Source organism: Typha latifolia, chromosome 7 (genome assembly GCF_019914945.1).
Source record: "Typha latifolia isolate L0001 chromosome 7, TyphaL0001v2, whole genome shotgun sequence".
Taxonomy (NCBI): Eukaryota; Viridiplantae; Streptophyta; class Magnoliopsida; order Poales; family Typhaceae; genus Typha; species Typha latifolia.
Window position 1 is genome coordinate 10,623,305 of NC_133092.1, and position 72,089 is coordinate 10,695,393.

The following is a 72,089-nucleotide window of genomic DNA, read 5'->3' on the forward strand; positions in this document are numbered from 1 at the left end:
CTTGCTAGCGAGAAGTGTCACACAGTTGATAGGCGGATGTAAGGGATATGTGGTTTGTATCTTCTGATCAGTGTGAGTAGTCTTATCCTTTAGCATGATTATATAATTTTATCTAGAGATGATTACAGTCGAGCATATTTTGTCATGCATTCGATTATGCTGATTTGGGATATGAGTACATTGGTGATATATATAGAGATGATTAGAGATGATTCTACTGTTATGATTGTTTACCGAGTTGATCTGTAGCAAGAGTATGCATGTAATAGATAGCATGAGTATGCATGTGTTGACGATACAGTTGGAGAATACATTGCATCATTTTCTCTTGATTCCTATTCCACCTAAATTCCTGTTATGCATTGACTTGTTATCGTACTGGATATATGCATTTGATCTGTCATTTAGAAGGAAAGCATGAAATGTGATTGATAGGATAGTTAATAGAAAGCGTGAGGATACCCGAGTGGGCGCGAGGGTTAGGACGCGCTTGGTGGATGATTGATCGCTCGACATAGTCGCGATCCTGTTGGTCTTACGTCCGAGGTCGTTAGTCTGTGTGCGCAGCAGACATTCGGACACATGCCGTTCGTCAGGGCATATGTGGCGAGTTATCCTCACGAGATTTCTATCAGCTAGAAGGGTGCCCGGTCTGGATGGATGTTGATACCCTTAGCGGATGGCAGGGTATGATTATATTTGAGATACTCCTTGCGGATGACAGAGTATGCTCTGAGCCTTCGGGCATGATGTTGAGACCGGGTACCGGGTGTTGATTATACACAGTGGTTTAGTATGATGATATTATACTGAGATGTCGGTGATGATTATGATGTTGAGAAATGCATATGATTTCATTATCATTTGATTACCTGATTATCGAGTGGTCAATATTCATCATATATGATTGCATTTGATATCATAACGTAGTCATGGTCGGCATGCATCATGTGTCATATTTGAGAGAGAGTTATGATGATAGTATGATACGGAGATTTGTTTACTCATGGTCGAGGATTATATACTTGTATCAGTTATGACATGCTATCTACTTTTCATGTATATATTATTGAGGATACATTCATATACTCATTCATGACATAATACTCTTTCTGATTCATATTATCCAATACATGATATCTTGAGAAGATATTTTAGAGTGATGATGAGGTGAGCTATTGATGTGAGACGGTATAGAAGATAATTTAACCAAACATTGAGTTGTATCGTTGTTTGTTATATTTGTACCTTATTGTATTAGATGATGATTTGTATAGTATATGTTAGATTTTATAGCACTCGTGTATTAGTTGTTTAGTTGTATCTTGATGGTTTGTTGTAGCCTGTGTGGGCCCTGCCAGATTATGTAGTGGTCTAGTATATATTATTATGGACTTGGATATTCATATGTTAACAAGTTTATTTGGTTGATAGTATGATGTATTTGGTGATGGATTATGTGATCATGGATAGGTTAACAGGTTTTATTTGCTGATGTCATGATTATATGTGCACATGAGAGTATCTGTGCGTGACTGGCCCCGCCCGACCTGTCGCGTGCGCCGTGTGTGCCGTGTGGGCGCGTGGGCATGCACGTGCCATGCCGGGTGGGGGCGTTACAAATATAGTTTCGAAATTTGTTAATATGTCATTAATACAAGTTGTTATTATATTTGTCAACGTTGTTATACAAGAAAAGTTGTTTATATAACTAGGCGTTTTAAGGCAAGTTGTTACTATATTTGCAAACGTTGTTACATAACTATGAAATTTGTTTATATATTTGCGAAAGTTGTTATTATATTTACGACAATTGTTAATATAGTTTTAAAATTGTTAATATGTCATTAATAAACGTTGTTATTATATTTGCGAATGTTGTTATATAAGTATGAAATTTGTCTATATATTTGTGAAAGTTTATTATATTTGCGAAAAATATTATTATGACTAGCCATTTTAAGGCAGGTTGTTATTATATTGCGAACGTTGTTATATAACTACAAAATTTGTTTATATATTTGTGAAAGTTGTTATTATATTTACAAAAAATGTTATTATGACTAGTCGTTTTAAGACAAATTGTTATTATATTTGCGAACGTTGTTCTATAACTATAAAATTTGTTTATATATTTGAGAAAGTTGTTATTATATTTGCAACATTTGTTAATATAGTTTCAAAAATTATTAATATAGTTTCGAAAGCTGTTAATATGTTATTAATGAAAGTTGTTATTATATTTGCGACAACAAGATACTTTATATTTATATTTTTAATGAACAATATAAGTATATAATTTACAAAAAGAAGAGGAATCACATTAAACATGTGGTCCATTAACGGGACTTGGAATATTAAGCCAAGGTAGTACATTATGTCTGGTCTGTGATACATCTTGTTAGAGTCTTTTCTTATTGCATTAGTTATTTAATTTTAGAAAAAATAAACTTTCTGTAAGTCGTGTTCGAACGTGGAAGGAGGCGTTCGAACGCCTTTGCGAACGCCAGTATCAGTTTGCAAAAATAGAGAACGTGAAATGTGCGTTCTAACGCCCGCGTGTGAATGCCTGCATTATATCGCATCCACAGAGAACGTCTTTTGTGCGTTTGAACGCAGTTAACCCCATTCGAATACGATCGGTGAGAGTCCACTAGTATTAGGGTTAATAATTGTTATTTTGAATTATCGGCTACTCTATAAAGGTGTGGATGGCAGCCAAAATCATTATGATGAATGAATATTAGTTTCTACCCTCCTCTATTGTCTCTCTAGTCTCTCTAACCTAATCTCCCTCCTCCCTCTTCACCAGTCAGCCACCTCTACCGTTGTCAAGGTCACATCTATCTTCTAACCTCCCTCGTTTGTTGAGTCCTCCCTCCTCCTTGGCATCTCGACCACTTCTCCCCCTTCGTATTTATCCCTTAAACTACATCAACCATCCATCCTCATCTCCATTATCATCCATAACCATATCATCCACTCCACCCGTCACCACCACTATCACTTTCACTGTAACAACCCAACCCTAAAAAAAAAAAAAATATTTGGGGTGGCCGGCCTCGTGCCCATGCAAGCTGCATGAGCAGCTTGCGTGGGGGAAGGGGCGGGTGCCACACGCCCCAGCTGCCGTTGCAAGCTGTGGCCAGCTAGCCGGGGCGGGGCCCCCCGCCGCCGTAGCCTATCTCTGCCACCGCCTCTCTCTCTCTCTATCTATTTCTCTCTCCTTCTCAAATGCTCTCTCTCTCGTTCCTCTCTCTTAAGCTTCCCCATCTCGGTATGTCGACGCCGGCCACTTCAGACCATCGCTGTCGCTTCCACCGCCATGCTACCGACGCCGGTGAGCCTCCTCCTCCTTCCTACTCTTCCTTCTTCTCTCTCTCCCTCTCTCTTTCTCTATTTATCTCTCTCCCTCCCTCTCTCTTTCTATCTCTCTTTCTCTCTTTCTCTCTCTCTTGGGATCGTCGGAACAGAGTGGGCGGCGAGGGGGCCGGCCGTTGGCTGGCCAGCAGCGGCTGAGCCCCTCCTCGCCGCCAGGTCCTCTCCTCGCTTCTTCTCCTCTTCTTCTTCTTCTTCTTCTTCTTCTTCTTCTTCTTCTTCTTCTTCTTCTTCTTCTTCTTCTTCGTTTTCCTTTCTTCTTCTTCTCCCTCGGCTTCTTCTCCTCCTCTTTTTGCACAGTGTTGGGCTTGACCTAGCACTGTAGCAAGCAGTGCTGTGCCGAGCCTAGCACTAATGGCAATAATTTATTATTTTATTTGTTATTTATTTAGGTATTTTCTCTTAATTAATGCAAATAGATTATTTAGACATTAACTATTTTAATAATATTATATATTCTTCAATATAACTATTATTAATTATAATTTTTATAATTAATGATTAATTAGGTATAAATATAGGTAATACTTATATTTATTATTTATATCTCTATTAGATTAATATATAGATTTGTAAATTATAATTATCAAATTTATATACTAATATTCTTATGAGATACATTTTAAGTAATTGTAATAATTTATTATACATTATTATTTTGTAACAAATAAAATACTAGGCTTATCTATTTATTTATTATTTTATAAGGTAATTATTACATAGTCTCTAATTAATCAAGATATAATTATAATTAGATTTTTATCTATATTTTTATTTTTATTTTTATTTATAATTAAAAATTGAGCTAGTTATAAAGATAAGTAGAATTTCTAAAACCTACTAAATCATCTTATATTACATGAACGGATTTTAATTGGATGAACGACTAACTTCATGCTACTTAAATATTTTCAAATCTTGAACCCCTTATTTGAGACCCTGTGAACCTTGCTAGCGATGAGTGTCACTCGGTTGATTGGCGAATGTAAGGGATACGTAGACATGATCATCGGGCGGGCTAGGCCGAGTTCGGGCCGGGCTCTTCGGGCCAACCAGGCTTAAGTATTTGTTCACGGCCCGACCCACCAATCACTTGGGCCGGGCTAGAATAGTCTAGCCCGTTACCGCCCATCAGCCCGTGAGAGATTAGGCTAGCCGGTCGGGCCAGGCCGGCCCGACCAACTAATCACTCGGCCCAACCCATATTTTAGCTATTTTTAGAATTTTTTTAACTATTAGCTTATTTTTAAAAAAAATATTTATATTCCTCCATTTAAAAAATAATTAAAATAAATTAAAATTTTTTAAAATAATGCAAAACAGTACAATACTAAAATTTTTTTTACTATAGCAATGGTAAATTACTATAGCAGACGGGCGGGCTATTGTAGCAGATCGGCCAGGCCTAATTGCGGGCCAAATAGGTGGGCTTTCGGGCCGGGTCGGGTGGGCAAAGGGCTGGCCCGTGCCGCCCATGGATAGTTCGGGCTCGGGCTCGGGCCGGGCCGGGCCTAAACCGGGTCCAGGCCGGGCACGGGCGGGCTGGGCCCTTTGATCATGTCTAGGGATACGTGAATTGAGTCTTCTGATCAGTGTGAGTAGTCTTATCCCCTAAACGCCTTTCTCAAACTATGATATATTACATATTATGTACATGCATGTTTTGGCCTCCAGCATGATTATATGACTTTATCTAGAGATGATTTCAGTCAAGCATATTTTATTATGTATTTGATTAGGTTGATCTGAGATATGAATACATTGGTGATATAAAGAGATGATTAGAGATGATTATACTGTTATGATTTTATACTGAGATGATATCTAATATGAGTGGGCATGTGATAGACTAGCAGGAGTATGCATATGTCAGATACATGGTTGGAGTCTACATTACATCATTTTTCTCTTGACTTCTTTACCACCTAAATTCTTGAGTTGCATGATCTATTGTAGTACTGGATATAAGCATATGATCTATCATATATAGGAAATCCTAAAAGTACATGTGTATGTGATGTGATGTGATGGCTGGAATGGTATCTGGTCGAGACTGGTACTGGATATACTCTTAGCGTATGGCAGAGTATGATGATGGCTAATGGTTGTACTCTTAGCGTATGACATGGTACAACTATCATTGATATACCCTTAACGTATGGTAGGGTATGATTACTTTCTTTTGAGATACCATTAGCGTATGGCAAGGTATGATTTATCTACAGAGATACCCTTAGCATATGGCAGGGTATGATTTATCTACAGAGATACTCTTAGCATATGACAGGGTATGCTCTGAGCTTATGACATGATGTGTATCGAGTTTGGGATCGGGTACCGTAGTCCAGCATGGTGGATGATATTCAGAGTTGAGATGGATGATTGTAATAGTGAGAGATATTTGGATTATATCTGCCTCTAACATATAAGATTATCTAGTGGTTGGCATGCATCATGCGTCATGCATCATCATTGATGTGACTAGTATCATTGGATCATAATTATTATACATGATATGTTATTATATTCATTGAGGTTATATAGTAATTTTATCATGTGATATATTTTTAGTTGATGATATAATATGCTCATTCATGAGAATTGATTTCATTCATATATATATGTCATTGAGGATACATATATACATGCTCATACATGGCATCTTGCTATTTTCTGATTCATATTCTCTAGTACATGATTTACTCTCTGTTTGGCATCACTGATTCGAGGTATGGTCAATTCACTGAGCCTTTTGCTCATGACTCTCTTTATTTTTTTTTTTAACCCCCACAGATATTATGGTACGTGATACCGACTTGAGATATCCTAATGAGATATTTTAGAGCAAAGATAAGGTGAGCTATAGATGTGAGACGGTATAGATGATAGTTTATATAGAAATTGAGTTGTACTAGTATTTGATATTTGTACTATTTTGTATTATATAATGATTTGTATAATACATGTTGAATCATGGCATACTCTTGTATTAGTTATTTTAGTTGTATTGTGATGGTTTTTTGTGGCCTATGTGGGTCTTGCCAGATTATGTAGTGGTCTAGTGTATATTATTATGGACTTGGATATTCATATCTTAACAGGTTTATTTGGTTAATAGTATGATTTATTTGGTGATGGATTATGTGATCATGGATAGGTTAGCAGGTTTTATTTGATGATGTCATAATTATATGTGCATAAGAGAGTATTTGTGCGTGACGGGCCCCGCTCGTCCTGTGGCGTGCACCGTCGTGTCGTGTGGGCATGGGCGTGCCCTTGTCGGGCGGGGGCGTTACGCTCACTATAGCATATTTTCATCCCAGTTGCAGTTTAAATCTATGAAGGTCATAAATATAAAAAACGTAGATCAGGAAGTTACAGATTGATCGACCTTAGTTTCGTAATTTTCTGACTACGTGAGAATATTTGGTGAATATTTTACCTCGGTTGTGCGGACAATTCTCTACAACCAATCCAGATCTTGAAGGGATCGTTCTGTAATCTATCAGTCCGAATGGGAGTAATATTCGAATAATGGTCCTTGGATAGAGGGGCCACACCTTCCATAACTGAATTCGCCAAAATAAGAAACAATTCAATAGTTATCTCTTCTAAAATCGAGCCATGCCATACTGGAGATTCTCACTCTCTATGTAGCTGCTGCACCCTTTGATCTTGGGCAACTCAATCCCATGCAGAAGCTTCAGCGTGAACTCCTGCAATTATTGGATTAGAAAATATGGTTGGTGAAGGCGATGGGATTTAGCCCCATGCTACTTGAGGAGTAGAAATACTCTGCTCTGCTTCAATCTTCTCGAGCACAACCGATAAGGCATTATCCTTAGCAGAATTAGAATGTTTGTAATTTTCGTAAGTCTTCTTTCTACAAAGAGGCTAATTAGTAGCGACATCATCCGACTAGGGAAGTTCGAGCTTCACGGAGCCCTTAACTCATCCTTGAATGGTTACGTCAATAGAAAACATAAACCCACCAAAGGACACTAATACCTTCTTAGGAATATCTTAGACAGATGAACAAGATAAAATTGCACTGATGTATGATAAATTTCTACTTTATAATGCTATAGAGTTGAAGACTTCCACAACCAAATAGGCTAACTATTTCTCTAATTGATCTCTCATTGCAACAAAAAAAGAACATTTGTAAGAAGGATCCAAATGCAGTATTACTATTCAGATTTCACTGCATTACCACTCTCAAGATACCAAGGCATCAAGATGTAGGAGCCTCCAATCGCTGGATAAGTGTAGGAACCTTGAAGGAGCCTTGAAGGAAATTCAACGAGATATATATGGTCTTTGAGAAGAGTTGCATTCCAATTCCAACTAATGTTGGCAATATCTATCCAATGGTAGAGCGAGGATAGAAGGTTGTTCCTGGTAACAGCCGGAGAGGTGAGCACTATTGCTAATTGAAGAAGTCTGTAGTACTACTCTTTTGTTTCAAGATTATACGATAGGTAAATAGAAGAAGTGAATGGCCTGTTAAGAACCGATTCTCCCCATTTTGTTTCCATATTAGGTGTTGATTTCAGACAAGGAACAATATGCTACGGCAGGCTGAAAAGAATAAACAAGTGCTGAAGAAGATCAGTTAGAAACAAGAAGAAAACGCGAAGATCTTTTGGGAGTGGAGTAGACGCCTGAATGAGACCGATTAATAGTAGAATTATCGTAAAGATGTTACTTCACACATATATTTAGGGATACTCAATGATGATCTTCATGCATATCAAAGGTCTAAGTACAAAATAGATATGGTGATCCTATTAGGGATACTGTGAGGAGACGTGGGGATTTTTCGGGAGCGGAGGTGATGCCACTGAAGAGACGCCTCAATTCACGTACTACTTTCATTATTATTACATTTTGTTTCATAATTAAATCACGCACTACTTTCATTATTATGGTATTATAGTAAATATTTAAAAAGTCATCAATATAAATGCCTTAATTCATGAACTTCGTATATATGTTGGTTGGTTGATGATATTAATTTCACTATCAAATCAGACATTGGCTGGAATCTTTTATAAATAGCTAATTATATTCGCAAACAACTACAAGAAAAAGAGAAAAGAAAGAAGAAGAAGAAGAAGAAGAAGAAGAAGAAGAAGAGCTGGTGATATTGTATGTACTCTGTCCATAAGGCTAACTTGCACATCTACAAAATTAGTCATTTTTTACAACCGAACAAAATGAGGTGTTGCAAATCAGTCTGACGAAGAGAATACTCCTCATTTCAATGTAGAAAGAGTAGAAATATACTGTACTTTTCGTGTAACATATTTGTAAGTATTTTTTTTCATGTGCAAAATGTCCAATGAAAATCACTCGACTAAGTCCTGTTAGTCGACAAACAAGTGTGAAGTAGCATATGCCATGTTCTATGTGGTTCTTAGCTAGGTGATCTTCGTTAGACATTTTGCACATCTTCAAATCCCAGCCAAGAAACACATGTTGTATGTGGTTCTTCGCTCTTTCTCTAATGACTACTATTATCTTAACATTTTTCCTTATTGTCGTGCTTAATGATAAACTGTCTTTTTGCTTAACCTATATACAAAACTGGTGAAATTTATTGTTATGCCAAAGGAATTCGTATTTAAATTATGAACTTCCTTGATATGTTTGAAGCATCTCGAACACTAGTAAACAATTGATGCTTAAACACATCATATCTATGGCAAACATGTGTGAATCTAAACACATCATGTATAAAACAAATTTAAGAATCTAAACACATAATCCTTAAACACAAACTATTGTATCATTAGCATTAAATGTAAATAGAGAATTTAAGAACTGTCCTTATAATATATTGTAAATTATTAACTCCGGTATTTCTTTTTATTATAACAAGAATCATAATTCAAGAATGAAACCCGTCAAAAACAACTATAGATGGTATTCAATTTCAATAAGTTGGTTGCTGAATGAAACGAGAATCGTCATTTAAGAAGGAAACCTATTAATAAGGTGGTTGGTAGGTGAAAAGTAAATAAGTTGGTTGGCAGATGAAAAGTAAATAAGGTAGTTGGCAGGTGATATTAATTTACTAACAAATTCATTTAATAGATAGGGTTTAGGGTTTAGGGTGGTCTCATCAAAAGAAGAAGACGAACGGATGAATAGAAAGGAGGGAGATGAAGATGAAGAATGTGTCGACGAATTTCATCCAGAAGAGATAGAAGCTATACCATGAATTGGTTCACGTTAATAAGATTAGTTTGTCATATTTGTAAGTATTGTATTCATTTTAAATATTTTTTAGCTCTTCTCAAGGCTAATAATTTGTAAAATATTTTTTATGTCTCAGCTAAGAAACACATATAACACGCAACCTATTGTCATTTTGATAGGTAGTTCATAGTTTGCGAAGATCCTTGTGATTAGCTTGGCTCTTCCTCTGATGGCTATTATTATCTCAACATTATTTTTATTGTCGTGCTTAATGATAAGTATCTTTCTACTTAAACTATAGACAAAACTAGTAAAATTTCATACTTCTCCGAACAACATTCGTTCTTAACCTACATATAAAACTGGTAAAATTTATGGTTATGCCAAAAGAATTCGTACTTAAATTATGAACTTCATTTATATGTTTGAAGCATCTCAAATACTACTAAAATAATTGATCCTTGATATGTTTGAAGCAAAATTCGTACTTAATGATAAACTGTCTTTCTACTTAACCTATATAGAAAACTGGTGAAATTCGTTGTTATGCCAAAGGAATTCGTACTTAAATTATGAATTTCCTTGATATGTTTAAAGCATCTCGAACACTAGTAAAACAATTGATCCTTGATATGTTTGAAGCAAAATTTATACTTAATGATAAACTATCTTTCTGCTTAATATACATGCAAAATTGGTGAAATTTGTTGTTATGCCAAAGGAATTCGTAATTAAATTACAAACTTCCTTGATATGTTTGAAGCAACTCGAACACTAGTATAACAATTGATCATTGATATGTTTGAAGCAAAATTCGTACTTAATGATAAACTGTCTTTCTGCTTAACCTACATACAAAATTGGTGAAATTCGTTGTTATACTAATGGAATTCGCACTTAAATTACGAACTTCGTTGATAGGTTTGAAACAACTCAAACACTAGTAAATTGCTTGGGGATTTGTGCAAGACCTAGAGTTGTGTCCTAGTTCTTTATAGTTTAAGAACTTCTTCCTTTGTACTCCTTGGTTTCCACCCTGTGATGATTTTCTTTTCTTCCGCTTTTGACCATGTTGAAGTCTCACTAAAGGAGAGAGCATTTCAATCTCATTGGAGAAACCCAGCGACCAAAATTCCCTTGACGCATTAGGTGGAATTGAGTGTAAATATGTAGCCAGATATTTTTCTTTTGTGAAATATCTCTCACAGAACTCATAAGGATTAAGATGCCTAAAGCTTAGAGCAGCAATACCGTGTGTGCATGGAATTCCAAACGGCAACTACAAGTTCTTTTTTCAATGTTCACAACATAACTTTCATCAAAAGTGTTAATTTGGAATTCAGAAACAGAGGATGGAATGGCATTGACAAATCGAGCATTTTCACGAGAAATGTCTAGAGCATCTTTAATTTTTTAACCTTACGAGTTACTGTATTTTTCAGCAAATGCTATTCGATTAAAATAGAATTCAGCTATCTTTTGTCTTATTGTTTCCATCAAATATTGTACAGGCATAGCCTTCAATTGACAAATAACATTGTCTAAGCTTTTAGACATGTTGGTTGTTAATGTACAGTATCTTCTACCCGGAAAACAATAATTAACCACGTATTTGTAGAAATTTTATTTATGTAAGCATACTGTTGAGGAAACTCTTGTTTCATCTGCTCCATGAGATAATTGAACTCCGTCTCTCTATAAGCTTATGCTGCTGCCCAAAACATACTATATTGAAGAGAACCTTTTGGAGCATTTAGAAGGTTTCAAGAGAGGTGCACCATACAATATTCATGACAAGTTTCAGAAAATGCACCATACAATATTCATGACAAATTTCAGGAAATGCATCATCCACTACACAAATCAACCCCTTTTGCCTATCTAATAATATCATCATATGCCCGAACAGTTCAATTGATACCCGAAGATGATATAAAAATCAGGTCCATGATTTAGTGTTTTTAGCTTCGGCAACACAAAATGTTATTGGAAGGATTTGATTATTGGCATCCAAATTTGTCGCAACAAGTAAGCAACCTCTATACTTGCTAGTTAAGAAAGTAGTGTCGATGTCGAGCAATGGCTGCAAGTGTGACTTGAATGAACGCAAGCATACACCAAAAGCCCAAATTACAGGCTTAAAACGTCAAGAGTCAGCCCATTGAAGTTTAGTTACTATATCAAGATCCCTCTTTTTAAGCTCACGGAGGTAACCTTGCAACCACTTGTAAGATTCCTCATAGCTGCCATGAATTTCTTCTATTGTCTTTCGTTTAGCGCGATATGCCTTATAGTAACCTATTGAAACACTAAATTTTTTCTGCATTTCAACTTTAATCATCTTCAAAGTGTATGCTTCAGTACTCTTCAGGACCTGCTCCCTCACTTCATCGCGTATGAATAAATTTGTACGTTACTTATGATCCCTCCCAGATATACCTCTGCTGTATGCGTGTTGTCCAATAATACTTTATCCTGAATGTATTAACACCTGCTATATTTATAGCCATTATATTCCATGGGCATTCCTCTGAACTATATTGAGCAATAATCTTCTGAGGGTTAGTTTTAACAGGCTTTAATTCAAATCTATGCTTGGTAGCAAATGATTTCAGTGCTTTTGCAAACTCTAATGAGTTACAAAACATTTGTCCTATAAATATATCATCTGATGTGATATATTGTGCCACTTCAGCTTTAGGGGTTTCTAAATGTTGAACGGTACTTAAAATATGTTCATTATCACCATAAGGTTACACGCACAAGTTTGTTGGCGCATCACCTTCATCTATTAGAGATGGATCAATAGAATCAAAGATAGGGAATTCTTCTTGAATATTGTATCTATTTCCTCATTTAAAGACGAATCGATACAGATAGAAAATTCTTCACCAAGATTCTCATTGTCCTCTTGGGAATCAATAACATTTGCTATAACAATATTACGAGGATCACGTACAGGAAAATCAACCTTACTATCGGTACATTACTGTCCATTTAGTCCATTTAGTCGAAGAACTGATAAGTAGGATGATTAAGAAGAGACGATCCTCCTGCCCCTGAAGTATCCAAGTTAATATTACTAGAATTTGGAACATTTGAAACAATAGGTGGCTACTCATTCATGGAATTTTTCATCTAGATTGTCCTAAAATAACATTAATAAAATGATAACGTTAAATATTAAGAAAACTCGTAGCTAAATTATGATATTCGTAGTTCAATTACGAAATTTGTAACTAAATTAGTCATACAATTAGTAAATTTATAGTTCAATTTTGAAATTTATATTTAAATTCGTAGTTTAATTGCAAAATTCATATCTAAATTCATATAAACAAATTTCGGAGCTAAATTACAAATGTCATCATTAAATTACGGCATTTGTTAATCAATAACAACTTCTATTCAATGTCGTCATTAAAGTAAGCAAAAGTAATTTTCAATGTAATCACGAACATAAAAATATTAATTCACCCAGATAAATTCTTCTCTTTTCTCGTTCCAAAAATTTGTATAACTCAAGAGAATAACAGTGACAGATCATACATCTCTACAACATCACTATCTTTAAAGATATCAATAAATATATCGTGGCTGTCCGAAGAGAATAGGTACTTCAAAAAGACTTCAAACTCACCTAAAGAAATTTGCATTACTTCGACTTCAAATCTAATAAACTACATTATCTGCTTATACTTCTGTGAACAAAAATCTTTTCTTGTAGTCCAAAATAATAGCACCATTATAGTGAAACAAAACCCTCACATTACGATTATATAGATGTTTCATTCTTATGAATATAATAAATGAACAAGGGCGAAACTAAATAATGAATATAAGTTTCCAAATGCACAAATTGGAAGAAGCAACCCAATCTGTTCCTACAACGTCCAACGCCTAATCATCTTCACGTAAAAATTATTGTTTTCTTTGTTTGCGGCATTTAATAAGACTCGAGTACAAAAATAGCAAAGTTGAAAGAAAATTAAGAAAAAAACCAAGTACAAGGGAAACAAAAAATAACCCTGGCCCACCAAATCTAAAACAAAGTGAGTTTTCAATGCAAATAATCCAAAAGAAATTGATAGGAAGAGAATGGACAGTAGAACTCATCATAAACTTTCCATAAAATACGATATAGAAGAGAAACTTTCTCCCTGATCAATTTTAAATAGTTCCACCATGAGATAAATTTCCTAGTGGAGTTGAAGCATGCAGCAACCAGGAGCAGTGACTGATTAGATTGTAGGTGAATCTATAACAATGAAAATTATTGTGCTGTATTTTATCAGAGAGAACTAGATAACCAAGAACTTTGTATAACATGAGACAAAAGAAAAATATCTTATCCCTAGATATAATTCAGTGCTTGAAGATAAATAATTCACAAGGATAATAAATTCCAAAAAATGCTGGAACGAGAAATCTTTGCAGAGTGTTCAAAAAAAATAAAAACAAAACAAAAATCTTTCAGCTCATCCTGCCTGGGAACAGTCTTAACAGAATAACTAGAATCATTTCTTTTGAATGACTTCTCATTTGGATAAGAATGGATCACACCTGTACAGCAGTTGACAAATTGAAGGATCACAATGAAATAAAAAACCACACACAAGGGTAAGTATGAGTTTACAAATACAATGACTTCGTTTACATATCAAAATTTATGTAATTTACCTAATCAGTCTAACTGGGCTAAACACACTTTTTATCTGAAAAGAAAAACAAAATTACATTATGTAATTTACAGATGGACATCTTGACCTGGATGGCGTTACAAGCCTCCCTGTGTTCTGATACATTGAAGCTCCGGGAGCTGCTTACATCATACCCTCGAACAGCTACACCTCAATTGTAGAGTTTAAGCCGTTGACAAACTCCACTGAGAGCTGCAATAGACTTGGTTTTCTCAAACCATTATCATGCATCTCTACAGAGAATCTAATTGAAAAGAAATCTGAAGGTGGCTGCTCTTGGTTGTTAAAGCCAGTAATGCTAGGTGTCTGATGACATCTGGTCTGCCAAAAGAAAATCCCTGCTATACTAATACCTACTTTCGATGCTTCCTTTTTGCTTCAGTTCTCTGACGTTTGTCTTCTTCCCACTCTCTTTCATGGGCTCTGTAATTTTGACTGGTTAAGGGTACAAACTCTAAATATATAAGTGCAGAATCAAACACAGAAGAAAACTATCGTTGGTTTTAAAAACATCCATTCTCAAAATAATGGAGAAAAATTATTAGGTTAAATATATTTTATCATTTATACTTATACCCAAAATTATTTTACTCCATTTATACAATTCTTTATATCAAATTAATCCCTCTATTTATGACTAAAATGAAATTGCTAGAATCTCAGTTCAAATAAATGGAGTCTACCTAAATTATCTAAAATGCCCCCTCGATATCAAATATAACAAATTACCAAAATGTCCAGATTGCTCTTCTATCTAATCAGTTTGCCTAACAAATAACAACAGGAGCATTTTGTTAATCTGGTGGGGCTTCGTTAATGGGACGAAAACTTTAACAGTTTCATTTTAGTCATAAATGCAAGGACCAATTTGATACAAAAATTATATAGGAGGTAAAATAATTTTGGACATCAATACAAGGAGGTAAAATATATATTATTAAACACTATTAAATGGAAGGAACATAGGAATTCAAAACTTGATGCAACAAGATATGCAAAACAAATTCATATCAATGCTAAGCTCAAATTTTAGATCAGCTTCACTAAGTGTCCTGGGAAGCCTCTCAGAGTCATAGAACTAGCATTGCAAATTTAATATTAAGGTAGAAGAGAACTCTAGTAGAAACAAAAAGGAACTATTTATCTCAACCTCATATTAGCATATCTTACTCACCAATTTCTACTGATAAAAGTTCTTGAGGATTTTTCATTTTGTTTTTCTCACAGTAACAAACTTACCAAACTGAACAAAGATAGGATAGTAAGAACACAAAAGCCTCATGAACTAACACAGTGAGTAAAACAATATGTTATCGACCTAGAGATTAGTCATGGCCTTTATTAATATCACTATCATATTGCTATATGTCAGCACAATGTACTCCACTATAATTGTCGGAATCTCTGCATACCATGGAGTACAGGAAATTAAGGTATTGCATATAACATAAATCAATAATGTGATATCAGAAAAATAGATGAATATGGAAGATTTAAAGAAAATAATATAACAGAATAAAATATCAGAGTGGTAATTCAAGCAATTGAGGATACTGGTCTGTCTCTCGACGATTGATCTTGCTCACCGCTTCCTTACTGTGCACCCTAGGTGCTTCATCCATGTAAGCAGCTCGATGCTGCACCATGACCCCCTTCCTCTCTCCTCTTTCTCTTGAATCAAATGATTGGGAAATACCCGCTCCATGAGATGGTAGAATAACGGGTGAATATTCTCCACCCGCTTCAGAAGATGAAGGCTGGTCTCTTTTGAGCTTTCGCCGCTTGGAAGCTGCATTAGGATCAGTGTCTTCCTTTGATAAGTTTCCTTTATCTCTGTCCCTATCATCCACCTAGAGTAGAATTAAGAAAGATTAACAAGATATTCATGAACAGAGACGTCTTCCTTTTTTATATATAGATGTCAACAAATAAATCAAGTTACATAGCCAACTTACGAAGATTCAAAGAAGACCAAAAACTACGTACTTGAAGCTTTAGCTACAAATAATATTAACTTTGCCATCTTACAAGCAAGGAAAAGGAAACATCATTTATTAGTAAATGAAAAGGCTATATATTTTATTAATATAAATTTGCTACAGAAGTAGCATATTATTATGACAAAGCAACTGTAGCACGCCTTTAGAAGTACAAATGAAATAAATTCTTTCAGCAACATAACTTATCACTATGTTGATCCATTAAAATATTGAACCAGAAAAACAAACTTAGTGTTTGAGTTTAAAAGGATCTCATTGTTACAATCAAGATGAACAATATCGTTCTTTCTTTTATTAAGGAAGTGTTTGATGCTCAGCCAGAATTTCAACAGGAAGTATTTTCTATTTTCTTTACAAGGCTCCCATTGCACATCATGGAATGGGGTACTACAACACAAGGCAATACTTACCACTAGAGTGCTCCTTGCTGATGACTTAAAGTATTTTCATGTAATATTAGAAACAAGAGATATATTGACAACATTAGACTATACTAAAGCGAAGCATGTGTAAAGTAGATTTTAAAAAGGGGAAGACAAAGAAATGCAAATTGAGAAGGATGAAAGTAGCAGGTATGTGTAGAATACAATAGAAACACTTTTCCATTCAGAACCCAATTAAGTAATGAAGCTATAAAAACAGTTTAAAATAGTTTTGCCAACACTGAAATTGAGAACCCATCTTTAAAAGCTCAGAATTTCTTGGAGAAAACCTGTTAGTAATAGTTGAAAATTAAAACCCACAACTGAAGATAGTTAGGGATCAGCATCATGGTCTCATTCATTTTCAATCCCTAAAATATTATCAAATAACACTACCGTAGCACAGATATTTTCATTTTAACGAAGCATGGACACTAACGCCAATAGGGTAGTAATGACTAATGAGCTGAACTTGATAAGGAGCCATCGCCAAGATCAACTAATGCTAGGGAAAAGGCTGCTCGAGCGTAGCTTTACCTCAAATTGAGCTAGCTCAAGCTTGGGTCAACATGAAAGGGAGTTGCTTTGAGGTTAGTATTATCTGAAACAAGGATCTACTGGCATGGCACTTAGCACGGGGTGTGCCAGTGGCACAACCCCGTGCCGAGCCGTGCCGACCGGCACGTGTGCCGTGCCGATCCGTGCCGGTCCGGCACGGCCATGTGCCGTCCGGCACAGTCTCGTTCATGTGCCAATATAGACTTTTTTTAAAAAAAAAATTTATTTCTATCAATATTTATCAAATCAACTTTACTTATTTTCTTAACAAACATAATATGACATATAGAACCCTTTTTTTTTTACTTTTTCTTATTTCCATCAATTAACTTTTGTCATTTGTCATTTCTGAAATGACAACTTATTTGTCATTTTTTAAAATTGGAATGACAATTTATTTGTTATACCTAGACAACCACAAAGCTGAATTTATCAAAAATAGAAGGAAAGGGGCCATCTCAAGCTCAATATGATTATAGTCAGATGAGGGAAGGACTTAAGTCTATAAGTAGAAGGACATCAGGAGAGGTGCGCCCACAGGATGATATGAATTCATCATCATTACCATCATATCAATCACACCCACCAGAGCCACAACACCCTTATTATACTCCATATCCACAATCTGCATATGTTTATCGTGTGCATGTGCCTGTACCAGTCGTTCCCGTATATATTCAATATCCATATCATATCATTGAAGAATTATAAAATTCTTATTTCTATGAAAACTATGTGAGACGTTATAACGAGCAATATTATTAGTGGATAAAATTTAAAGAATATTGACAGTATTTAACGCAACATTCCCGTGTTATTCTTGTGCTAGCAAATGAAGTCTTTGATCCTCTTCGTCATTCTACGTTCAACTAGATATTAGTTTTAATTATTGAATTATTATTAATTATGTATTGAATGTTATTATGTGTTCAATTATATTATGGAGTATTCAATCATATTATGGAATGTTTAATCATTAATATTAATTTTAATGAATGTATTCAATCATATTATGTGTTGAATAATATTTATATTCAACTGTTGTTTTATCTTTAATAAAATAGGTTATTTACAAAAATAATCTAAAGATAAAACATTGTAATGTAGATTTTAAATTTTAATACATATATTTAGACAAAAAAAATCAAAGATTGACATACCAAAGACCCAAAAACATCTCTAAATATCCTAAAAATTTATTAAAAATATTATAGGGGGCATGCCACTAGCACGGGGAGGCGTGCCGAGGCATGCCGATGGTGGCACGGGCATCACTGATCTGAAAAATGGGCTAGTAAAGATTGGCTTGACCTAAAATAGGAGCTCAACTTGAACTCAAGCTAAACCTAGGTCCTCATAATGCATCAGATAAGAGAGATGTCACGGCTGAAAGCAGACTCAAGGTCCTACGCATTACACTAGAAGTCCCAAGTACTTGAGTTACATCACATCTAGGAAGAACAGATACTTCCACACTTGATCTTGCCTTGACCTGCAATCAAGCTGGCTCGAGCTTTTCTCGACATGAAATCAAGATGGTTCAAGATCCGCTAAGCATGAAAATGAGCTAACTTGAGGTATTGTGTCCCTATTTGCAAGGATACATGTATGATCTATCATGTTGAATCTACATGGTGCATTCTTATTCATGCTTCATAACATCACAGTTTATCATATTACAAACATGACACAATGTATCAAATAGTACCATAATATTTCCACATACATGTACGTATGTGTTCGAGCTCTTTCAAGTCAATGTTAGAATAGTTGTGCAAACAAGCCAAAAGATATATGCTATACATATTGATAGACATTCATGTACAAAATTAATTTAAATAAATTGTCATAGTATCTTTCTATGTTATGGTAAGTACACATGCAGGCATTCTTACTAAGGTTTCGAAACTTAGTAGCAGGATAGGGATCAGCAAAAAAATGGTTGCCTTATTGGTAGTATTGCATTGGCCACCCGTATTAAATCGGACTATTTTTTATTCACAAAAAATTTCAAATATTATTTAAAAATACAGAAAATTCGCTAAAATTTTGTAAAAAAAATAATAGAAAAATATGAAAATAATAATTAGTCACATATGAAGCCTAAAAATTTAAACTAAAAAAAATCACTCAAAATTATGATCAATTCCAATCTAAATTTAATAAATTTTTATGCTCATAAACTATTACTACAAAATAGTGAAAAAAAAAAGATCTCTCACTTCACTGTTATTCTGCAGTAATAAGAAAAGGGGAGTTAAAAATAGTTTAAAAAAAGAGGAATAAGGAAAAAAAACACTAACTCGAGTTTACTAGTGCGGATTAACAAATAGGTTAGAGAGTAAACTCGAGTTAGTGTTAGATTTGATCAAGTTTCGCTCAATATAACTGAAACAGGTCGATCCCAAACCGAAACCAGTCACTAGACTAATTTTAGGCCAAGATTGACCAATTTTGGGAACCATAATCCTTTGTGAGAAAAGCTATAGCTTAAACTATCAAATGATTTGCCCCCATAGTATACAAGTCAATAGTTACTAAGATGTAAAGGCAAAGGAGTTTTTGGTGTGTAAATCATAAAGTTGTCACTATGGCATGCAGTCCATATTTGAGCATCGTTCAAGTCTATATATTATGCCTCACGAAATAACATTTGAGGTCATCTTTATAAAGAACATTTCTGACCTGGATGGAAACGGAAGGAATTAGTGCATCTTTAGATGCTTTATCTTCCTAAGAGTAATCATTGAAATAGAGCAACTCCTCTATAGAAAGTATGCTAGATTCATCCACATTTACATATTTTTTTAAGGATACATAGTTACAAGAAGTATCCACAAAGCTATGAAGCGTGTACTTTCTTTCTGATATGGTATGACACAAGCACACTAAAGAGTACTGACAACAGTTAAGTTGTTTTAAAAGGAAAGGACAAAACCATGCTTTCAAACATCACCTGACAAAATTACAATTCAAATCTTTTACTAGAGGAATCATTCATATGTACAAAACATTCAATTCTATTTATCAAAGCAACTTCCCAAAAGTACATTTAAGATACAAAACATGCAATTTACTACCAGTAAAAATTGCAAACATCCCATGTTAGAGGTTGTCAGTAGATTACCACTACTCATTAGAGGAAAGCCAAGTAGTAATACTTTCTGCACATCATTCATTCAACCCATAACAACCCTCCTTACCACCCTCCCTCTCTGCTCCAAAATTATGAGAGACAAATAAGAATGGTGTGGAGATGCTTTGGTAGCTAAGGGCCCTATCACAACACTTTGGGACACTGTAATCATAAATTTTCTGAAAACTATCTTCTCGACCTTCTGATAACTAGATTTGAATAAAATCATATGAGGGTAAACTAGCAGAGGATATTTCAATGGTAGGAATTTGTCTGCTAAATTAGAAGAATGACACAAGGACTTACAGATAAATGAAGAAAACTACAACAAATGGTGAACTTGTAACCTAAGCAAGAAGAATGTAATCAGATCATTTATCCATATATGGCAATCCAGATACTATAAGAGCATCAAACAAACTTAAGCTTATAATTAGCCGAGGAAGATGTAAAGCATCCAGGACTACTAATTATTCTATCCCAAACATATATGACAATTGCTTGCAATTCTTTGATGCTTGGCATGAAAAGTAAAGTTCATGCTGGTGATACCTAATTTTTTAATAGATACTGCAAACTCTATTCAAGACTAGAAGAAGGACAATCTCTCAAATATTTAACTTTGTAAGCAGTCTGCACAAATTTCAATGTTAGTGTTTAAGTAGACTAGAACCATAAATAATTATTTCTTTTATTAACGGAGTGTTCGGTTGATGAAAAGTAGAGAAATAAAGTGACAACATTCTAAAAGTTTACCATTTTATGATATTTGGATGAAGAAAGTAGAGTGGAAAGTAAATTCTTCACTTCTGTAAAATGACTTAACTTCTTTCATTTCACTTCCTATTCTAAAAAAAAAAGGGTTGCATTTTCCATATTTTTATATATTGCATGCTATCATTAATTGCAATAAGTATTCACTTTCACCAAATAATTATAATATTTGACAAACACCAATAAGTCAGAAATATATACGACTATTCTATCAGGAAAAGGAAGTCATGCTATTCTTTTGCTCTTCTTAGTTTATTTTAAATCAAAATCTGGAGAAAGCATAAATCAAATGCACAAAAGTCACACTTTGACAAGAAAAAGGAATACATATCTTGTAACAGAAAAATGGAATATTCTGGCGAAGATTTAGATCATTTTACAGGAGTGCACATATATTTAAAGACTGTCAATATTCGCAACAGAAGACCACTAGTAATTTTTAAGATATAGAGTAAAATGGACAGCAAGGAAAGAAAACATCACAGAAAATAATGTAGTTTTTACCTTATTTGATGCACCATCACGTTCGTCACGTTTTCTTTCACGGAAATCATCCTCTCTTCTACGCTTTGCATCATCCTGTGAAACTAAAACAGTCTCCTCAGAACGCCTCCTTTCTTTTTCATCATGCTTAGGAGACAGCCGCTGTATATGCCTAGGGTTGCCGATTCTTCTATCGGCCTCTTCTTCTCTTCGGCTCCCACCAACAGAATGAGGAACAAAACTAGGAGGAAGTGGTGGTGGTGGAGGCAAATTTTGTTGTCCATGGAAACGTTCATCAGGATGTGTTCTATCTACGGAAGCCTCAGTATGTCTAGGTTTGTTCCTCTCATCTTTATTTCTATCATCTCTAGCTTTATCAATGGATCTATCAACACTCCTCTCTGTTCTCTCTTGCATCCGTTCAAGAGAACGTTCTCTCCTTTCCATTGACCTATCTCTTGATTTTTCAAGATTATCATCCCCACGGCCCTTATCAGGTCGATCTAGTATTTCTCTCTGCTCTTTGTCATACTTATCACTAGTTTTATCTTTTGGCTTTTCTGGCCTATTTAAATTTTGTTCATCACTTGCAGTCTTCTCATGATCTGGAAAATGAGCTTTGTCCATTGACCTTTGGTCAAAATTTCGTTCTTTATCTGATATTCGAGTATCAATGGACTCAGCATCCTTGCCTTCATTGTTTCCCTTTCTGCGTTTACTCAACCTATCTTGCTCTTCAACTTGAGCAGTTCTCTTTTGTTCTTTAGCACTAGACTCAGGAAAATCAACAGTATCACTAGAAGGCTTGATAGGTCCACCATCAGATTTTGGTAAATTGCCTTGTGCAGAAGTTATCATTCTTGAAGAGGATCCTGGTACTTTCCCTGAAGCTGAAACTATGGTACCATTGCTAGTAGTTAAAGAATTGAACACACTAGAGTCTTGCCAACTCTCTGGTGGATGGGCCGAAAGATCCCTATCAGCAAGAGCAGAGGATAGCTGACTTGTATTTCTGATTGATTTTCCAGACTTCCCATCTTCTTTTGTAGGATCCTGTTTTGGCACCTTTCCAAGAGAATTCTGTGCCCCACGCTTTTGTGGAGGCCTTGTCTGTCAGGAGCAACAACCATATATAAGGTTAGGGTCCAAAATAACGCAGCAATTACCTGTTTGGTATTATGTAGATGCCTTTTTCACTTAAGTTGCTCTTAAGTCTTAAGTATGTCACCAAAACCAAGTTCTCCTTAATTGTCATTAAAATAGTGTTGAGATATTCATATTCACTAAAAAGAATAGTAAACATATCAATACAATTCGATTCTCTGTTAAAGAAGGAAAGAGAAAACTAATACACAGATTTACAATTCTCAAAGTTTAACAAAGGTGGTTCAAGGTTAAAATAAGGTTCCTGCCAAATCAAAATACAGAATATTTGGAGACTTTCTAAACATGTATAAAAACATAACCTGAAAATTGCCACTCAAGAACTGTATTAAGACAGATAAACTATAACTCCTAGATAATTGACCATGGAACATAACAAGATATCGGTACTAACGAGAGAGAGAACGGTACTAACGAGAGAGAGAATCAATGGAATTTTATTCACTCCATCGGTTCTCCCTGTAAAATATAGACAGTCAAACACATATTTTGTCTGTCTGTGTTTGTGTGAAAAGAGAGAGCACAATTGAGTCATAAGGACCTCAATATGACAGTTTACGAGCAGTTTGAACCTAAGGACTTCATAGCAACTTCACATTCTCACACTTAGAGACTAGCTTACACATGCAATGACCAATATGGTCATCTTAGTCTGAGTATCTGAGTTTGATTAGTTCTATAATTTCTCAATGCTTGAAAACTGTATTTTCTGCATGGCAACAGGATGCATGAAGCTAAAAGATTGACTGGTTTATGTTAGGCAAAAAAAGATCTTTCAAAATCTCAAAACTTGTATTCATGAACAGACTGGATTCTTTATATTTCAATGATTGTCAAGCCCATAATTTAATAAAATAACCTACATTCCTACAGTCATCTATGAAGAGGATCTTAAAGTAATATGAGGTCAAAATGAAAGAACTAAAAGAAAAGAAGCCATTTCACATGGACGTACCTCAGATTCCACCACAGCCTTCAAAGACACCTTCATATCTGTTTCTTCAGAAAAAAATTTTGCAGGTTCATCTGTACCCCGTGCAACCCCAGAAGGCTTGAGTAGTGCAGAGGAAGAATGTGTTTGACTATCAGCCCCATTTGCAGATAAGCCACTCCTCTTTTGTTGTGTCATATCAGATTTCAAAATCACACTCGCTTCAGATCTTTCTGGTCTACCATCTGTAGATTTTGCACGTGTGGTCTGATCTTTTGCAGTATTCAGAGTGTCTAGCAACTGATTCCCTGTAGTGGGGTTTCTCAACTATTATGTTAAGAAGGGAAATATAGATAATAGAAATATCATACTTCCAGACATTACCAGCCAGAGATTTCGCAGGTGATGCTGTGGGTTTCAGATCAATATGTCCCATGCCAAATTCTTCCTCAGAAACCCATGAGTTCTGCAGGATTTAAGTGAACAAAGATGTCAGAACAAAACACAGAAAAAGATAATTAAGGGAATGTTTTGGAAACAATAATATTAACCTTGCGAGCAGCCAATGCTGCAGCAACACCAGTTGCCAAAACTTTCAGATCTTCTCTTTCGTCCCCTTTGATTTTAGCTACCTAAAAGTATCAGAGATAAACTAATATACAATAATTTAAATCAGAGGCTGAAATTTAATGAAGATAAGTATAACTTTACCCTTTTTTCAAGGTTAAGACCACTCTTACGGATAACAGGAAAAACACCAGAAATTTTTGTCAACACAATAAGTGCGTTTCGTATTTCCAAATATTCAGTAGATTCCAAGCATTGCACAAGCAACCTGGTAATTCTTCCACTCCATTTCCAGTGCACCTTCCAGAAAACATATTCAGCAAAGTTAGTAATTTTTCAGGTAAAGAGGAAAAACTCAGAAGGAAGATACCACCAGAAACAATTTTGTTCATTTCTTGCTTAAATAAATATATACCAGCAAGAATTGTCTTGCTTAATGTCCTAAAGATTAAAGTGATGACTTTTATTGCATGATCAACTTACACAATACTATAATCTAACAGATTAATATGTGGATGTATGTAAAATAAAACAAATAGATCCCTAAAGTCGATAAGTAGTGAGAGGCGCTACCCACTAGATATTTAGTTAATTATACTCCAAGTGGAAAATGTTGCCACCTTTTCAATGTCCAAAGCTTGTGGAAAAAGATTACCCATTAACTTTTAGTACATAATGTCATAGGAAATGAGTTTTTCTGATAAACATTTAATCCAATTTATCCTTTTTGACAAAATAAGCATTCATAAGTTCACCAAAAATGTCTATAGAAAAGTGTGATGGCAGGACCCAAAGAAAGTCACCACTTAAAGGAGATAATAATAAGCAGCCGTTGCTCAGACCATGCTCTAGAGAACCTACAGGGTCCTCAAATGATCAAGCCTAGAACTTTTCTGTATATAACCTACGATTTTCTAAATGGCACCATTCACATACGGCTAGTCAAATGCAGCATAATACCTATGTAGAAGGTGGGTAGCAGTGCATACTGCATACACATATGAAATACAGTTGAGATGCTTTAGATATGGTAAATTTAGGCGGAGCTTATCCAATTCCCAAAAACTATCTCTAATGGGGATTTTCATATTCAACATATGATTTAATCAAATATGATAAAAATGAAATTATTGCACTTTCATCCAGACCACATAGAGGTTAAGTGCTTAAGTACACAGAGGGATTCCATGCAATTGGGTCAAACCACAGCAAAGTAAAGTGTAATTAACCCTAAAATTTAAGAATACAGGAAAAAAGGAGTAAAAAGGATAAAAGAAGAACAAAGGAAAAAAGTTTGTATATAATTTTAGTTTAGTAAAAGAAACTATGACGTGACAAAATCATTCCAGAGTTTCAAGTATACTAATGCAAGTGATAACTCATATAATTAATCATGAAGTAATCACCAGCCAAAATTAGAGCAAATACAAAAATATTATTTTTGATGTCCAAGTTCTCAAGTTGCTAGCTAAATGCATTTCAGGCTTGACCAAGTTATACTTATCCATCAATGTTTTGAAAGTCGCCCACAGTATGCAGGCAGTCAGCCCACGACATAGTGCATGGGCAATATGAAGTCTAGCATTTTTAATATATAAAAAAAATAAAAATAATTGTATATTATATAATATGTACTAATACAGTACATATAAAAAATTTAAGGTTGTGATTAGTGATTACTGTTTGCTAATCAAAAACCCAAATCACTAATCACAAACAGTAGTTCACTAAACATGTTTGTTAAACTTAAACATACATACATACAAGAAAACACCAAACAGTATTCACCAATCACAAACAGTAATTAATAAATAGTAATCAGAAAAAATAATCAGCAGAAAAACCTACTACTTACCTCCCTTGAACTATCATAGTATTCCACATACACTCCCTAAAAATTTTCTTAAATTATGGAGTCGATGTGGTAAAAAAAAAAGTTTAGAAGACGCATGTAAAAAACGGTGATAGTTCAGAGGGACTAAGTATAATTAATCCAAAAAAATAACACCTAATCTTCTATAACATTGTTCAGAGGGAAAGAGCAAGGAAAAGGAAGGGACCATGGAAGGATGGCTATAGGTGGGGTGGAGTCGGTGAGGGTGAGAGAGGGAGTGAGACTGGAAGAAGTGAGAATGAGTGTGAGAGAGGGAGTGAGATTGTGAGGAGGCGACAGTGGCTGTAAATGGGGTGGTGAGAGTGAGAGTCAGTGAAAAAGTGAAAGAATGAGAGAAGCACATACGGGTGAGAGAGCTCGCTACCACTAATAGCCACCGAAGGAAGGAGAGTGAGATGGAAACTTAGGGCTCAAACAATGGGAATGGAGAATTAGGGCTTGAAAAGTGATTTTTTTTTTAACTAATCCAATATCAACCAGACCCACAAGTTTGCTCGATCCATTTCCAACTCCTGCAAAGGTGTCCTACTAGGATCACCAATAGCCAAAGCAGGCCAAAAGTGACAAGGCGATCGGACAGCCTTCCACCCATCGCATATACTGTTTGCGAGAGCCAGCCACGAATTTTGCTTTTCAATAAACTATAACCCATAATGTGAGGTCACTCTTACAAGTCGCTAATATAAGCTTCTATTGTGCCCAAGACCCAATCATAATGCGCTCTATGCAATGAAGTCAAGGAACCACATATGTATATTTTATAGTATAATTTAAACTACATGATGATAATATTATATTATTATAGAAGTGCAAAATAGATTTTATGTTCTCACTATAATGGAGAAGAATGTACCTTGATAAACTGGCCATAAGCTACACGTTGACTATTTGGGTATCTGTAATATACAGCGAAGCCAGGCATGTTTCCACATTCTCGTTCATAAATAGACTCGTCACTCTGTAAATGGAAGCATTTGAAAAATCACAGTGATAGAAATTCCTTTCATGAATTTATGCTTTCAGAATTAGATGTAATAAACATCATGAGTGACAGAAATCAGTAGGTACAAATCAAATCACAAGATACCTTCATTGCTTAAAAAAAAGAAAAAAGTCACAAGATACCTTCCAATGATAGGCCATCTTCAATGTCTCATACAGAAATCTTCCAAGTCTGCCAGCTTCAAATTCAGTGCAACTACAGATCATGGGCTGTAGGGTTTTGCAAATAAGAACATCGATGTGGTTAACTGTATTGAAAAATGGTGTCCCAAGTGAATGTAGAGTATGCACAAACATAGCGCAATATACAGCATCTGGCATGCTGAAAACACAGCGAGGGAATATACAACGCTGAAGAAACTCCATATTAATCTTCAATGTATCTGGACAAGAACTTAGCCACTTGTCCTTTTCATGACTAAGCCTTCGACGCACTGATGCAACATGTTGCTCTTGCTTTTGAAACTCAGCAATCAACCTATCAAGTAGCTCCTGAATCCTTTCCTTGTCCTTCTTACGTTTTGTTATTGCAATACTTGAGTTGTCAGAAAGTTCTTCCAATGATTTAATAGCAGCATGCTGCTTCGCGATCTCAGATTCATAACGAAATTTAGGGACATAGAGATCATAAAGTGTTAGGCCCCAAAAGGTGGCATATAGATCAGGGGAAAGGCTATTCCAAGCTTTAGAAGGCAGCATTGTGCGTACTGTACTAAGAAGGTCAGACCACCTGTATCAACAAGGACGCATATAAAAGGTGGAAATCACTGGCCTATTAATGAAATAAGCATGAAGCAAACTGGAAGAGGTCAACTCTGAGAAAGAAACACAGACATGACAAAGAGAAACTGGAAATGGGGAATGTCACAAGGGAAGGCCATAGATAATGTGATTAAATTCAAGCAAGAAAATATCTACTCTAATGACTATAAAGCCAACTTACATGACTGGCTTCTGGGTCGAATCAAGGGGCAAAACAATATCACTTGACGAGGTTGAGGATTCTGCTTCATTGTCAATACATGGAACGTTAAGATCTTTGATAATGTCGAGAGGCCAACAAATTTCAGCGACAGTTGTGCTCCTGAAGAGCCTCATTACAGGTCGGTATATAAGGAAAGCTACCTGGAATAAATTATGATTTTATTAGAAGGTCAAATTGTAGAAGAAGCACATAACATGTAATCCAGTTGAAATCTAGGTCTTAGAGACTCAAAAAGTCTCAAACACAATTAGAAAGGTTCGCTATTAAAACTATTTCATTTACAGGAAAAAAGAACAAGCAAAGGAGATTGGATTCTCTTAAATACTACCTCTGGGTCAAGATGGTACTTATGCACAAGGTCTTCCAGAGGGGGAATCAGTTGAGCATATGCTGTAGACGGAGATATTGCACTATAGAGAAAGTCAACATATTGAAGAAGTGTACCATGACATCTGTCAAACTGCTCGCTGACCATTTTAATATGTGGTGCATCCGCATTTATGACAACCCTGAGACAAATTGCAATCATGTTTATTTTCCATATGAATCAGGCTCATAAATGTATGCAAAGAAACCTGATAGCATTATCTCTAGTTCTCTACAACAACATTGATAGGTTGGTCATTCAATACCCTGATAACATTTTAAATTACATTTTAACTGTCCAATTAACAAGGCTTACAATAATTCAAAGAATCTACAAGTTGTTCCAATAGTTAACATGGCTTCTGTGCTTACAGCCAAGTTCAGGAGAACCATGATCTGTATGAAAGTTGCATATCCACTGAAATCAGATGAAACCATGATATATGTATACCCTATATTTTGGCTCACAATATTTGCCTTGCGACAAAGCACTAATTTTATGTACTGCAGTACCACAGACAAATGCATTGCTGCACATAAATATGTACAAGCAACCAGTACGAGACAATCATAACTGCTAAGAAGAATAGCAATATAACCAGAAAGCTGTAAACCGCAGAGAAGTCTATTGCCTTACATGGAGCGATGCTGAGCTATCAGCAATAAAAGAGGAATTGCCAGGTTAGGTTCTTCTTTTGGAAGTAAGGAGTCCCTTAATCTGTTGGTAGATTTACTCAATACCTGCAAAAGAAAAATAACCAATTATACTTGAGCAATAATCACACTTTCTGTTGTACAAAGATACTTATTCATGCTATCCTTACATACTGAAGCTAAATGGCAATGCAATAATGATAAAAGCCACAGCATCTCATAAACTTAATATCACCGATCAAACAGAACACAAGTCAAAGAAATGTAATAGCACCTCATTTTTGAAATGACTCTTCCAAACAATATCATAATCACATGAAAATGCCAGTCCTTTAGATGGTATTTTCATGCATAGCATCCGAAGATAGACTAAATTGGTTACAGGCCAGGAGGATTTAGAATAACAATATTAGCAAACGAGCAAAAAGATGACCAAAGGCAAAAGAACAGCACTGAAAGAAGCAAGCAAAGATTAGCAAATCTTCATATATCAAAAATTATCAATTGATCATATACCAAAGATAATCTCTAGCATGTATCAGAAAAGGCCCGCGTTTTTCTCAGATATATTGCTTGAAGTTTATTTAGGCCACCATTACTCAACTCACTAATAACAAGATGCAAAATTTTTGGGTTACTTTGAATCTCTTTTGATGTCTTACATTCACCATGTAATTACAGCAAGATCTTGTATGCAGGGTACCACACCTAATCATTTCTGGGTCCTCCGTTCATAGAAACATTTGATGACCTCAACTCCACACATATCTAATGGATTAGACATGAGAGGACAGAAAGATGAAGATCTTATAGCTCCAAATAACTATTTTATATAGCTAATACACTAAGAGTTTTGGTAGGTGAGAGAGCGAGAGTGGAATGGAGATGGGTCTGATGACATACTATATCCATGTATATAGTATTCATATGTAGTTGTAAATGAATGTAATGAATCTAATATTCAGGAGGCATCAAATATTTATTAGTGATTGTTGCGACACAAGCACAGAGCATTTTAGGGCATGGCACGTATCGTGACACACTGGAGACTTGAAAAACGATCTTAAATCATTTTAGGGCCTTGAAATAGGTTTCAGAGGCTAATTTAACATCTTTCAGCACTAAATATTGTGTAACACGTGCAATTTATTATGAATAGTGGTAGATATACTTAAATTCTACACCAATTGGATTCTCATTTGATATGTTTCCCTAATTTTCCTTGGATTTCTTAACTTGGGGCAAATAACTGGGGGCAAACCGAAATTCCTTTTTTATTTCTAAACTTTGAAATAAAATTCATGTAGATCAAGCTTTAGGGGAGAGAGAAAGACCCTAAATCATGTCCCTCAAAAGTAGTATATGTTCAAGATACTCCACTGCATCGTTGCCAATAGTTCGTTGGCACGAAATGTATCAATCCGTGCCAACCAAGATAGCAATCCATGATTGTTGTTCATATTTCATAAATTCAAAATCCAAGAATTCTCAATAACATGAGGTATGAGGTCATAGAGCACAAAAATAGCTAAAAGAAATCCACAAAGAAACCAAAAAAATTCAAAGATAAGTTAAAGCCTTAAGATCAAAACCTCCAGAATTTGGTGACAAACAAAATCGTTAAAGAAAAAAAGGCAAGAGGAGAGTTTGCCATGAAATCTAATAAGGTCCCACTTGAAGAGACATCTCCCCTCACTCAAAATATTCATGGTTTTAAGTGCTATCATCATAAAGTGTATCAGCAACTTGTTGGCATGGCAACATGCCGACACACAAAACATGGTATGGCCTGGTGTGCATTATGTAATCCATGATTTAGGACGACAGGGAGCAAATCTTCAAACTTCCCTTTTGGCATGCCAATAACAAAGATGATGGAACAACAAGAAAGTGGGTGAGGTAAAAAGTGCAGAGAATTTTTTCCCCTTTACCTGCCGAGTGTTTCATTCAAAGGTGAGGTGGGATGGAGAATGAGTGCTGCTTGAGAAGTAAACATAGATAGTGGTGCATGAAGAAAGAAAAGCATTTGAACGTCTCTTGTACTTATGAAATTATTGAAGTGAAGTATGCTCAACATATAAAGGAAAATAGTTTGGTAAACATGCCAAAAGCGTCATATACCATTTTCTGGATAATGAAAACATATGTCCAAATTGCATTGTTATCAGGATTTATGCCATACTCCAGGGTATATGCTCATCTAAACAAGGAATGTGAACAGAAGGCAGAAAAGCCTGGTTCTGCACCTTATTATTTCTTGTCATCCCAAAGAGTGTAGCTTGATATCGCAATGTCTCACTTCCAGACATAGAATCAAGCTGTTCCTCAGTCATGTTTTCAGTGTACTGTACATTTGCCATTTGCTGAATAAGCTCCTGCATCGTTCACCAAATTGGAAACACATATTGATACATAATTATTAATTACAAGACAATGGACAAAAAAGCATCTAAAATTCCAAATATACCTCCAGCAAAACAAGCTCAATACCCGAGCCCTTCTTCAACTGGTTAACAAGATACTGAAAAAGACCTCTCAACTCCATTGAAGGGTACTTTTTACACCTATAAACAAGGGAATTAATGCACATCGATGGAAACCAAAACTATTAAAATTTAGCTTTCATCTGTGCATTAAATATGAACATTCTGCTATATGCATATATAGTATGATATGCTAAATGAATAATTATGAGCAACTTCTTCAGCATAGTTACCCTAGCCCCAAAGAAAGCAAGAAAACAGCCAGCAATCATTGTCTTGAGAACAATAATGATGCTTTACAACATCAACTGCTTCTGCTATAGTCCTACCTACTATTCATTAAGATTCACTGCAGAGAAAGCTCATGACTGCAAAGGAACATCATAGCATGAAACATTAAGTAAAGAAAACAGACAATGGGAGCCCATAAGAGCAGCAGAGGAAACTTTAAAACAATTGCCAAAGTTGAGGCTTGTGAGTAAAAGTAAAAAGAAGTATCCTTCATTAAAGAGACATTAACTAGTGAAATTGCTACTTTCTGAACAAAAATGATGCTCTCCACCACATATAAATCTATCTACTCTGGCTCAAACGAGTACAAATTTCAGTTTTAATAGCTGAATTCTTATCCACCAAGTTTTTGAATTATAAAATGTTTAAACTGGCAAAAAGGAGGTACCACTGCAAGCAATATTCATCTCTTAAAACATATATGGAGCTTTAAAAAGCAGTAAACCAGGGATATGGCTCGCCACTAAAATCTAAATTAATATTAATTAAAAAAATGCCTGATAAATACTGTAGAATTTACCATTCATATTAATAGAATAGCAAATATAAAAGACATTATGAACAGAAATAAGCCCTAGATAAAATAGTATTCATTAAATTGTCAATATATTGTCATACTGTTAGCAAAAATAATTAGGATCTTTTTTCATATATTGCCTTCTAAAATTTCTTATTTGTGTTTATACCTGCCTACACATGGACTTTGCAGGCGTACACCTCAAATTTTAAGTTAGGTGTCAAAATGTAACATGAGAGGTATCCATGCAAATACCAAGGGTTAAGGGGTACACATTTAAATACAAACTTAGAAGGGTATATTTACAAATATGGTACTCAGCTATAAACACAAAAGCCATATCATTAATACAAATTGATTTAAAACATACTATTGCAACTAAGTACATGTAAACAAGCATATGTAGAACTACATTTATTACGCCAACAGTTCCTTCTTACATATATAGAACATACAACCAAATATTGAGATGGAGTCTGATTCACAATCCACTGAGCCAGATCCACACATCTTTAACTAATCTACCAAAAGGAATGCCAAATCCCCTGTTCTACTTTTAGTTTGATCAAAAGGAGCAATGCATCCAAGTGGCGAACAAAAAGACAAGTGTTATGTAGAACTACGAGATTTTCCTAGCTCCATCAGAAGTTCACTAGTCAGGGTATCCCATAATGAAAAGTTTTCAATTGAGAAGCTACTCAAGTTGTGATATTAAGATACTTGATCCTAACTAAGATAACTCTAGTGATTGCAGCTTTTCCTTGTTGAAATGCACCAGAAGACCATCTCAGCAAGTTTTGGAACCATGTTTCACCTTTTTGTTACCCAGCTTCAGATGCTTAATTTGGCAATTACAAAATAAACAAGCCCATCTAATATGAAGAAGTTTGAAACTCCTATATGCCAAATAAGTCAATTTCAGCAGCATCCAAACAAATCATACTGATGACTTGAACAGAGATTTCCAATTAATGAATCATCAAAAAGAAATAAGTGCGCCTAGGTCAAAAGTTGCATAGTAAGAAAACACAACATTCATGACTATGCCATACTTTCCATTTCGGTGGCATATGGGTTTGGTTTGGGGAAAAAATTAAACTATGGTTTGGAAAAAGAGATCAGATAGTGAAGAGGGTTTTGATTCAGTAGGGTAGGGTAAGGTGATAGATCTAGGAAAAGGATTTTAATTTGGTTGAGTTGGCTAGGGTGGGATATAGGCTTATAGCTTAGAAATAATTCAGAAATTTTATAAAGGTATTTAAATAATATAGTCAGTTGAGTTACATAAACCATGGACTAAGGTTAATAGCAGTAAGTCAAAGTAACAACAGGGTGTTAAATGAAATATAAGGTCAGATTACAAAATTCTCAAAACTGGGGTGTTAATCATAATCAAAGAATGATTGCCATAAGTTTAACTTTTCATAGTTAACTTTTGTAGATTGCCATAAGTCATTCTCAAATATCCAACATGTGGTTTACCGGTTAAGAGGAACCAAGTTATTCACTTTAGGAAATTAAAGTCCTTCATGCAACATACAGCACACACAATGCAACCATAAATACTAACTAAATTGACCTAACACATTTAAGAATTCTTAGTGCTACTATGAAGCATATGTACATCATAGACATCCATGACAGGCATTGCAACATAGTTGTACATCCATAAAATCACATAGCATAACACGCCTCTCGATCTCTGTGATGAGTTGAGATGGATGGAATACACCCTTTGCAAAAACACACAGATAAGAGAACCAAAATCTAATTTTAGCAAAAATAAAATTATCAAATCTATATACTAGTACCAAGCACTAGTAATAGCAATTGGGGGTTATGACACTCATATTGTGACATGCACTTCTCAGAAAGCACCAATTACATGATCATTATTATCTCTGACCATCCATTAGAAATGAAGTACATGACATTAAGTACTTGTAAATTTGTAATTGCTTATTATTAGATATTGATAATGAAATTAAGATCTCAGTCTCTGCAGCAACAACAATATTGTTTATACTTAAGGTGGCATCTGAATGTAGTTTTAGCTCCTACACTTCGTTAGCTACTCTCATTTTTTAAACTTGAATAAAGTAGCCTAAACCAGTTTAGAAAATTTTGGTGTTTGATTATCAACCGGTTTAATGTTGTCATATGTCATAGTTAAACTTAATGTGACATCAAAAAATACTGAATTTAAGAGATTTTGTGTCAAATGACCATAATACCCTTCATACAGTATGGGTGAGGAGAGTAGAGAGGGAGTGAATGATTGAAATGATAGTAATTAAATGTCTTTTCAAGGGCAAAATGGTAATTGAATTTGTTGGTAAACATAAAATAATAGGATGAAAGAGGAGAGGACAGAGAAGAATGAGTTTAAGTAAGCCGTCCTAAACCCATTTTACCTTCAACTAGTGTTTGGACTTTGGACACAACCAGTTTAGTGCTAACTAAACTGGTTTAAAAATAAACCTAAAAAATGCAACCTAAAGACTAACCACAAAATTAACATACTAGTTGATTAGTATGGAAAGCAATTCCATCAAATATTAGACACAAAGTAGATGTTAGACAAATAAACACATGCTTATGATACTACTCGCATATGACATTTTTTAGTACCATGGAATACAAGGAGAGCCTTCTCAAAAGTTTTGTTGGCTAAAAGTAAGCAAATTGACTTCAAAATATCCCTTATTACCATGTCAAAGTATACGGCATGTTTAATGTCATCCACACTACAATACAAAAATAAAGCATCGTTCTGCAAAATGTAGTTGATAAAGCACTTAGGCAGCTACTAATGAAAACTTTTTTGAAATTAGAGGAACATACAGGTGACCCCAAAAGGATGCAAGTGACTGAAGCCAATCTGATAAATTCAGCCCATCATCTTTAAGCTTCTCACGTCCTCCTTGAGCCAAACGTTCAATTACAACATATTCTAACATATCATATTCCAGCTGTGACATCGAAGTCATAAACAAATATAAAAATTAGAGCGATTAGGAATAGATCAATCAGTAGCAAAATCATATAAAAAGGATCTAAAATTTGGCAAGTATCTCGTATTAACTATTACTTCAGTCTCGAATATGAATACTACTTTCCCTCAAGCAAGTCATAAATGCAAAGGAGAAAAGCTAGCGCTGAAAACAAATCTCAAAAGAGAAAACTGAAAAGGTAGTGAAACAAAACCTACAGGAAACGCCATAACTGAACGATTATAATTGCATTAGAAAGTCAATCCGTATTTCTTCTTGATAGCATTATCCGAATCCATACATAGTATGAGACCTAAACTTAGCAGATTGTACTAAAAAATAAGCAAACCCAGTATCATACAAGCATAGAAAAGTTCTTGACATTGTGTACAATCAGCTATGGCAAAATAAATCCAGCATCAGCCAGAGAGCACATCTAAAGGAAACATAAATCATAGAAGGATCATCATGTACCTTTAACTTAATCTAATTGCACAACAAGATTGTATACGTAATAAACTATTTGCACAATCCTTCATTATGTTTTCAAAGAAGAATGCAATCAAGTTGTTTGTTACGTTTAGAGAGGCACCATAAATCCATAATAGACAAAAAGACTAGAAAATACCTGTGTCAAGTACTTAAAAGCATCTACCACCGGTGTTATCATATCCCTGTATGCCTCAATCTGCCAAAAGTATAATTACAAATATTTGTTATTCAATCAAAAAGAGAAGGAAAAAAGAAAGTCAGTCCCTAATTCAGAAAAGTAAATATTTTATGCAAGAAACCTGGTGCACAATTGTCCGAAGTACAGTCATCGGATTAGCGTGAGCAAGTTTAGCTACCATGCGACCAAGCTGCTTCAAGTTTTCCTTTGCAAGTCGTTTCAAGATTCTTCTGGTGTCCAACTGATGAAATATAAAAAAACTAGAGACCTCTTAGGTGACATGTATGAAGCATGATTATCAATATTCACATGTGAAAAAGTGGGCAACCTTTGCAATTTGCTTTGCAGCCAGAACCATAGGCATTCGTTCATCATCCTTTTCCCATTCACCATACAAACGATAACGAACCTACACTTGAAAATCATCCATAATTGCATCCCATTCGGAATAAAGGTAAGAAATAAAGTACCCAAAGTGATGTGACAAACCTCATAAGGAAGAAGATACATGACTTCCCAAATCTCCTGCCCAATAGCAGGATTTGCAGGAAGCAACTGCAATGAAGGAAGCACACAAGACCCTAATGCTTCTTCAACCCTAAGCCTAGCTTCTTTAAATTTCCTTGTTTCATTTGTATCAGGAGAAATCACAAGTGAACCATTAGAAGGTAATTCTTGTGAAGATAAATAATATGCTTTCAACACTCTGCACACCTGCAGTTTTACAGATACAGAAGGTCAAAAGATCACTACTTACCAGCTTCATATAAGCTAAATGAATTGTACCCAAAGCAGCAAGAAAAAGAATTATAGTAAAACCATGTTAATTTTTCAAAAAGAATGACAAGAACCATTAAGAACATTACCCTTAGTCACTTACATATAACATGGTAATGATGCTATATTTCAACTCAGAAAAGATTAGACCTTTTATTTAAAAAATGTTTTACAACCTCTGGTAGACATACATGGTATATTCTTTGGGTTGGGATGGTCCACAACAGCAAGTATCCAACAGTGCCAACCTACCTCAGACTCAAAAAAGTGTATTGAGTATTTATTAAGTATTACAGTACCTTTTGAAGCAATTCAGGATCACGATAAAGATATGGTCCTGCAGTAGCAAGCATCTGAAAGAATTCTCTTGGAAGATTGATAGAAGATTTAGCAGAAGAGACGGACATTAATTCCACACCATCATGATCAGAATCTAAGAAGGCCGCAGAGTTTTCAGGATACATCTGAGAAACAATAGCGTATGCTGGAGACATAGTTTTCTCAATGACCCTACATTTGAAGAAAGAAGCATTACATAAAGAAGCAGATTTCCGAAACAACATTTAAGACTTTTTACATAACATGCGAAGTTGAAAAACCTGCTTGCTCATTTAATTTACTTCAAAACAATAAAACAATATCAGGGACAATAGCTAGCACAGATGTGTCAGTCTACTATTCATAACAAGTAACTTCAACTCCATTTCTCAAATGAGGATATATAAGTTAACAAAGAAACATTTTCTAAAATCAACAAGGACAAGCTTTTGCAAATAAACGATGCCTATCCTCTTCATGTAAATAGGAACTATCTTTCAGTCATGCAATTGACAGTATATGTATCAGAGAGAATCGTCAAGCTTAAGAAATTTGGAGCAAACCTAAATAATCCCTCACAAATTTGTATATGCTCAACTGGATTTAGCCTGGAAAGACGATCAAAGAGTATCTGTGCATGACACCTGGAAAGTTAAGTACAGTGAGACAGTGAGATCAGCAGATATCCAACAATACCTTTAACCTTCCAAATTTATAGAAAGAAATGGTACAAACTGTATAAAGCAACAAAAGAACATAGAAACACAAAAAAAAATGAAAAAGCAACTAAAAGATGATAAAGCATACTAGATGTTATCTGACTAGATTATCAATGTTTTCATACTACTGTAGAAAAAGAAACGAGCTGTGGTCACAATAATATATTTAAAAGAACACAATTTATGTAGAGCATTTTACAGAAAGCTCATGGATACCCAACCACTCAACCCCAAAGGAAAATTAAAAAAAAGAATTGCAAACGATATCTGCTTGGCTAATAACATTTGTCTATTCTTCAAAACTTGTTTACCTTCAAGCTACTACCTTATATATGTTGATGTAATATTCCACCTGAAGATAATTGCCTACTGAATTATTTTAGATGTACAGAATTTCCAAAACAATGCTCGGCAGAGTGAATAATAATTCAAGCCTGCCTTGAATTCTAGGCACTCAACATTCCGTCCAGAATCCAACAAGTAGCATAAGCCTTAGTGTTAATCATTCAACCACAGCCTGATTATAGTATCTTGTGGGGCAAGAGGTGAAGATCAACTGCTTACAAGAGCCTTACAAATTAACATAGGTATTTCACGCAATTCATATTGAAAAAAAATATATATATATGATTTTTGTTCAGAAGCAAGCATAAAGCCAATATAATTCAAGAAACAAACAAAAGAACGTCAAATAGAATGTAAAGCTCAAGAAGCCAATCAACCACTACTTGGTGCTGGACAAACAAGGAAACAAATGTTAGCCACAGCACCCTATCTAAGCAACTGTCACACCCTAGCCTAGTGCTACAAGTTAATATAAACATAGTAATTGTTTAATTGTTCACAGAAGAATAAAAGAATTCTCTGGAGACAATGAATATTGCATAACCTGAAAATGCTGCCAAAATTAAGGGATTCCTTGTGAAATTGAGATTCACTAGATGCCTGAATTTTGAACATGAAGAGGAAGGAATTCATTATTCACGTGATACACTTCCCAGTGGATAAACCCTTAACCTGAAACATTTCCTTGAATTTGGAGGCCTATTTTTAGATCTATGATGCTTTCCTATTACTTTTATGTCAGAAGTATCAACCCTTTAAACCTTACGCCTAATCTGAGTCTAAATTCTAGACCTAGCAGTAAATAAATTTGGCTGATGCAATAGATCTTCATGCATCACTAACATTAGGATATCTGTTTGAAAATTTGCATTTGATAAGATTCTTGGTTTTCAGTATGAGATGACGTTTTGGGGGCTTTCAGTCTTCATAATTTTCCCTCATACTCGATTAAGCTCCTTAATGCACTAATTAATTTGAATTGAAGTTTCTTTTGGATCTTGTGTTTCTCCAAACATAATGAATCAAAATAGTTTAATTTTCCCTGGTACCCGATTAATCTGCTTGGCGCACTAATTAAATTGAACTGAAGTTTCTCTTCGGGTGTTGTGTTTCTCCAGACATTAATGAATCATAATAGTTTAAATGTCTGTGCTACCTTTTTCATTCCTTCTTTTAATGCCACTAAATATTTATCAAAACTCCTATTCCGGAGTACAATACTAAAGTTGCCTGATCAAATACAGATGACAAATGATAACTCCATCCATTTGATGTTCTACGCCTGTTTCATGCACAACCTTTTATCTGTTCACAGCAGTACGAAGACCAGAGCAAGGATGGTTACATTAGATAGGATGCCAACAGCTCTAAATCAATAGTCAGTCTTACAGAAGATATGAAAAAATATATCTTTAATGAATGTCTCATAAAGGCACATGCACCAAAGAGTAAGAAGGGGATATTCTTTATATTGGTGTCAGGTTTCTATCCAGTATCCATAGATGAGTGCAGGTAAGGAGTCTACCACATGGATGTATGGATAAGGACTTTTGGAAGATAATGAGTTGCAGACGCCAAGGACTGAAGGGTCCTTTTTTATTACAAAAGTTTGGGAGGAGATAAATCAATAGAAAATGGAATAAAACTTAACTTAAAAGTGAAAACCTGAAGTAAATGTTGTAAAGGTATATAGCATAGGAAGTGATTTGGCCCTGCTGGTACTGGAGGAAGATAAGAAAAGAAGAAATGAACTTGCTGTTTGTGAAAAGACTTGAAAGAACTCAGATTGACGGAGGACATCACTAGAGATGGAACTTAGAAACAGCAAGCCTGTAGTCAACCCCAAATAATAAGTGCTAAGAGCTTAATGGTGAGGGTTGCATTGTAATACAACCATGAATCAACTTTCACATAATGACTAGAACTAAAAAACTCTCCCTTACATACAAGTATAATAAACAAAAAAGGAAGCCAAGAAGCAGGCCAGTCATCAAACTTTATTATGGAGCCTAACTTACCAATCATCAACTGAAAGGAAACCAATGAGCAAACCAAGTTTCTGATTCTTCTCAATCTCAGAAGTTCTTTCAGTAACTGCATCATTTTCCATGTCCAGCGCAGTGTATAAGTCGATAGTTACATCTTGCTTTTCATCATCCATGAGGTCCTTTCCCGTAGCAGCAAGATTAATTTTGCCAATTTTGTTAGCCTGGCATTCGAACAACAGACAATAGACTGGATCATATGGAATATTTCATAAAGGAAAACTGGAAAACTGAAATCAAAAGGCATTTTGCAACATAATGCTGGTGCAATAATGGCATGAACAGCTCAACAGCCCTACACATGTATAAAGCATGCAGGCATGTGAATCTAGTGAACAAAAGAGGGCCACAACAATTATAAGTTGATAATGCTAGTCCAAAGTGTAGCCTCTACCAATTAATTTGATAATGTGTATCTCTTGCGAAAAGCTTAGATTCATTCCACTTCCAGTAAGCGAAAATACAAGAGAAGAAATTATAAGATCAACCAAACCTCATCGACTCTCTTAGCAATTAACGCATCATAGTACTCAAAAGCCTCATCATCCTCCGGAAGTAAGTGAACATATCTGAGATAAAAAAGGAAATAAAAGAACTGTAAAAAAGAAAAATTGCTAACCTAACAGATAAAGCTAAATAAACAAAAGCTATTACGCTGCATGAAAAATCAAAAAGTAAAGCAGTATTACAAATAGAAGGGAGAAAAAGCAAAGAAACAGCATATCAACAAAAAATCACTCAAACTATTAGTGACCTCAACCAATACAATAACAACAGCCATTCAGCAGTCCTAACCAATACATTTCTAAAAAAAAAAGAAAAAAAGGCGTAGAAGATATTCCTCCAAAACTTAATTGTGTCAACTAATTGCTATCTCTAAAGAAAACATTTGAATCGCTACAACAATCATACTTCCACCAAGAGTTCAACTATTTTCATGATGTTACACACTTACACAAGCAGGTGTAAGCATTTAAATAGGTGATAGAAGAAAGAAAAAAACAAAGGGAAAAAAAAAAGATGCCCTCATTTACAGTAGAGAATCTAAAATGCAGCTTAGATTAACTTAGACCTGTGATCTTCCTGCTATAATAAAAGATATAGAATAAGCAAATGGATACTAGCAAATTTTACTGGCAATTTGAGCCAACACCCTCAAGTAATAGGAAAGTTGTCCCTTAGGACATGCCCCAGATATCACTTTGATCCATGTGCAAACAAAAGATTAAAAAAATATTCAAACAAGAGAAAATTCATGAGAAAAAGAAAATTAAGTACCAAAGACTGTTCCATTAGTTGACATATCTTCATTATCCATGGAGTGCCTAACAATGTTTCAAACTTCTAATTCCAAAAGGCACTCTCTATCGATAGGCAAGATCACATCTCACCCTGTACACACATTTTGGTATATCCAAAACTTTGAACTTAAAAGACAAACCTTTTTGATGCGGTCGGAGAAAAACATGTAGCAAGCGAGCTAATTGAACTAAAACATTGCAAAGAAAGTTCAATGGTTTTAAATTGATTAACATCTAGATTCTAGGGTCTCTTCTATATGCAGTCACACAAGTACAAATTTAACTTTTTTATAAAAAAGGAGGAAAAGTTTAAGATGCTGAATATAAATAAACGAAAACACAATTGCAATATGGAATTAGAAGTTTTCACTTAATAATGCCTTATTAAAAGGATGCACACTCTAATTTCACTAAATTTCTAGTTAACAGAATTATAGAACTATTTCTACTGAAGATGATATAATTTAGTTAAGTAGAACAACATCGAGAAGCCTCAGTAAGACAGTAAATTTAATTCACAAACAGATAAAGGCGAATTTTGGTTTATGTATCAATCTTCCAATAATCAAATGGACAACACCAGAACAGAAGATGTCAGAGCTTAATTTGATAACCCTGCATTATACTCAAAAAGGAGACTAGTTATTCATTATTAACCAATTTTATTAATTATTTAAGAAAATACTTTCTATTAGGGTTCAATCCAATGAATAAAACAGGTTACCAAGAAGACCAATAATAAAGGCAAAACTGATCATTAATAGTTCCAAATAGCACAAATAAAGAGACATGGGCACAATCCAGTAGAATATCACTGGAATACATGAAACTCGCCTTTGCTTCCCCAAGAATTTCACTAATCATCTAAAGTAAACAAACAAGAAATAATCCCATTGGTTGATGCTCTATGGTGCACATTACGCATTAATAAAGTGAAAAGCAGATCAACAAAGATGTTATCCTCACAAGGTCTGATGCCTCTTTGATAATTGACAGTTTCTCTCCAAGAGTTGTATTACTAAATTTTAGACTGACGAAAGAATATGGAGAACCAGATCCAGCATTGTGCGGATATCAGCTTGCAGTTCTGTGCAGCAGCACCAAAAAAATTAAAAACAATATGATGCTTTTCACGAGCACTTCATGTAGCATATAATATGCCCCCTGATAGCATATTTCAGTTCCTCTTCCATTTCCTGCCAGATAGCTCTCTTCAGAAACAACCCATTTTTAAGATCATTCAATAAATTGTAATGAGTGGTATACCAGTATCACCGGTAGCAATTCAAGGCAACCATCCTATGCTGTAGAGAAGTTATGACATAAATTCTATGTAGGTCTTGCTTCAAATAGCACAGCTAGCTCCACCGTGAATTAACACAGAGTTTTCCATTATCCTCAATGTATAAGTGCCTGAATTGAATATTTATTTTAGTGTATTTGCAAGAACTCCAAGTATAACTTCGGTCACTTTAGACCACATTTTGATAAGCCATCAGTCCTCTCTGTATTTGGCTGGAAGTGACAACCAAAACGCAAACAACTATGATGCACCATCCTCAAATTCTTATCAGTCAATCTCCACAAGTTCTGACCACAAAAATAGCCACATGGAAAGCGTATATTACAATGCATCAACTGGATGCACAACACCATAGTGACTGCCCAAAAGAACTTTCAAATGGAAGAGGAAAAAGAATATCCCGTAAACTTTCAGTAGTCATCACACTCTCAATGTAGGCCAGCACCATATTAGCTGACCAGCCATAAGCAATACAAGTAAGCAAAACATAACAGCCATAGTCTTGCTTACAGGTACATTGTCCAATAAACCTAACTTAACAAAGCTATGATAACTTCAACCATAAAATCTCCTGTCCTGACAACCAGATTTCAAATCTTTATAAACCAGCTGATAGAAACCAAGGGAAGATCTCATCAGATATAACAGAATCCAATTTGCAAGCCTTCTGAAAATACGGATACAGGGCATCACAGTATCCAAGTACTTGCAGCAAGATAAGTCCAATTTATGAGCACCACATGTGATGCAAAAGAAAATTTGAGTTAGCTATGAAAGAAGACCAAGTTAAGACCAAACGGGTGCAGTCTTCACTAATGATATTCAATGACAAAAACAGTTGTCACCATAAGGCTAACTTTTGGAACATCATATATCCTACTGAACAACGATATGACAGATGCAGATTTCATCAATAATACTCTGGCTAGTAATACTCACCATAAGATATGAACAAAGTTATATTCACAAAAGCATGATATACTAAATAGAAGGGGGAAAATGAGAGAAGAATGGAATATAAAAACTAAGAAAACCCGAATAAAAATACAAAGGCACAAAGAAAGTTAAATCATAAGTAGTATGGGCAAGAAAACTTACATACTATCAAGACCAATAAAGTTTGCTTTCACCAGCAAAGCTGCAAGCCGGAAAAGCCCAGAAGGAACAGGAGTATTAACTTCCATCCGCTGATAATACTGGAACTTAAACCCCAAAATTTGAGCAGCATGTGACTGTAAAAAATAAATGAAGTGGTCAAGCATGAAGCGAGTCAGTGTCATGTGGAGAGTAATAATAATTTCTAAATATATCAAATGAAGATGATAAAACAGACCTTTGGAAAAATAGGTATGAGATTATAAAAGGTATTGTTCTCAGGATAGAGTTCGAAACACTCTAACACCTGATATAAAACAGCCAAAAACAAAAATTCATGAATTAAATCAAAAGGTTATGAAAATTAGATTTCCTAAGTGATCATTAGCAATAAAAGCTTGCATAAAGAGCTTTCCTGCAATAGATTCCTAAATAAATATCTAAACTTCTAAGCTAAACAAACACAGAACATATAAGCAGAACTTACAATATCAAAAACACGATTTGGGTCCAGATCAAAATGACCAATTAACGACTGCGAAAAGGAGCAGCGTATTAGAGAATATTGGAAAGGAGAAATAATTGTTCATGTTGTAACTGAATTTGTAAATGAATTATCCAACATGGGAACCTTTATTATGCTGATTGTCACTACTGACGTAGTCTCATTCATCGCATCTAGACCACCTTGACAAAGAAGTGTCACCTTGTAAAAATCCAGACAGATAGAAGAAAAATTAGTCGATTCCTTGTAATGAATCAGGAAAAAGAAATCATATCAAGCAGAAAAATAGAAATTGGAGTACCAAGAATCTCCAGATATAGATGAAGGTGGATTCTTTTATTAAATTATAAATAAACTTGAAACATGTCATTGATTCCACTACTTGACACGAACACCAGTGTTCAAATAATGAGAATCCCACTGCCATTAGATGTTCTTTCAAATACTTGAGAATAGGAAAAATGAGGTTCTACCATATCGATGGCCTTGGACAATATGGGCAATAAAGCTATCAAATGGACAAGCAATTGCGAAGGTCCAGAATTACATTTAAATCATGCTAGTTTTGCTATGCTAGTTTTGCTATGCTAGAGAAACAAATCAAAGACACCACGGCTATTATGTTGCTATGCTAAAGGAAAAAATCCAAAGCCAAGTTAAGCGTACAGAAATAGAAAATTATATTGTTCAATTTCAACCATCCAAGTATGTAGAAAAACCATAAAAAAATATGACCAAGAAGAAAGTAATATATTAAGTATCAATATCCATACTGTCTGGAGCATACCCCACTAAAGCAATATTACGACATACCAATATAAATTTCACTATTAACCTCTTAATGAAGAACTGAAATAAGTTCCAGATACAACTGAGAGTATTTTTCTGAGATATATTAAAATCAAATAGTCTTCCAACCAACAAATTACAACATTCCATCGAAGTTGAGAGGAAACAAAGATTCTCCAAGAGGTAAGCAATTCCACAGCGAAGATGACATTTCAAGTTTTCAGCATGCATGAAAACAATACTTGGCCTGACATGTGACGAGCAAGCTAAAATGGTCTACGCTCATTTTTCTTTCATTTCTCTTTACTGTATCCAAGCAGACTGTATTGAAAATCTATAATCTGATTAACCCAGTTGATTTCATGGCAAAAATCAAAGAGAATATTTCAATACTCTCACTTAGGTCCTCTGCAGCATATTCATGATTAAAATGTGTGTTGTACTTACCAATTTGGCATACCCCTCGCTCTCTTCTCGTAAAAGATTGAATTTTGTTTGCTGATACAAAAGGCGGGTGTTAACTCTAACCTGTGATCCATGAATAGACACCTTTGTTATACCAAGACAAGAAATTAAACAAGCATCCTAAGGAAATATAAACAGCAAGAGAGAAAAAAAAAAAAGTGGAAGCAGTTTTAATGAAAGGCAATCAGCATTACCAAATTGAGCCGTAAATCAAGATATATAATTTTCTAGATTTGTTGTATGGTCCATTATTTAGATTGTTCATGAGAAGAAACATTATAATAGCATTAGAAGTGCACATGTAGGAACATTGGCAAGACCAAATGTAATGCAAGAAAAAATATGGTTTGTTTCTCCGCTACTCTCCAAAGGGTCAGAAGACCAGAAGGATAGGATATGGTTATGTTAGGTAATGCAGTTTTCTTACTATGCCTAAATGGGAAGTAATCAATGATTAACTTGGATCCAGCCAGCATACCTCTTTGGCCTTTAAATCTTGAGATTTGGTTTTACTTAGGTCAGCCTCCCAGAGAAATTCTTCCTATAAGTGGAGTAGAAAAAGGTAAGCACATTTTGTACATAAATGGATGCCTCAGTTGGGCAACAATATATTTCAACATAAAATATTAACCTCACAGCGCTCCTGCAGAAGCCTAGGCAAAATTAATGAACACTCCACCAACGACTTTGCCTATATATAAGAAATCATAAGGTCAGAAACGAGCAAAATGAACAAATCGTGGAAAGATTCACAAGTACATCAAACATCAAAGAAAATTCATCAACAATATTATGACAACTTGAAATAGTAAATATTCGCAAATACTGTCAAAAGCAATAAGAAGATTCATGATATTAACTACAATAAGGTGAAAAGCAAGCAGCACTGATCCTTCAATACTAAATAAATGCTAAGCAAAGTGCACAACATAGTAAAGAATGCTCTAATAGCCTAATAGACAAGATTTGTTCATAGTTTTCGAGCTGCCTCAATGATTCAACATTACATAATCCATGGCTTGATTCTTGTTGTTTTAAGAAAGGAAGGGGATAAGAAAGTCCCAGCTGACATCGAAACAACCACAGTGGAAATGCCATAGCTTACTACTTAACGCCTTCAGAATCAGAAGAAACACACAGAATGTATTTTCTCTGGTAAATAGTTCTGCTGCATGCAGCAAAGGGACACTCTTACAGTACCTAACAAGCATAAATGTATTTTTTTCCTAGTAACTATAAAAATATGCAAAACAATGGAGAATAATTCCACTTCCATATGATGAAAATGTAGCTTTGACATATGCACTGTTCTCGCAGCATATTGAATAGAAAATCTAATACATGGAAAATTAGTGTAAGCATATTGAACTAACAGTCTTTCCTCATTCCAATGTTCCGCAATAGAAACAGGAGGCGTTAATAAGCATCGAAAGAAGTACAAGCATTCAACTATATTGATAAGGTAGTATAGTATCTATTAAAGACAAAATAATATGTCCATGAATGAATATTAAAGAAAATGTTAAACTATGGTCCTTCAAGGAATATGCTTTATAATTCATTAACTTTTCCTGCTTGAATTTGCAAATAGAACCAAAATGAATAGAAGCACAGTAGTTTGATGCCAATTAAGTTCACTAAACAGTTAAACTCCAGAAGAATTAATATGAAAGATAATAGTAACGAATGGATTTCCAAAACACTTCAAGATGCACAGCCTATTACATAACAGAAACAAATAAAACAACACGACTGCAAGAAAGAATGATTGTTATAATTTTCCAAAAGAGAAAGTAAAAGAACCAAAATAATATCTTACCATTTTGACGAGACGACTACGATAATCCCCCGAGATTGTAAGCTGCCAAATCAGATGATAAATACAAATTAGGTCTGCAATAACTAATTTGTCAAATTGCAAACCAAATGGCCTATGGGTTAATTGAAATGTAAACATAAAAGAATAACTAGACCTTTAATTCTATTAACTCATTATCTTCTCTAAAAGCCTAAAGAACGTTTGTTCAAAATCCTTTACATTCTAACCATCCCCTCACGTCTAAGCTTGAGATATTTAAACAGCCCAAGATACGAATTTTACATTAAAAGAGTGGAGGTACATGTTTTTAATTGCAAATAAGACTGGTGGGATTCAAACTCAAGACCTCATGCTCCCATGTCATATTAAACAATCAACTTCCCTAAAAACTTAAGTTGATAGAAGAGAGTGGCTTTAATGCTTTAGGCCCCCGTTCACTTATGGAATGAAGCCAATTCTAGTATAAGTATTCTAATTTTTAATATAAGAAAGGAGAGCTAATACCAGTATAAGTTATTATATTGTTTGGTTGAATACTAGTATAAAAAGTAATAACTATATTTGATATGACATTAAGTTCATATTAAAATATTGGAGAATAATAAATTTGTATTGGGAATAGGTGATGTTTTATATTAAATGATGAAAATACCCTTGATTGGATGTAAAGTAATGGTAATAATATATATTTTCTGAAATAAAAAAATATATTTTATTAAAAATGCGGACTTAAAGTACTTCATATATTTGCCCTAGGACAAATGCGGACTTACAAATACATAGCATTGTGGACATATAGCCATGTAGTGAATGACAATGCAGATATATAGTCATGTAGTGCGAGGCTATGCAGACATATAGCTATGTAGTACATAGCAGTGCGAACATATAGTCATATCGTGTGTAACAATACAAATATATAGCTATATAGTGCATGGCAGTGCAGATTTATGTAATTATTGTGTGAACTTATGTGATTATGTCTTTGTACTGCGTTGCAGTATGGATATAATAGTGTATTTATATAACATGACGGTCTTCCGAGAGAAGAGAGGAGAGTAAGAGAAGGAATCTTAACTATTGCTGACATGATATGTAATTAAGTGATGTCTAATCTAGGAAAGAAATAGTAATTACGAGTTATTATTAAAATATTATTTTAAAGTTATATGGAATAAAATAAGAGAGAATGATGAATTAGTACAGCAAAAGAAGTTAAGTTGTTGTTTAATTACTATACCAGAATAAGGAGGCTTATTCTAGAATAAGATTATTCCTATTCCACAAGTGAATGAGAGTTTATATTCTAAGTTGTAAGTTGTAACAAATTCCAACTACTTTGCATTAGTTATTTGGATCCTTTTCTCCATCTGTATCTATTAAGTGGAAAGATCTATACCAAATCATATGCTATTACATCTTTTTAACTACTTACTCCCTATTAAATAATAGTCTTCCCTTACATTATAAGGAACTTTTTTATTGGATGGAATAATCACTCCTCTTTACTAGCATAACAATGCAGTCTCCATCAAATATTTCCCAATCATTTCAATTGACTTATATAGTTATATGTAACTAATCCTTTGTAAGTGGTACCCTAACTTTTGTCTGGAGTTGTAGTAGTGCCTAATTTAATTAAACATGTATAAGAGTTGGATCCATATCCATGTAGTAAGTCAGGATCTAGAGTAGCATGGATCTTAACCCTTAACAAGAACCCAATCTTACTAATATTATCCACTCCATTTATTAATTAATCATGTTGGAATCCAAACTGGGTGTCAAATCATATTTTGACTTAAGAGTTAAGACAATGACCATGCATAAGTTAGGGCAACATCTATTGCTTTCTTATATCATTGATGTTGAAGACTTGACCTCAATGACTTAGTACACAAATTGCTTGTTTGTTGTTCATAAAAATACATCCGGAAGATATACAAGTTATTTGTCTTTTTTGGAGCTAATGCTTTCTCAGATGCCTCTAAAACTATCCTTGGACAAGGATCATTTTAGATGACCACCGTAGGAATGATGTTAAATCTTGCTTCTATCCATGCAATTCACCTTACTTCGGAGTTTTTGACCAAACTAAGCATGTTGTCAAACTTTAATGCTGGAATAGGCTACCTCCCAAACTTAATGCCACTTCAGGTACATAGTCACTTGGAAAAATGTGTACTAGTCATATCAACTATATCGATCATCCGTTTTAAATTATTCGGATTGGAAATTGGCCATACCGATTATTCCATTTCGGCAGTACAAATCGGGATAATCAAAACTTCAATCCATGCACAACAATGTGTCTAACGAATTAATTGGGTAAGTCTTTATGAAATATGTCTAATAAAATTATTCAAATCAGTGAAATCACATATACTCATTTTCAAAATAAAGAGAAAATGCCGTTATTAAGTATTAACAAGCAAAATATATTGTAATATAGTGTAAGGGTTAGTATGAAATGCAAATGTTTTGATGACAAATGTTATATCTTGAAGAATACACAAGCAATTGTGATATTTTGAAACTTTCCAATGGCAATAATGTAAAAATCCCTATTTAATTTGGTTCAAGGATTGTCAAGATGGGCCTCTCAACTACACGTATTGGCATGCACCGTTATTGTGAGTCATTAGTATGTATCTTCATATTCTTCATGTGGACCCCACCCCAATCATGCTAACTCTAGTTAACCCATATCAACTGTGTGCTGACCATATACCTTGTCATTACGTAACTTTTTAGAATAGGGTGACGATCATGCAGGCCATGACAATAAGCATGTAGTGTCAATGGGCTAAGAACAATATTCTAGAAAAAGGTCATGGCAGCCACCTTAGCATTTTCGCAACCTAAATGCTACGATTTCCTTGTAGCAATAAGAAATACCATTTTGGGCCAACACCCCTTGGCTGGTCAATGCCAGATGGTGGGCTTCAAAAAGGAAGCCCAACTATCCAATAAAGAGCCAACAGCGTGTCCAATAGCACACCGACAAACTAATTAACATACCCAATAACATTTATTAGACCCAATTATATAACTTAAATCCAAAAAACCTTAGTCAAACTAGGAAGCCCTAGATTAGCATGAGACAGAAAATAGAGGAAAAGGGGGAGGTAGAAAAGGGAGAAGAAGAGAAAGAACAACGGGGAGGAGTTTGCTACTGCCATGTGCACTCGCCAGCATGCTATTTGTACTCATTACTACTGCCATCTTTGCATCTTCTTTGTTTCCCTTCTTGTCTTCCTTTGTCTACTTGCCTCTTTTACCATTAACGCCTCAATCACACAATCCAAAATGTTGTTTCTTTTTTACCTTTTTCTCTTTGCTGTGAATTTATACACTGCAACCAGATGAAGAAATTGCCTGAAATCAGCCCAATTCATACACTCCTCACTGCAGGACATTCCTGCAGTCATATGCAGCCCTTACTGTAGGAATTTCATTTTTTATATTATTATCTCAGACTATTGCTTAGATACATAAATTGTATAGTATATCACTAGTTGAACAGTTCTTATGTCTAGATCATTGGTTTATATATAAGATGAGTAGTTTAGGAAGGGTAAATTGTTAATTTACTTTAGATGCCCGTCTTGGCTCATGTCACCCACTATGATGTTCAGTGGATACGCAATCCGCTGAGTACCATGAAACCCCTTGACTGCTATGTACTTGCCACACTTTTTAAAAATTATTTGGGAGAATTAGACTGGGCATTGACCTGGCAAGATGTAATGTCACTAGGTTTTTGGTTCAACCAATGGGTCGACCTCTGGTGTATCTAAGAACATGTTAAAATATTTGAATAATATATAGGTAGTTCTAAATAATTCAAAAAACTGAAGAAAAAAATTATATAAAAGCAAAACAATTGTATTTCTTCTATGAGTTAACCAAATTTAAGTAATCTTTTACATTTAAGTACATCAAATCATGTAATTATACAAAATCACACCTTAATTACACTACTATTTTTTCAAAGATTGAATTAGTTTAATATTTAGAATTAAATTATCTTTACGATAAAGAAAAGAATCATTGACGATCAAGGACAAATAAGTAATTTTGGAAAGTGAGCAACTCAGTAGGTTTGCAAGAAAACCGTCTGAGTTGCTTGGTTCACCAACTAAGCCACCGAGTTGGCGAGTTTTTTACGGATCAAATATTTTACGGTTTGATAACCAAACTAAACAGCCTTGTCATCAATTCACTGCGATAAAATGCCCAATCCAATCCGATTCCGATAACTTTTGTTTGGTTATCATTAGACCTTAGCATTGCTTGCTCTTATCGGGTGTAGGTCATGCTCAACTCTAAGCATGATTAGTTCCAATAAACTCGAGGCCGACCTGGCCTAGAATAATTGTTAATCTTTCCAAGCCCAAGCCTGCCTTATTTACTTATTGTTTGATGCCAAATCGATGGCTTGAACCATCAACCTGGCAAATAGTTAGGGCAAGGTCGAGCTTAGGCTTAAGCCAAACTTGCTCCACTAACATTAAATACTTGCAATTCAACAAATATTAGCATGCCCAAATACAAGAGTATATTAGATTAGGATGATAAGTATTAGCAATATAAAATTAAACATAGATTCTCATTCCCATCGATACGGTCAGCATTGTCGGCACAGTTCGATACATATCGTGCTAATAAATTATTAACACTGATAACGAGTGGAGTATCTCGATACTCCCTTATGGCCACCCATACCAATGCATGCCACTAAGAACCGAGCATATCTTACTTTAAACAAACCTAATTTGATGTCTCTTCTATCCCTTTTGATACCTCTTTGTATTGTAAAGCTTGATCTATATAGATTTTTTCTTTAGATTTTAGAAATCAAAGGCAAATTTTGATTTTCTGGAAGTTATTTGCCTTAACTTGGAAGATCCAAGAAAAAGTGGAAAAAGCAATGAGATAGAATCTAATTGCATATGCTACACTAATATCGAGTGTCGAAAGACTTTATATTATCCCTTAAAACATATTTTTAGGCCCTAGCAAGATTTAAACTTTAAAGTTTATTTTTTCAATAAATCAAGACTACAACAGTGCACCGGCTCAATACAACATGTGTCAACGAGACATACCATAGTGAGCTAGAGTCGACACACCCAATGCCTTAGGCACGGCAATCCTTAAAATTTAAAACACATAATGTTCATTGTGTTGGGTCTCACAATTTGAACTCGACAAGGCCAATGGACTAAAAATCCTTGACCCAACCCTCCAAGAAATGAATCAAGTGGGTTAGGCTACCCATGCTCAAGCCTAGTTATAATCCTCTTATGATTCAGAATTACAAATGGCTTATAACTCTTTTTTTAGGTGTCCAAGATATGACTCCAACATATGTATTGTTTATAGTTAATCGCTGACCTAACAGGCAAGTTATTAATATAAACGTAGCTAACTCAAATTAATGTCAGCTACTGAAACAATAAATCAGCTGGGCCTTCAGCCCTAGCTAATTGGAATTGGCTGATCTGACAGCTAATTCTATTTGATGTGGACAACACTCACAGATGTTATAAATTTGATTAAAGTTGGTTAACCAAATGACTAATCAAATCAGAAAGGACAGATAGGCGGTCTTACCTACATCAAAGTTCCTTAACCAAGTTTGTTTTCTAACGGTGGAGGAATACAAGAATCGGAGACTGTCAACCCTACAACAAACGCCATATGGAAAATGTATAAGCAGCTAGCCAGCTATCGACTACTTTTGAGCCAAATACCTTTCAATTTAGATAAAGTATTGGATCACATATGTACAATTTGCATAAAGCTAGAAAAAAACTATTCTAGCAAACTACTAGGATCAAAATGAAGAGGATGCTCCTCTTGATGCTGACTCTAATTGCAGAACAAAAGTTCATTTTTCTTCATTCAATGGACTCATCTGCACATATAATGCCTGAACACATACCTAATGCACTGGAAAATTTGTTCGAATCATATTTCAGTTCAATAATTTTCTTAAGGAGTACTACTTGGAACCCCAAACCTGTTTCTCTGATTGGCAATTATAAAGGGTTAACTACATGATAATGTTCTAATAGGCATGGCACGGTCTGCATTTGGTAGATGGACTGCATAACACATATATGGATATATGTGTGTGTGTGGTCAATATTTAATATTAATTAAATTGATAAATATATTCAAACAAGTTGGGAAAAAAAGAGATCTTGAAGAGAAGTAGGGAAGATAGACACATTTCTTAAAACCAAAGTTTGTTTTTTATATCTAGAAATAGTTGTAGTTACAAAAACCAATATAATATGGCTTCAATAATAAGTTAATCCTGTCCTATATTAGTAAACCTTATGCATAGGGTACGCGGCATAGAAAAATACTTATGCTGCTGCATGGACAATTTTTAGAAGTTAGAACAGTCCACATGAATACTACCAACTTGATGAGTGCACATGCTCAGTTGGGTTACGAAAAAAATAGCAATCTTACTTTTCAATACTATGACAAATGACTATCATATTTTTCACGGTTTCCCCCCTCATTGAAATTCTATTTGGTTAGATACTGATTAATTAGACCATAACCATATAACCTAAACAGAGTATTCACACAATAAGTAAACTAAAAAAGCAAACTATCCACACTCACATCTTGGCCCAGGTGCGCCACAATATCCGCAAGCACGGAGCTCATATCCCCCCTCTGATGTTCCTCTGCGAACTCCACCGAATCCAGCGCCGCCCTAAACTTCTGGAACGGCAATTCTCCGCGTATCTGCACCACGAACCGATCAAGAGCCCAACTTTTATACCAAATTCACGAAAAGAACCATGAACCCCGAGAGAGATATCCAAGAAACTCGCCGTGGCCCAGCACAGTTCGTAGAGGAACCGGGTCATCGGGACCGGATCGGGCAGCTTGATGTTTGGGCTGGAGTTCTTCCATTCTTGGAGGCGTTCCTCGGTAACGAACTTGAACTCTAGGGATTGGAGAGACATTGACGGGGGGGCGGGGAGGGAGGGAGGGAGAGAGAGAGAGAGAGAGAGAGACCTAGGGTTTTCGAAAGAGAGCGATGGAGAGGGTGGGAGAGGGGTAGGGTTTCATCAGAGAGATTGGGCTACGGGGTGGAAGACGAAGAAAGACACCCAGGGGTTGGAGGGGGGCATCGCGGGCATCGCAGACAATTAACACTAAAAATTACTTCTTCGCACGAGATTGGCCCGTGTTATTAAGTAGCAATGGTAAGCCTTCCAATCGCCAATCGGATCGGATTAGCGGGTTCGGATCGGGAGAGCGGTTTACTTTATGGGAATGTTATTATCCCATGTTTTGAAGATGAGATTCATGTTGAACCATTGTAGTGCTAGAAGAATGTAATACTTGACAAAATTTTATAGTATATAAATAGTGAAAATTTTGATATTAGATATCCATCTGTGATATTGATGGTACATGTATTGTGTAAATTTTGATGAATTCAGTCAAATTAATTTTTAGGCAAGAATTCTAAAAGTAATCATGAGTAAGTAGTTGTAAAATAAAATTATTAATGGGATATTACTCAGTTAATTAAAGAAACTCATGTTGTATGAATATTATCGGGATCAATTTCTAGTAGCATTATATTAGTTAGGGCATGATTAAGTTTTCACTTCTCTAAAAAAATTGTTAATCAAAATTACAAATATTTATTTACATTAGACCAAGAAAATGTCAATTTAATAGTTTTTATCATTTATCTCAATTATCACCGCCATACATCATTTTTATTTCATATTCTAATCCAATACATCATAACATTTTTTTCTTTTTTTTAACCAAACATAAAAAAAAATATTAAAAAGACAATGCATTTTACTTTTATTATCATTTACGTCTTATTTTATCAGTATTTATTAGTCGTCTCATCTCAACTATTTGTTGGTGACAATAAGAATGCAGCACAAAATTAAGAAAAATAGATGACAAAGGGTGTCAGATAAATCGTTTCCTTGCTCAAAACCCATAATATCTTTTCTATTGTTTCTAGGGCATGAATTTTCTATCATGGTGCCCAAGCGTGTTTAAATTGGTATTAGGAATCTGTTGTCCAGAACCCTTGCAATGTGATTCATTGCCCTTAACTATCTCTTTTCCTTTCCTAGTAGCATGGCATTGCCCAAAACCTTCACTTTAGTTTGTTGATTATGGTAGCAATATGTCCTATATTTATATTATAAATTTAGTTTGTGCTTCTCTTTTGCCCACTAGATATTCTGGTATTATCTAGACCACATATTATATGGTCACATGTTATTTAATATGATTTAGATAATTTATTTTGTTCTTACTTGTATGGTAGATGGCTAATTGTAAACAAAAGGTAAGAATATTTTATAGGGATAAGATACACCATGATCCCCAGAAAAGCTAAGGATATCTTATGGGGGTAAGATGCAGCATGATCCCAAAAAATGGTGGAGAGATATCTTATTCCTTTGTGGATCCAAATAAGATGTTTATAAAACCATGGATATAGCATATTAATTTGGTCGCCCACCTATTTGTAGTACCTAATATCAAGGACATCATTAGATGAGGTCTAGTAGAGATAGTTCATGATAAAGATATTTTGAATATGTAATATAATTTCATATGACCAAACTATATGAATAATTTCTTTTTCACCCCCTAAACTATCATTATTTTCTACCGGTGACCCTTTGAACTTTTTTTGTACACAATGACTTCCTAAATTTTTATTCTTAGTACAAAATGACCTCTTAATTGAAAGGGTCAAATGAGATATTTTTGATAGTTCAGAAGATCATTATATACCCAAAAAAAAGTTCAAGAAATCATTATGAAAAAGAGTGAAAATTTAGAGAGTGAAAAGGGAATTATTTCCAAACTATATTGATATATACTTTGTACATATTATTGCTAATATAAAAGTGTTTTTAACTCAAATCATTACAACTTTTACTATTTTGAATGAAGAAGACATTCAAGCCTCTATCAATGAAGAGTTTTTAATTTAAGCCACAACAACTATAGTTGTTGTTAATGAAAAAGATTACATTCAAGCAACTATTAATGAAGAGTGTTTAACTAAAGCCACTATAACCGTAGCTACTGCGAATGAAAGGTTAATAATTGTCATTTTTTGCTTGTTTGGTTAGCCTCTTAAGATGTGGATAACAACCAAAAAGTGTTATGATGAATGAATCTTGATTTCTATCTCCTTCTATTCTCTCTACCTTAATCTCATTTCCCCTTCCTTCAAGCCCTAGTCGTGCGCCATCTCAACGTCGGTGTTTTTCTAACTTCCCTCATCTGTCAATTCCTCTCTCTTCCTTAGGATCTCGGTCACTTCTCCCCCTTCATCCTTATCCCCTAAACTCCACAAACCATCCACCCTCATCTGCACTATCATCCCTAACATTATCATCACCACCACCCGTCACCTCCACCATCACCCTCACTCTTGCATATTTTCGTCATAATTGCAGTGCAAATCTACGAATGGCATAAATACCAAAAACATAGATCAGAAAGTTATAGATCGACCATCCTTAGGTTCGTAATTTTCTAATAACAGGAGAATATCTGATGAATATTTTTCCTCGGTTATTGCGCATATTGCTTTCCTACAACCGATCCAGATATTGAAGAGGACATTCCGTTCTTATTAGTGGTATTAGAGCGACCTCGGACCTCCACTAATGGTGGATATAAGAAAGATGGCATCATCAAGGAGATCAATGGAGGACACACTAATAACAAAAGACTCAACCCACAAAAATCCTCACAAAGAGATCGATCCCCTTGGGGCGACCGCGGTAGAACCGAGTCAACCGACATCCGTGGGTGTGAGCATGGGCTTGGTAGATAAACTTAGGGGCATATTCCAAACGTTGTTGCATCAGGTGGACGCAATACAGAACGATCATAATGCCTTAAAAGAATACATCATGAACCAATCGGCTTCGTCATCTCCTCGACGAAGATCAGTATGGCAAGAAGGACCAGCGGTGGAACCACACCGAATCGACACCCCATAGGTCTAGGTACAACATGTTAATGTCAATGAGCCATTTTTACCTATTCCTACACAACATCCCCCACCTCTGGTACACCAATCGAGGTCGGCGATGGTGGAACCTGAGAGGCGTGCAGCATCGGTGCGCTTCATCGGTGAAGAAGATTGGAACTTTGACGATTATGTCGATCCCTTTGGAAATAGTGTTGGACGTGTTCGAGGATTCCGAGAAGGAGAGCAACAACCACAGTGATTCAGACCTGAACCAAGGATTTTTCGCGAGCCTGCAATGCTATTCGGGGGAGAACCGCACGCTTTGACTTTTCAAAATTCGAAGGCGGGGATCCGATGGATTGGTTGTTTTAAGTGGAACAATATTTTGATTGTCAAGGGACAGCGGAGGACGCAAAAGTGACGATGACAATCTTTCACCTTAAAGGAACGGCGTTGCATTAGTACTGATCGGCCATTCGAAGTGGAGGATTTACTAGTTGGGCAGAATTTTATAAGAGGATTACACGCAAATTTGGGACAGCGGTGTATAAAGATTTTGCCGCCACATTAAGCACAATGGTTCAGAGGACAACCATGTTAGAGTACCAGACAGAATTTGAAAGAGTTAATAGCCAGTGCGAGCCACCTTAGCTTGAACCAACATTGATGAGCACCTTTATTTCGGGGCTGTGGGAGGAGATCTAGACGAACGTTCGTTCTCTCTATCTTACCACTCTTGAGGAGGCCTTCAAGAAGGCCGTGAAGATGAAGCAAAAGCACAAGGCTTTGAAAATGGCAGCGAAGGCAAGTTGGGGTAGCGGAGATGAGCGATTTGCACACCGAGAATGTCGACTAGAAATTCTGCGAGTTCAAAGGCAGCGACTGCTAGTATAGGGGCACGATCACCCTTGAGACCATCTTTCGATGTTAGAGGAGGCACAAGACCCCCGTTCAAACTCTCACACCTGCCCAGGTGGAGGAGCGAAGAGCGAAGGGGCTTTGCTTTCGATGCGATAAATGCTTCACCCACGGTCATCGGTGTTCCAAACTGATCAAGAGTATGATGCTCATCGACGATCTCGAGGGGGACGATGAGGTTGCTGGTGATGGAGAGTATACAGAGGAGGTCCATGGGGAGGATGTGGAGGAGGGCGCAGAGGAAGATATCCAAGCTGAGATATCGATGCATGCATATCCGGGTACTTCCGCACCATGGACATTGCAAGTTGACGGACTCGTTAGAAATCATTATGTGCACATCCTTATCGATTCCGAGAGTACACATAATTTTCTAGACGAGAGGTTGGTGAGGAACATGGGCTTGAATGCTAAACTGACCGTGGAGTTTGAGGTTGCTATTAGAGATAGCACGAAGCTTTGAGCGAAGAGCTTGTGCCGCTGGGTCAGTATACGAGTGCAAAGACACGACATCATTGTGAATTTGTATCTGTTGGCGCTGCGAGGAGCAGAAGTTGGGCCATCCATCACTATCACATCTAAGCCAGAGGGAGTGTCTTCTACTGCTGCTCTTGAGAAAAGTGCCTTGCCCTTCAGTAGCCCACTTGTCAACGTCCCTATTAGGGACGCTGATCCCCTAGCTCGCCCTATTCGGCCTCACGCCAACTCCATCACTCTGACTCCCTCGCCAAAAGCTGAGAGTACTTCCGCCAACCAAGCGGATGTTCACATTCCATACATCCAAGTCACTATCAAATCCCAAACTCCTCCCCCACGATTACCAACACCAACCTATGTCACCTAGAAAACCCCATGTACCATGCACATACCTCTAAGCGATCTATTTCTTGGGTTGACAAAGATGATCCTAGCCTGATCCTTAGTTGCCCATCTCCTAACCTTGACACCAAACCTCAGGGCCCCTTAGCTATACTGCAGCAAATCCAAGTGGAGAGCAAAAGCATCAATGTCTTGCTCAGCTCACCAAGGAAGAGGAAAGCTTCCATTGACTCGGCTCTGCATCCAAAGCATCTTTCTCCACTCGGTCCACCTCAACAAAGTTCGAAAAAGTCAATTTCCACTAATTCCATGGCCATGGTGGCAATGCCTAAGGTGTCACAAGACAATAAATGAAGATATTAGCATGGAACTGCCGAGGGTGCGGAGGCCCTACGATAGTTCGGAACCTTGCAAACATCCTTCGCAGTACCAACACAAACATGGCATTCCTCTCAAAGACTAAGTGCGGAGAACCTAGATCTCTGGAGATCATCCACACTCTTCCTCTTTCGAATTCTTGCATTATCCCCTCTCGTGGTCCTGCGGGAGGGGCTCTGGCTGCATTGGGACGACTCGGTGCACGTGGAGATTCTGTCCTCAAATGACAACTCCATTTTTGCTCGCATCCGAGATCCCATACCAAATCAGGACTGGATTCTTAGGGGGATCCCTATCACTCTGATAATAGTCTGCTTTGGTCATGCATAAGCAGGCATTCTGTAAAAGATCAGCCTCCATTCTGCTGCCTCGGCGACTTCAACAATATTGCTAGTTCTTCGGAAAAGTATGGAGTCTCAAACACCAACTCTTCTAGGCTGGTTTCCTTTGCTGATTGGATCAGCTCTGCCTCATTGGTCGACTTGGGTTTCAGCAGCCCAGCATATACTTGGTCGAACAGAAGGACGGGGTTTCAGTGGCCCAGCATATACTTGGTCAAACACCAACTCTTCAGGGAACGACTTTGACAGAGCTCTTGCAAGCGTTTCTTGGTGCACCAGATATACGGAAGCTAGAGTCCTCCACCTTCCTGCAATCTCAAGCGACCACAACCCATTGCTTCTTGAAACAATGTATTCTGCTTCTTTTTAAACGCAAAGATGTTCAGGTTCGAGAACTAGTGGTCCTCTTTGGACTCTTTTCTTCCTACGTGCAGGAAGGCTTGGAAGGACTCAAATGTAACACCCAAACCCTAAGCACGTGCATGACACGAGCCCACACGGCACGTGCGTAGCACCTGACCATTTGGTTAGTTACTGACAATCAAATAAATATGTAGCAATATCATAATTTTATCCACAACATCTAAACTAAGAATAACTCAAGTCTAACTGTCAACAGCATACAGATAACCCTACTTGGGCCCCACACAGGCCACAACACATCATCAAGAGCTTTTCACAACTATATATACACAACGGTGGTATACACATAATTATACAAGTACAAAGTCACCTGCTAAAATATAAGACAAGGATACAAACACACTTTGGAGGATGTCCACTAATACATTAAATAAGATAACTCATTTGGCATATAACACTATGTCATAATGTCAAATGCAATGGTGTATAAATTATGATAATTACTCAATAATCATGTGAAATTCTCCGTATCACAATCACCACCGACATCTCGGTATACCATCATCACACTAGACCATTGTGCATAGTCAACACCCGGTACCCGATCTCAACATCATATCCGAAGGTTTAGAGCATATTCTATCATCTGCAAGAGTATCTCAAATATAATTATACCCCACCACTCGCTAGGGTATCAACATTCATCTAGACCGGGCACCCACTTAGTTGATAGAAACCTCGTGAGGATAACTCGCCACATATGCCCTGGCGAATGGCATGTGTTCGATTGTCTATGCGCACAAACTCAACTGACCTCGGACATGGGCTACGAGATATCGCATATCAGCGACCATAATCATCATTTCAAGCACCTCTAACCCTGGCGCCTACTGGGGTATCCTCACGCTTTCTATCAACTATCCTATCAATCACATTTCATGATTTCTTTCTAAATGCCAGATCACATGTATGTATCCAGTACGATAACGAGTCAATGCATAACAAGAATTTAGGTAGAATAGGAATCAAGATAAAAATGATGCAATGTAGACTCCAACCATGTATCTAACACATGCATACTCATGCTAGTCTATCACATGCACACTCATACTAGAAGATCATCTTCATATAAAAATCATAACAGTATAATCATATCTAATCATCTCTATTTATCATCATCATACTCATATCCAAGATCAGCTTAATTTTATGCATGATAAAAATATGCTCAATTGTAATCATCTCTACATAAAGTCATATAATCATGCTGGAGGTCAAAACATGCATATATATAATATATAATATAACCTAATTTAAGAAAGACGTTTAGGGGATAAGACTACTCACACCACTGCAAATACCAAACCACCACTCGTTCACGCTGCTACGATAAAGATTAAACCTCGATAGCTAAGTCCACAGGGTCTTGAATAGGGGGGTCGGGAATTATTTATAACAAATAATGTCAGTCTTCTATCAAAAAGATAGTTTCTTGTTGTAATTATGTACTCTTCATTTCTATATTTGTTTTGTTATTTATTAAAACATAATTATCTGCCTATTATTCTCTTTGATAATTAAGAAAATAAGAATTAAGTTACTGCAAATAATTACGTAAGAATATAGGTACATAACCCTAATTATTACTATTACCTACCTAGGATTAAAATAGTAATTTATATTGTAAGTATTTTGCTAAACATGATATAATTAGAATTATTTACTAACTATGATATAATTATATTTAATTTATATAAATTAAATACATTAAATTAACTAAACTAATTGAATAATTAATAACAAAATAAAATATAATTAGAAATCAATAATATGCATATATATAAACTATACAGTGCTGAGCCGAGGCTAGCATCACTTGTAGGGTGCAATCTAAGAGGAAAGAAGGGAAGAAGGAGGAGGAGAAGACGAAGAAGAAAAAGAAGAAGAAGAAGAAAGCTGGGAAGAGGGTTGGGCCGTAGGGGAGAGGTACAGCCGCTAGTGGCCACTTAGCGGCCGGCCTCTCACCGACGGCTCAAACCTCCGGTGTCTCGAACGACAACTGATAAAGAGGAAGAGTGAGAGAGAGAGAAGGAAAGAGAAGGAGAGAGAGAGAGAAGAAGAGAGAGAGGCTCACCGGCGGATAGAAGGGCCAACAACGGCTCTTTCCGGCGATCAGTAACTATTTGCGGACTAGAGGGGGAGAGAGAGAGAGAGAATGCGGGGAAGAGAGAGAGAGATTATTAGAGAGAGGAAGAGCGGGTCACGCGGCAGCGGCGAAGTGGTCGATGGGCCAAGTCCCACCTCCATGCGTCGCCGCGGCATGGAGAAGAGTGGCTCGGTGGAGGTGCGTGGTAGCCCCACCGCGCCACAGCATGCATGGCATGCTGGGCACGAGGCCGGCCATAGTGTGGCCGGTCGCGTCGTGCCCAGCAAGCCTTAGTTTTTTTTTAACCCTGCTTGGGTTGTTACATCAAATATGCCAGGAGGGGCCTTTTCTGAGAAGACAGAGATGCTAACGAGACGACTCAAAGTTTGAGTTGTTAAGCATGCTGGGAACTTAAAATGAGAGATAAGATCTATTGAAGAAAAAATAGCCAAGATCTAGTCTACGGATCACTTTGAAGTAAACTGGTATCGAGAGAAATCTCTTCGAAGCCTCCATGACAATATGCTTCTTCGAGAGTAGCTCTATTAGCACCAAAGAGCCAAGGTAGCCTGGCTCAACTGCGGGACAGGAATACAATGTTTTTTCACATATCGGCAACAATACGCAAGAGAACAAATCGCATATCTGTGCTCAGGACTTCAGAAGATCATTGGATGGCCAATCAGAAAGAAATCAAGGATGCCTTTATAAGCCATTTCAAGAATCTGTTCAACTCCACTAACCCTCCCTCTATTCTAAATTATATGTAGCACAGGTTGAGCTGGGTGAAAAAAATTTCTACAGAACTTGCTGATGATCTAACTATGATCCCAACAGAGAAGAAGATTGAGGATGTAGTAAGAAATATAAGACCTGACAAGGCGTCGGGGCCTGATGGCTTGAATGCTCATTTTTTTTCAAACCTGTTGGGGGGACTTTAAGCTTGCAATCTGCTTTGAGATCAATCGATTTTTTAAATCTGCTAAAATGAATGAAGAACTAAACAAAACAATCAGAGCTCTCATCCCGAAGAAGGACACTATTCTGGTCAGTGACTACAGACCGATTAGCTTGTGCAACACCCTCTATAAAGTCATTGCCAAGATTATTGCCTTGAGAATAAAACCTTTTCCTTCTAGGATAATCTCCACTGCCCAAAATGCATTCGTCCCGGGAAGGCAAATACTTAACAACCATATTGTTGTTCAGGAAATGATCAGCTACCTTAAGCGTACTAAGTGCAAGCCGGGCATCTTCATGATTAAAGCTGACCTATCGAAAGCCTTCGATAGGGTGGAATGGGCTTTTGTAGAAGACACTCAACCTCTATGGGTTCCCAAAAGGATTCATAGCCCTTATCATGGCGTGCATCACATCCACATCATTGGAGGTGAATGTTAATGGAGCTGATGGTTATTTCAAGCCGGCTAGAGGCATCCGACAAGGATGCCCACTCTCGCCTTATCTTTTTATCATGTGCTCAAATGTATAGTCTCTGTTGCTGGAGGAAAAACAATTGCAAAAAGAATTTGGCGGTGTCAAGATTGCTCGAACAACTCCCAATCTAACCCATTTACTCTTTGCAGATGACCTCCTTTTGTTTGGGAAGGCAACCACTCTTGAGGCCTTTACTCTGAAAGATGTCATTGACAAATATTGCAAAGTCTCGGGGCAAGCTATAAATCTTGAAAAATCTGCAATCCACTTCAGCAAATACACGTCTATTGAAGCCAAAGATCAGGTTATCAAAATCCTCAAAATCAAGCCTTTGTCTCAGGGAGAAAAGTACCTAGGCAGTCCCCTAGTAGCACCAATTTCCAAGAAGGAAACTCTCGAGTTTGTGGTAGAAAAACTAAGAAGCAAACTAGCAGGATGGAAACTAAACAACCTCTCCCACGCTGGTCGATTGATTCTCATCAAGTCTGTGGTATGCTCAGTCCCAATCTATTACATGTCAACAATGGTCTTTCCTCAATCCATCTTTAAAATTATAAACAACACCATTAGAGATTTCTGGTGGGGTTTTAAAGACCACAATCCCCACCTTTATTTCAAGAAATGAGATGACTGCTGCAAGCCCATCTTCTCGGGGGGGGGGGGGGGGGGGTGTTGGAGATAAGGCACCCTAAGCTGGCTAATTTAGCATCATCAAGGCAAGGTACTTCCCTAACTCCTCATTTTAGGAGGCCACTAAAGGGAATAGGGCCTCATGGTCCTGGAGCTCTATCCTTCAAGTCAGAGAAAGCTTGTGGAAGGGAGTCAAGTGGCTTGTTGAAGATGGCAAATCAATCCTTATACGAGGAGATCCCTAGTTGCTCGGCCATGACCTAAATGAAGTGGAGCTGCCGGAAGTTATTCTTAAAGTCAACGACCTAATGCATCACAACAGCTGGAATGAGGAGCTTGTTAAATCTGTTTTTACCCCAAAAGCAGCGGAGTCAATCCTAAACATTTTTCTGAAAACCAATGCTCCAACAGATGAGAATAGGATGATATGGACTCAAACTAAGAATGGTCAGTTCTCGACGAAGTCAACCCTAAATGTTATTTCAAATGGAGATTAGAGCAGCTGTAATAACCCAACCTAAAAAAAAAATGTTCTACATGGGCACGACTGTGGCCGGCCTCGTGCCCATGCAACTGGGTATGGCGTGGGGGTGCCACGCATGGCCGCGGCGGGCCCCAGCGTCGCCGCAACCGTTGCAAAAAAAAAACCCCCAACCGCCTCTCTCTCTCCCCTCTCTAAATATCTCTTCTCTCTCTCTCTCTGTCTCTCTCCCTCTCTCTCTCTCTCTCTCTACTATCGCCGCCGCCGCCGCCACCTCCACGAGTGCCGATGAGCTCTTTCTCCTCCCCTCTCTTCTTCTCTCTCTCTCTCTCACTATCTCTCTCTCTCTCTCTCTCTTTCTCTTTTTCTTACCTTGGCCTCGGGCCCGTCGGAGCCGAGCCGCCGGCGAGAGGCCGGCAGCTGGCTGGCCACCAGCTGCCGGTGCCCTCCCCGCAGGCCGGGTCCACACCTCCCTCCCCTCCTCTCTTCTTCTTCTTCTTCTTCTTCTTCTTCTTTCTTTCTTTCTCTCTTTTTCTCTTCCCTCCTCAGCTTCCACTTCTTCTTTTCTGCACAGTGTTGGGCCGAGCCCAGCACTGTAGCAGTGTTTTATTTATTTATTTATTTATTTGATGTTATTTATTTAGGTTTTTTCCTTCTTAATTAATGCAAATAGATTATTTAGACATTAATTATTTTAATAATAATATATTCCTCAATATGATTAGTATTAATTGTAATTTGTATAATCAATGATTAATTAGGTATAAATATAAGTAATACTCATTTTTATTTATTTATATCTCTATTAGATTAATATATAGATTTGTAAATTATAATTATCAAATTTATATACCAATATTTTTATGAGATACATTTTAAATAATTCTAATAATTTATTATACATTATTATTTTGTGACAAATAAGATAATGACTACATAGTCCCTAATTAATCAAGATATAATTTAATTATAATTAGGTTTTTATCTATATTTATATTTTATTTATAATAAAAATCTAGCCAATTATAAAATTAAGTATAAATTCTAAAATCTAATAAATCATCATATTTTACTCGAACGGATTATAATGGGATAAACAACTAACTTTATGTTACTTAAACATTTTCAGATCTCGAACCCCTTATTTGAGACCCCGTGGAATTTGCTAGCGATGAGTGTCACTCGGTTAACTGACGGGTGTGAGAGATGCATGGTTTGTGTCCTCTGATCAGACTATGAGTAGTCTTATCCCCTAGACGCCTTTATTAAATTATGATATATTATATCTTATGTACACGCATGTTTTGACCTCCAGCATGATTATATTATTTTATCTAGAGATGATTACAATCGAGTATATTTTATCATGCATTCGATTATGCTGATTTGGGATATGAGTACATTGGTGATATATATAAAGATGATTAGAGATGATTCTAATGTTATAATTGTTTACCAAGTTGATATGTAGCATGAGTATGCATGTAATAGATTAGCATAAATATGCATGTGTTGACGATACAGTTGAAGACTACATTGCATCATTTTCTCTTGATTCCTGTTCCACCTAAATTTCTGTTATACATTGACTCGTTATCGTACTGAATATATGCATGTGATCTGACATTTAGAAGGAAAACATGAAATGTGATTGATAGGCTAGTTGATAGAAAGCATGAGGATACCCGAGTAGGCACCAGGGTTAGGGGTGCTTGGAGTGATGATTATGGTCGTTGATATGCGATATCTCGTGGCCCATGTCCAAGGTCAATTGAGTCTGTGCGCACAGACAATCGGACACATGTCGTTCGCCAGGGCATATGTGGCGAGTTATCCTCACGAGGTTTCTATCAACTATGTAGGGTGACCGGTTTGGGTGGATGTTGATACCCTAGCGGATGGCAGGGTATGGTTATATTTGAGATACTTCTTGCGGATGACAGAGTATGCTCTGAGCCTTCGGGCATGATGTTGAGACCGGGTACCGGGTGTTGACTGTGCACAGTGGTCTAGTATGATGATATTATACTGAGATGTCGGTGATGATCGTGATGTTGAGAAATGCATATGATTTCATTTTTATCTGACATACCTGATTATTGAGTGGTCAATATATATCATATATGGTTACATTTGATATTATAACATGGCCATGGTCGGCATGCATCATGTATCATATTTGATAGAGAGTTATGATGATCATATGACATGGAGATTTATTTATTCATTGTCGAGGATTGTATACTTTTATCAGTATGACATATTATCTACTTTTCATTTATGTATTATTGAGGATACATTCATATACTCATTTATGACATAATGGTGGTTTTTGATTCATATTATTCAGTACATGATTTACTCTCTGTTTGGCATCACTGATTCGGGGTAAGGTCTATTCACTGAGCCTTTTGCTCATGACTCCCTTTATTTCTTTTCTAACCCCCTCAGATATGTGGTACGTGATAGCGACTTGAAAGGATATTTTAGAGCGATGATGATGTGAGCTATAGATGCGAGATGGTATAGATGATAGTTTATATAGAAATTGAGTTGTACTAGTATTTGATATTTGTACTCTTTGTATTAAACGATGATTTGTATAATACAGGTCGAATCATAGTGTACTCTTGTATTAGTTATTTTAATTGTATCTTGATGGTTTGTTGTGGCCTGTGTGGGTCCTGCCAGATTATGTAGCGGTCTAGTGTATATTATTGTGGACTTGGATATTCATATGTTAACAAGTTTATTTGGTTGATAGTATGATGTATTTGGTTATAGATTATGTGATCATGGATAGGTTAACAGGTTTTATTTGATGATGTCATGATTATATGTGCACAGGAAAGTATCTGTGCGTGACAGGCCCCGCCCGACCTATCGCGTGCGTCGCGTGTACTGTGTGAGCACGTGGGCGTGCACGTGCCGTGCCGGGCGGGGGTGTTACAGCAGCTCACCATCGGATGAAATCAACAACAAAATTTGGAAGATTATCTAGAAATGCAAATGAGTCATCCCTCGAGTCCAAACTTTACTTTGGCGCTGTCATTGATGCGCTACTAGTCCGAGCTTTGCTCAACCGAAGAATACCAACGATAGAGCCAACATGTCCGATGTGCAATGAAGCTCCAGAAATAGTTGGCCACTTACTGCTTGGGTGTAGCTTCGTAAGAGTGATGTGGTTCACTAGTAGGATATGCCAAAGGGTAGAGCTACTCCCTTCCCAAGTTGATCAATGGATAGTAGCTCTGCATGCAAAACTCTCAGCGGACGATCTCGCTTATGCTTTCACTATAGCCTAGGCGTTATGGAAAGAACGAAACAAGCAGATCTTTAACCAGAAACAGCCAAATCCAGGTGAAATCATTGAAGAAGCAGCCAAGTTGATGGATAATGACAATACACTCCCCTCAAGATATTCGAGAGCTCAAGATGGAGGCAACTTGGCTTCACACTCGATCATTCAAGAGAGGTGCAACTTCCTACCGGGAGAGATCGATCGTTGGGTGGATGCGTCGTGGCGAGGCTCACACGATGGTGGAGTGGGTATCCACTTTATCAAATATCCCAACGACGAGGGCTTAGACAAGGGTATCTACTTGAAGCACTGCAAAAATGCACTCGTCGAAGAAGTGCACGCTATTCTCTTGGGGTTAAAAGAGGTCATCTCATACTCCTGCGACTCCTACATATGGGTATTCAGTGACTGCCTTAGAATGGTCAAAGCTATCAATGGGTGGGAGGATCCTAAAGATTGGTATGTTGCTGAAATTCTTCGAGAATGCAGAAGCCTTTTAATGGCCAACACAGCAATTAAAGTCCTATTTACTAGTAGGACAAACAATGGCAAAGCACACTCATTGGCTGGGCTAGCAGAGCAAGGAATGGCCAAGGCTTTGTAATCACTTGCAAATATGATGTAATGGCTTTCAATTAATACAACGTCTACGGACTTTTAGTCAAAAAAAAAAAAAAACTATCGGCAGTCCAACTCGACCACATGGAACCTCTCATCACAACTAGCATAGTTGATTGAGAGGTGGAGAGCGACTAGTTGAGGCAGCCAATAGCACTCAAGCTCGATGCCAAGGCTAGTGAGGAGAGGCTACTATGTGTCACATCAATCAAGTGGAGAGATGACCAATGGAGGGTTCCATTGATAAGAGGACGATGAGAGAAAGCTTTTGGGTTGGTAAAATGAGACACGAGGTTGCCAGTTGACCAAATTTTTGATGAGATCGAAACAAAGGAAAGGGAGAAAGAAAAACCAATCGAACCACCAAACTAAAATTAACTCGAGGATGCAAGGGAGGACTCACCCATGAATCACACAATGAGGTTGGTGGGGAAAGTAAGAAAGAAAGAAAGGGGCTACGAGATAGAGGGAAAAGAAAGTAAGAAAAGAAATGTAATGTTATAGGTTGGCACATCTCGGTGCCACCATTGACCGTCATCGTTGATGGGTAGATGGTGCTTGATAGGTAGTTGATGCTTGAGGGAATTGCTAAACATATTGGTGAACAATGTTGGTCAATGAGAATCAATCTCTCTTTGCTTTGTTGTTTCACCACTTTTTTCCTTTTGAAACCTGATTACATTATTAAGTATCAGCGGCAATAAGTAATTGACCAAAATCGTGCTAGTGTCTTGTTTTATATTCCGGTGCTTATTCATACTTGTTACCACTAAAAATTGTTGGTCTTTCTTTTTCCTATATCTAGAGAAGAATTATCAACACAACATCAGATGCCAATCTCCTATTTTTTTTTTATCACATATTGATAAATAATCACCCCAACTGTATTATAAATAGGCAATCATTATAAAAAGATAATCAGTAAACCACATCAAAAAATTATGTGAGAAAGAGAAAACATAAAAATAAGGGAAATTTGTATATAATACTCTATTTTATAACGTAATTATAATTTACACCCTATATTTTCACTATTTATAATTTGAGCCCTCTGATTTAGTGAATATGTAGAGAAAACACTCGGGGTTAGATTTGAACTAACACCTCATAATATTTCGTTAAGTAGAGATATTTTATTTTTAAAATGACTAAAATGTCTTTATATTTAAAATGACTAAAATATCCTTAATATGACTTGGTTGAGGGTATTTTTATAATTTTTTTAGTTTAGTTAACTTAACTCAGATATTTGATAAGTTTAACTAACTAATCTAGCGGCATGGTGTTTTCTGTATATATTCGCTAAATTATAGGACTTGATTTATAAATAGTAAAAATGTAGGACGTAAACCATAATTTCATTAGAAAAAATAGGGTGTTATATGCAAATTTCGCTTAAAATAAATATCCGTTTCAAACATAACGAGTCAAACCAACCCAACCCACTCACGCACACACTTAAGTCAAGCTTAAGAGTCAAACACCACTCAGCTATTCACTTTCTTCCTCCCATTAATCGGAGTGGGTTTGGGAAAAAAATATCTCTTTTCCCATCGATGCCAATCTCCATCAAGTCGATCCCCATCAGCGGATTTTCGGCAATGCAGATCATCCTCACCAAACTGTCGACAAGAGCCCACACAGCAAACAAATTTCCATCGGCAGATTTCTAGCAGCAGATTGCAGATTTCCAGTAGCAGATTCAGCGAGCAGATTTCCAACGGATTGGTTAAGATCTTCACCAATGAAATGGGCCCTGGAAGTTTATAAATAAGGAGGGAGGGTTAGGTATGCTTTTCTTTCCTGGGTATTTTATGTTTAGTTTCTGAGATTTTCTACTTTGTTTTGAGGAGAAGTTTTAATTTTATTTCTAGCATTAAGCTCATCATTTGTTTCAATTCAACTGCAATGGAGCTACTTCGAAGAATTCCTCAGACATTGTAAGTCAGCAATTTGTTCAGATTTAATTTAGCATTCGATTTGATTCTTAATTTTTAGCATTAGTCCTGATTTCGGCAACTATTCAAAATCAATTTCAGCATTAGATCTGATTAAAATGAACTCCATTAATCATGGATCAGATTTTTGTTAATTCGGATTGAAGTCAGTTCCGAGTTCTCATTAATTTCTTCTAGTTTGAATTTTTTTTTCCCTTTCATTTCGTTACTGTTCATTAGTTGAAATCTCATGTTTAATAATTTGCATGAGAATGATATGCATCACAAACAATTTTATAAAATAAGGAGATAGAGATAAGATACAATACTTTCTTGTAGAAGATGAAGATGATGTTTCAACTTTGTATCCTAGCACTTTATTTTTCTTTCTCTAACTTTGAGCTTCAGGTAGTATACTTATGTTCTTTAATTCTGCATTAAATTTATTAAATGCACTCTTAGCTTTTTGGAGTTAAATCTCAAGATACTTAACTGTTTTTTTAACTGAACTTACTCTTGAAAAAATTGCTCATATAGATTAATTTCTAAAAACAACATTTTATTAAATAATATAGAATTTTTAGAAGTTAATGTTCAAGCGATCGAAAAAGAGTTTTCCTACAAGCTGCACATTTATTTTCTTAAACATGTCGGATTATCTGCATAATTCATCATAGGTGATTTGGATGTCTATCTCTCCATCGTTATCATAATTATTTTTGTTTTATTCTCCTGCAGTAGACATCTCCCTAGAACTATTGGTAGATAATAATGAATCAATAAAAACAATAAATTTTTCTTGATCAAGTTCATAGTCATCATCCTTATATTAATTAGTATCATCCCAACTAGCTTGCAAAAATTTGCATTTTTTTACAATTTGCACACTCTTTAGCAATACGACGGTAACCCTAACATCTCCCTCCCTTGATTTTTGCTCTTAAGTTTTGTGCCTTCAGTGATCAAGGATAGTGGAGGATTTATTAGAACTTTTATTCTTCTCTAAGACTTTGGCCTTGAGTTTGTTAACTATGGCATCTTTCAAATTTTTA

The 72,089-nt window shown here is 36.0% G+C and overlaps 1 protein-coding gene and 1 long non-coding RNA gene across 2 annotated transcripts in view; one reads left to right on the plus strand and one right to left on the minus strand.

Moving 5' to 3' along the window:
• Positions 1 to 14,102: 14,102 nt before the first annotated feature.
• LOC140791947 (THO complex subunit 2) lies at positions 14,103 to 54,836 on the minus strand. Its single transcript, XM_073142677.1, has 33 exons — positions 54,517 to 54,836; positions 54,302 to 54,427; positions 47,654 to 47,695; positions 46,466 to 46,525; positions 46,313 to 46,375; positions 45,817 to 45,897; positions 44,707 to 44,781; positions 44,563 to 44,610; positions 44,314 to 44,382; positions 44,079 to 44,212; positions 40,870 to 40,945; positions 40,350 to 40,540; positions 37,831 to 37,911; positions 37,249 to 37,459; positions 36,662 to 36,886; positions 36,501 to 36,581; positions 36,294 to 36,413; positions 36,131 to 36,190; positions 35,354 to 35,481; positions 31,686 to 31,782; positions 31,465 to 31,593; positions 29,202 to 29,305; positions 28,527 to 28,707; positions 28,157 to 28,338; positions 27,337 to 27,943; positions 27,065 to 27,169; positions 24,462 to 24,617; positions 24,302 to 24,382; positions 24,135 to 24,216; positions 23,775 to 24,058; positions 21,677 to 22,765; positions 15,837 to 16,132; positions 14,103 to 14,705 (listed from the first exon to the last, which is right to left on the minus strand). Exons 1-33 carry the CDS (start codon positions 54,649 to 54,651, stop codon positions 14,636 to 14,638), a joined length of 5,469 nt encoding a protein of 1,822 aa, XP_072998778.1. The 5' UTR covers positions 54,652 to 54,836; the 3' UTR covers positions 14,103 to 14,635.
• A 15,712-nt stretch (positions 54,837 to 70,548) lies between these two features.
• LOC140791764 (uncharacterized) overlaps positions 70,549 to 72,089 on the plus strand; it is a 1,588-nt gene continuing 47 nt past the window's right edge. The window contains exons 1-2 of the long non-coding RNA XR_012109628.1: positions 70,549 to 70,888; positions 70,975 to 72,089. The exon at positions 70,975 to 72,089 is cut by the window's right edge and continues 47 nt beyond it. This is a non-coding gene — a long non-coding RNA (uncharacterized lncRNA). The remainder of the gene's footprint in view (positions 70,889 to 70,974) is intronic.

Excerpts from the sequence above, each read along its gene's own strand:
- LOC140791947 (XM_073142677.1), bottom strand. The coding sequence starts at position 54,651 with ATGTCTCTCCAATCCCTAGAGTTCAAGTTCGTTACCGAGGAACGCCTC. Across the intron at positions 40,946-44,078 it reads TTTATTGGTCTTGATAGTAT|ATATGTTCACTTACTTCCGG; the intron begins GTAAGTTTTCTT and ends TTTTTATCTCAG. Across the intron at positions 28,339-28,526 it reads AGTACCATCTTGACCCAGAG|GTAGCTTTCCTTATATACCG; the intron begins GTAGTATTTAAG and ends AATTTATTCCAG.